Source organism: Asparagus officinalis, chromosome 1 (assembly GCF_001876935.1).
Source record: "Asparagus officinalis chromosome 1, Aspof.V1, whole genome shotgun sequence".
NCBI lineage: Eukaryota > Viridiplantae > Streptophyta > Magnoliopsida > Asparagales > Asparagaceae > Asparagus > Asparagus officinalis.
In genome coordinates this window covers 34,372,004-34,444,092 of record NC_033794.1, presented here as the reverse complement: position 1 = coordinate 34,444,092, position 72,089 = coordinate 34,372,004, and the positions used below count along the sequence as shown (strand labels likewise).

Here is a 72,089-nt window from a genome sequence, read left to right as displayed (position 1 = left end):
GATACCCCTTCAGCAGCTGAGATTGATGCGTTAAGATGATGACTAGCAGGCGATCCAGGTGCCGAAGCCGCAGAGGCAATTGAAATGTTCAATTGCGAAGGACTTGAAGTCAAAGCCATCAATGCCTTCGCCTGAGATGAGCTTGGCCCAGCCTCCGTTAGGGTGAGCGAGATCTTCATCACCGCTTTCGGTGAAGTAGCTACTACGTAAGAGTCTTGTAAGGTTTGCCCCTGCAAAGGAGCCGACACCTGCACGACCGCCTGTTCCAGAGGAGAAGTCGTAGCAGTAGTTCCAGGCAACGCTACAGGTGAAACAGTCGCCGTAGGAGAGCCAGATAAATGTGGCTCTTGTGGAGGAGCCAACACTTGCGCAGGTTCTTGCTCTAAAGGAGCAGCTGAAGTAGTCCCGGGAGTAGGTGAACCTGCACGAAAAAACGGTCGGAACGCAGAAAAAGCATGTGGAAGAAGTCGAAGGAAACTAGACTTACCGGAGATGTAAAAAGGAGTATAACCAGATACTTTATCGGATGGGACCTTGGGAGCATCATCATCAAAAGTGGTGACGTCATCAATGGAATCATTCTCATCGTCATCTTCACCTTCACCTGACATGTTGCCAACATCAGCGTCCTCATCACCTCTATCTCTGTCAACTGCATCACCAGCTGGGGAGTCGTCATAGTCAACTCGCTCCTCATCACCCGGAACAGCTGAAGACTCCGGAAGACTTGCACCAGCGGCTGGTCTTTTCATAAGTCCCGTTGTAGGACTAGGCATTAAATCATCAGCTTGTGACATTAATGCTGAAGGAGAAGGAGGTGGATTATCTTCGAGACCCCCTGGCTCCAACGCAGGAGACCTAGGAAGATCCATCACCGGAACAGACCGGAGCAGACTCTGCATCTGCAGCCATTAATTCATCTTCTTCGTCCTCAGGAGGATGATAAGAAGAAACTTCACCCGACAGAGCTGGGCCGTGAGAACGAAGTCCCGCTCTGTGTGGCAGGCCAGCCACAGATGATTCCTGTGGTTCGTCATCTTTAGCTGCTTTGATGGCATCAGCCATAAACTTAGACTTTAGTTGGCCTTTGGGGGGAGAATCCACCAGCAGTTTCCGACGAATCTGCTTATCATACTGGTCGGCTTCATCGGCAGAAAGTTTTCTTTTCCCCGCTGCTCTTGTCACGGGAGTATCAACCACTCGTTGCTCTTCCCTGGAGCAGGCTCAGCTGCCTGTTCCTCTTCTTGTCCAGCAGATTGATTCTCGATGGACAGAAACTCATCGATCCCTTTCAAACGGGATGTCTTGGACCCCTTCCTTAAATTATACATATGCCTAATGTCTTTCAGGCAAGATGTATTCAAGTTGTAGTTGGGAGTCTGAGAAGCGGCGTAATACCAATTGCAGAAGCTGATGGAGGTATAGGAGTTAGCAGTTTTGTGGGGAAGCTTGAAGACGGCTTTGGTACAACCTGCTACAGAATAATACCAGGCCCTGGCTCCTTCATATAAGTTGGCTATAACTGAGAGCTGAGGACGAGGGTTCCCGACATACAACTGATCATACCCAAATTGGCGAGCAAACCTATAGGGTTGGTAAGGCTCGACGAAACAGTTAACGCCTTGCCGAAAGATCAGATAGCCTGGCCTGATGGATAGAAGCCAGTGGAAAACACCCCCGCTCAGCTAAGTGAATCCATTAGGACCTGCCGTATCCTGATATTCTGTTCCATAGACACCGCCCTCGAAATCAGGGAAACAGCGGTAGATATGGAAGTTGGTGTCTCGCGCTAAGATTTGGCGGATTCTAACCATGTACCCCCCTTCCCATTTCGCAGACTCTAGTCGTTGCACAAATGGGATGAATGAGTCTCCTGGGGGAGAAGCTGCACTCATTATAGGAGGACAGTGGAGCACGTACCAAGCCATCAAATATGTATATGGCATCGGCACCCGGGGATTGGGAGTTTTGAAGGTCTTGTGACCTTCAGACTCCACCTCTGTGACACCAACAAAGTCAGAGGCCAACTCCCGCAGTCCATACTGTAAGCAACCCACCATAGCACTGAGGAGGCTCACGGGTCTCCCATGTGCTAAGAGAACAGCTGGGTAGACCACCTCAATAGCAAGGGCATCTATCGGCCTGGTAGGAACGACGCAACGCTTGAGCCATAGCATCAAGAATCCAGCCAGCAACGCCGCGTCGGAAATTGGAATCAGGGCTTGATAATGGAAGCTTTCAAACTCTGTATGAGCCGGGAAGACATCCTCCTTGGCCTCATTGGTGTAATGGGAGGTAGCATCGTCAATACGAGCCTGAACCTCTTCCAAAGTGCTGACAGGTGTTCGCGTGGAAAACTGTTGCTTTCTTCATTAATGAGATAATTGTCATCTTGGATTACAAAGATCCGGTCTTTTATAGATCCGGTTACAACCAAATCAAAGAAAGAAGAAAAAAAGTAAAAATTACAACTTTCCTCTTGTGAACAAATCGCGAGCTCCTGTTTTGCGGCCGCTCGCTTGTGTGGGTTCTTTGCCTGCGCCGGGGTTGTTTGCCGTGGACCACCGCGCGATCTAGATCCGGTCGGATCTACACGATTATGCGGGTATTATTCCACGAAGGGAATAATAGCCGGGAGGGATTAATCCACCAAGGGAATAATCGCTCAGATCTCGAGATCTAAGACCAAGCTTAGATCTGGAGTATGACCTCGTGTAGATCTCAGATCTGTTCTTTCTTCCTCTCAAGATCCTGCCTTTTCTAACGTGGATGGTCGCCGAGGATCAGATCTGTACGTCCAAGTCTTCAAGTCTTCAAAACTCTGAGTTTGCTCTTCAATCCGGCAGAGTTTCGGCTCTTGAAAGTTCGACCTCTGAAAATGAACATCTCTAGGCCTATTTATAGGCTCTCAGGACAGTGCCCGCAAAAAGAGAAATGTCGGCCACCGTCGGCCACTGTCGGCCACCTCTGGGTGGCCGGCACTGTGCCGAGCCACCCTGAGGTGGCTCGGCCACCCCAGGGGGTGGCTCGGCCTTGGCCGAGCCACCTTGAGGTGGCTCGGCTTTGGCCGAGCCCCCTTAGGTGTGGGTTTTCCGAGTTTTTGAGTTGTGTCCGTTTTCCGGTTTTGTCCGTGATTCGGTTGATTGAGACTCTGATTGGTTGATCTGATTTGGCAGTAAGTCGGATTCCTGATTTGGCAGTAAATCCGCTTCTGAGTTCGAGTCCGAAACTGATCTTGATTCGATCGTGATTCGTCCGAGTCTGTTCTCGGTTGGATGACTCGTTGATTCCTTAACACTTGGCTTGATTCCGAACGCGTATGGATGCATTCCGTCGCTTCCGTGCGATTCGTCGATCTCGTCGCCTCGTTGGTTCGTCGGTTTGTGCCGAGCTATGCTAGGGGACCTATAAGCAATTTTATATGCCTACAGATACCCCCTCCAAAGTATTTCAGTCTCATTCTTTTATAGAAGAGTCTGGAATACTTTGGATATGATTGCCCCCACCTTTAGTCGGTGTAATGGGATCTTGGAATGATTCCCGTTCTTGACTCCTTCAATTCTCCAGGCTTTTCGGTGCTTTGTCGAAAGTCTGTAAGAGTTCCGGTGCTGCATTTATTGTCTGACCGTTTGTCGGAATTTTGAACTTTGAAGTCGATTCCTGATTTCTAATTTTTAGCTGACCATCGATTGTGGCGTCGAGTCTTTATGTACAACGCGTTGTCCGGCGTAGTGTGGTTGAGTTATCCTTAAGAATATTTATAAACAATATTCTCCAGGAACTTCTCAAACCAAAAATAGGGAATAGTTTATACTCATATACCTTATTGGAGTATTAAGAAGCAGTTTATACTCGTATACTTTTCGGAGTATTAAGAAGCAGTTTATACTCGTATACTTTTCGGAGTATTAAGAAGCAGTTTATACTCGTATACTTTTCGGAGTATAGATTCTCTCATTGCAACGCATTGATTGGCGTTTCTTGGTAGGCGCTGAGTCTCGATATCCGATGATTGAGAAAGAATGCCTTGCATTGGTATTTGCGATGCAAAAGATGCGGCATTACCTAGTGGGACAGACGATCTACGTTATCTCCAACGTTAATCCAGTACGGGTGTTTATGACGCAACCGGCCTCTATGAATTGGCGTCTAGCGAAGTGGGCCCTTCTCTTGTCCCAATACGATTTGCACTTCAAGCAGCAGAAGTCGATAAAAGGACAGGCGATTTGTGACCTTTTGGCGGCAAACCCGACCACAGATACGGCAGAAGTATATGATGACTTGCCGGATGAAACCCACGAGGTTAACACCACATCACACCAACAAGTATGGCAATTATACTTCGATGGTGCCTCAAGGGCAGTTAATAGAGTAATAACCCCGGGATGTCCTACAGTTTCCTCTGGAGTTGGAGTCGTCTTAATCTCCCCTGGAAAGCACGTGATGCCTCGGGCTTATTCGTTGACTAGTCCGTGCTCCAATAATGTTGCCGAATACAACGCGCTTCTCATTGGACTCAGTTTCGCCAAAGAGCTGGGGGTCGAATATCTCGAAGCTTTTGGAGATTCGCAATTGATAGTCAACCAAGTTCGCGGTGAGTATGAAGTCAGGAATCAAGACCTGATCCCGTACCACCAGGAAGCCATCAAAATGGCAGAATCTTTCGAAGAATTCTTTATTGAATACATCCCTCGTCTCCAGAACGCTTATGCAGACGCACTGGCGGCACTAGCAGTATCACTGGCACAGCCTCCCGAAGCTGAGCTGTTAGTCACAGTACGGACGCATCAACTCTGCGTACCCATATACAGTACGGAGATTGAAGAAGAAGAGGATAGAAACGTGAACGCCAAAGAGGTGAATTCAACTCAAATTGGGTCTGAGTCCCGAGATTGGCGTTTTCCTATCATCGACTACGTCCAATATGGTATCTTGCCAGAGGATGTAAAAGAAAAGGAATCAATCCGCCGAAGAGCTCCAAGATTCTTCTATAATACTGAAACCCATACATTATACCGTAGAGGGTACGACGGTCTTTTACTCCGATGCCTTTCGAACAGAGAAGCAAAGGAAGTTCTTAAGGAAGCACACGAAGGAGAATGTGGTGCGCATCAGCCCGGTCCTAAACTGTATGATCGCATCAGGAGGATGGGATATTTCTGGCCAACGATGGTTCGTGACGCAATCGAATACGCACGAGAATGCCACGCTTGCCAGATACATGCGAATTATATGCATCAACCGCCAGAGCAGTTGCACACGTCAACCACGTCTTGGCCGTTCGAGACTTGGGGCATGGACATAGTCGGTCCTATTTTTCCCCCTTCAGTCAAAGGTGATCGGTTCATCCTCGCGATCACAGATTATTTCTCAAAGTGGGCTGAAGCGATTCCGCTTAGAGAAGTGAAGACGAACAACGTCATCAATTTCATCAAGCATCATGTCATTTACCGACACGGCGTGCCAAGAAGGATCATTCATGACAACGGTCCACAGTTCATAAGCAATGCCTTCGTCAGATTCTGCGACAAGTTCAAAATCGAAGATGTTTCGTCGACAGCTTACTACCCCGCCGCGAATGGATTAGCGGAGGCGTTTAACAAGACGATCATCAAGATCTTGTCAAAGCTCGTGAAGACCAATAAACGAGACTGGGACGATAAACTCGGTGAAGCACTCTGGGCTTATCGCACCACCATACGCACGCCTACGGGAGCTACCCCGTATTCGCTGGTATACGGATGTGAAGCTGTGCTACCGCTGGAAATTCAGATTCCGTCCCTTCGGATCGCCCTCGCAACGGAGATGACGACGGAGGAACAACATCAGAAGCGTCTCGAAGAGCTCGAGAGGCTGGATGAAAAGCGTTTGGAGGCTCAACAACACATCGAGTTTTACCAAGCCAGGATGTCAAGGGCTTTTAACAAAAGAGTCCGACAGAGAAGCTTCAAGGAAGGAGATCTGGTCCTCGCTGCTCGCCGACCAATAATTCTCACCTCCAAGAAGAAAGGTAAATTCGAACCCAAATGGGAAGGACCGTTTGTAATAGACACAGTCTATTCAAACGGCGCATATCGCCTGATTACTCAAGAGGGCGCCAGGCAATTAATGCCAATAAATGGGAAGTTCCTGAAAAAGTACTATCCCTAGTACATTCAGGATAACTCATTTACCGGGAAGTTCCTCGAAGAATATTACACTTAATATTCTAGAGGATAACCCAAAATCATTGTCACCACCAAAATCCCTCACTGATCAATTTCAATTGACAGTGAGTCCACCAAAAATGTTTTTCTGGCCCTCTTGATTCTCTCCATGAGCAAGAGGTCCACTTTCAGTTCGGAGTCCCTTTTCGATAAACGAAAGAACTCCTTCCCTTTTTCTCTTTGGTTAAACCTTGTTCATGGTTATAACCGGAGTTGAAAATTCCACTTCGATAAACGAAGAACCCATTTTCAGTTTAGATAACTCATCCTATAAAAGGCAAGTTTATCTAAATTTTCCAGATTCTCGGAGTGGACACCCCACTTCTAGTTTCTTCTTCGCTGGAAATAGAATATAAAATTCTTCCTTTCCAGGATCAGGGAATAGAATATAAAATTCTTCCTTCCTTGTTTTCGGGTTCGCCTTCACCCTAAAAGAAGACCGGGAAATAGAATATAAAATTCTTCCTTTCCCGCACCAACCTTTTCTAAGAATCTATCAATCTAGGATTCATCCTAGGAAGTTTATCCCGAATCCTAAGCAGGGATAAGTCTGCGCCTAACACGCGCTGCCGGTTTAGTCTTTTTCCGCACAAAAAGACACCAGAGTCTGATTCTGGGGTATTTTATCCTGAAACCTAAGCAAGGATAAGTCTGCGCTTAACCTGCGCTGCCGGTTAGTTCTTAACCGTTAAAAAGAACACTCGTCCGCATATTCAACATTGCGGCAGGTTGTTATTAATAACACCAAAATCCATGCCTTACACGCATGGGGAATGTCATCCTGAATCCTAAGAAGGGATATGCCGACGCCTAACACGCGTCGCCGGTTTAGTCTTTTTCCGAACAAAAAGACACCAGAGTCCGATTCTGGGGTATTTTATCCCGAAGCCTAAGTAGGGATAAAGTCAACACCTAACACGTGTTGCCGGGTAGCCTATTCCCGTAACAATGGCGAAGTCTATGTATTCGACATCATAGCACGAAGTCTAAGGGAGTTCATTCCCTTAGCACAACGTTACATGCGGAACGGATTTAGACAATCCGCATGCTAGCCCGACTCAAACGGTAGTCGGTAAAGGCTAATCAAACCCGTTGAAGGCTGGGGGTTAGCCAAAAATCCTAAAGTCAACACCTAACACGTGTCGCCGGGTAGCCTATTCCCGTAACAATGGCGAAGTCTATGTATTCGACATCATAGCACGAAGTCTAAGAGAATTCATTCTCTTAGCACAACGTTACATGCGAACGGAGTTAGACAATCCGCATGCTAGCCCGACTCAAACGGTAGTCGGTAAAGGCTAATCAAACCCGTTGAAGGCTGGGGGTTAGCCAAAAATCCTAAAGTCAACACCTAACACGTGTCGCCGGGTAGCCTATTCCCGTAACAATGGCGAAGTCTATGTATTCGACATCATAGCACGAAGTCTAAGGGAGTTCATTCCCTTAGCACAACGTTACATGCGGAACGGATTCCGACAATCCGCATGCTAGCCCGACTCAAACGGTAGTCGGTAAAGGCTAATCAAACCCGTTGAAGGCTGGGGGTTTGCCAAAAATTCCATGAGTATTATGGTCAATCATTTCAAACGAAGTGAGGAATCATAATAAAGATAAAGATAAATCAGTTCCATTAAAGAGAATCAAATGTCAAGGTTTTCAGCAAATAAAATCATACATCAAGCCCATGGCTAAGAACCTGCTGACTGAATTCAGACAGCTTCTCATCATAAGAGCGTCTAAGCTCCTCCTGCAACTCAGCTCTGACAGACTCTTCGTTCGCGGCTAAAGTCCTCACAGCAACCTCCTCTGTCTCAGCCAGTGTCTGCTTCAAGGACTTCAGCTCATCAGATAAAGCAGCATGTGCTTGCTGATTTTGCATCTTTGCGTCTTCCTTCTCACGGAGTTCTCGTCGGAGCTGATCTATCTGAGAATCAAGCTCCTCAAGGGAAGATGATCTAGTGGCAAGATCAGCCTCAACTCGATCTATGCGGCCCCGCTGCACCTGAATCTCGAGCTCGGCAACCATCCGAGTACTGCGCCATGTCTGTAAGCGAGCATCCAACTCGGCAGCAACGAATGAAGAGGCACCTGTATCCCGGAGCTCATGAAACATCTGAAGCTCACGCTCTAAGCGATCAAGGTCATCAACCATAGCCGTCGCCAGATCCGGACATCCTATGTCCCTAATCAAATTTATCTTGGAATCGAGGTAGGGCTTAAATTGGCGAAGAGAAAGTCCGTCGTGGAGGAGTTTGCCAATTATAGCAGTCAGGGAGGAGAAATAAGAGCGGACTTCTACGCTGATGATGATCTTCTCAGGGTCATTCCCCGATAACAACTCCTTAACGAGGACATGAAGCTGAGAAGGAAGCCCTACACAAAGAAGAGAAATTCGTCAAAAGCCTCAATAAGGAAATGAATGGCTTTGCTCAGTTAATTAAATTATACCTCCTCCCCCTCGAGTCACTGGGGGTGGTGGAGATGTAAGGACTGTAGCTGCATCGACTGGTGGAGTTGGTCGTACAGCCGGCTCAACAGGGTCAGCCTCAACAAAAGCCCCTGTTAGGCACAAAACAGAAACATCATATTATAGTTGCATTAGTCAAGGAATTGGCTAGTCCTATAGTTAGCTTGAGAAGAGGCACGCACCTTCAAAATAACCGTTCCCGGGAGTCTGAGGGAGTACAGACTCAGGAAACATATCCTGAGGCGGCTGGCCATCGATCTGAGGAGAGTCATACATGAAGCTGAACATAGAAGTGTCCATAGGCAGGCCCTCCCCATCGAAGTCATCAATCGAAAAATCTGACATAAAAAGATATAAGGGAAGAGGAAGGAAACTATGGCCAATAGAGACAAGTTACCTCTTGAAGATGTACCTGGAATCACCGAACTGGGTCCTTCATTGACAGACTCCCCAACATGGGCGGTCTCTGCAGGCTTTTCTACCTGGGGCGGTGAGTCAGGCTCACCAGGAGATGCACAATCATCAGGACTCATCTCGCCTTCCTCACGATATCCTGCATAGGATGGGAAAGCATGAGCCAGAAGTTCTAAACGATCAAGAAAATGATCTATAGAATAGACGTTACCTCCGTCATTAACAGGATCCTCACCAGCCAAGTCCATCTCTGATGCTCGTGAAATTGCAGGCGGCTTGTGGGCTAATCTTTTCCGCCTATCAGCACGGACAGCAATCGAAGGTCTGGCCCGGGCAAAAGGACGGAATTCGTCGTCACTATTGGTCGCTGTCCCTGAAATATTAAATAGTGGTCAGGACTGGCAATTCGAAAATGCAGGGAAAAAGAAAGATAGGTGACTAACCTTGCTCCAAATCTGCCTCGTAGTCTTCAGGGTCTCCGCCTGAGGCCTCTCCAGCAGAACTAAAGGCCCTGTGACCTTCTGCATCAAGTCGGCGGGTCTTGCCCTGAGCCCTCTGTGACCGAGCACCGTCCCGGATCGCATGAGAATCAATCTGAGAGGCTTCTTCGGCCACCAATTCTTCGATAGGCTTCACACGGACAGTCTTATTAGCTGCTAGCAACCACTTGCAGCTCAAGAAAGTGAGGTTCAACTGCCGCTCAGTACCTGGGAGACTGAACCTAGCACCAGTGCAGCCAGTCACGGTCCACAACCATGCACGAAGACCGTCCACCAGACCTCCATGAGCCCGAAGCTGCTGGCGCGGGTTCCCAACATAAAGCTGGTCATAACCGAACTGACGGGCGAATCGGCAAGGTAGATACGGCTCTATAAAACACTGATTCCCCACCCGGAAAGTCAGGTAACCCGGCCTAATGTTCACTAGCCAATTAAAGCAGCCCATATCCAAATAAGTCCTATACTCCCTCGGCTTCTCCTCATCAATCAAACACTCGCCGTACCGGCTGGAGAACTGTGGGAAGCAAGTGGAGAATGCCCAGCACTTGTGGACTTGTAGCTGACGCCTGATATCGGGGAATCCTCGGCCCTCCCACTCGCCATTCTCAAGCAGCTGTAGAAAGGGAACAGACTGGTCTATGGCATTCGGTACCGACATCACATCGGAACGATGAAGGACGAACCAAGCCATCAAATAAATATACGGAAGCTCCACCTTAATGGTAGGAATCTGAGTCGGTTTGTCACTATCTCTCCGTGTAAAAGCACCAGAAATCTGTCGAAGCCCTCGATGAATGTTAGCCACCATCACCGGAAGAAGCGAAAGTTCCTTCTTGTAGGCAAGCTGAACTGCAGGATAGAGCACTTCCAGTGGCAGAGCGTCACCAGACTGATACGGGACCACACATTTCTTCAACCAGATGGCGAGATAACCGGCAAGGAGAGTCATCGGACGAATCGGTGCGGTCGCATGATATAAGAACGATCTGAATTTAGTCCCTGCAGGAAAGCCACTCTCAGGACTGCTAATGGTATAGGATTGGGCGTTAGTCTTCTTCAGCAGCTCATTAACCTCTGAAGGAGTCAGCGGTGCCAGTTCACAAATAGATTGGCCAGAATGGCTCTCCAGATTCCTGAACAAATATGATGCGAACTGCTTCAGGCTCACATTTGCTTTGGTCCTCTTCGCTAGGGGCTTAGACTGCGCCAAAGCAATGTGATAATGACAAGTGAGGTCCCATAAGGTCTCGTAGCGGTCGGGCATGCGATCCTTCAGCTGACTCAACTCATGGTTGGAGGGAAAGTACTCCTGGTATAGCATCTGTCCCATGGGCAAGCCAGAAATCTTGTGCATCTCATGAAGAGCCAAGCCCAACTCTCCGTGCCTGGTCAGAAAAGTGTTGGAATCTGGATTATAAAGCTCGCATAGGGCAAAGAAATGCTTCGCGCTTGTAGGCAAACCATGCATGGTGGCCCGAATGGCTGCATAAAGACCGCAAGCATGTAACTCCTCGCTCCATCGGCTCAAGACGTACTTCGTCATACGAGCCCACCAAAACCTGTCCAAAGAATGGACCCAACCATAGAATCTGTGGCGCGGTGCGGGCATCTCCCGTCCTAGGTTAGCAAGGCGATTCCTCAAGGTAGAAGCAGAGGCGAGGAACTCGTTACGAGGCGGAGTATCTAGCCCCAGTACTCCAGGACGCAGTCCAACAATGTGATCCCTGCTCGAACCAGGAACTGCCTGATGAGTAATATAGCCGCAGTGGACGCTCTCATGCTCCTCTGTCAAACGCCACGACATCTCCCGTTTCACAGCCTGGCGCCTGAGCTCAGTCAAAGAACGGTGTCGAGGAATCTTCGGCAAATACATGAAACGACTGCCAGTCTTGTAAAGCCACTGCTCAGCTTCAATAAGTGCTGCATCGGGATCTCTGGTAGAGTTGCCAAACAAGAAGACAGTCTTCCTGAGAGACTGAACGGAGCTGGCATCCTTCACGAGAGGTGCATCTGTGATCAGCTGGCGAAGGGCTCGATGTCCACCTTCCTTCACTACTTCGACAACCTCTATCGACGTGCCCGGAACAAACTGGGAGGTAAGCGGAATGGGCGAAAAGTCATCAGACGTCGAATAATATTCGTCACGACGTCCATTCACCGCATGCGATGAAAAAGCTCCGGAAGGATATTCCACTGAAAACAAGCAGTTAAGTGTTTGTTAATTTCAGATATAAAAGGAAATTGAATTCATCTTACAAATTGGTAAGATAGAGTCATTACCTTATAAAGGGCGAGACGATTTGGCCACATTGCGCATTTATAAGATAGGGTATATCGACAATATATCCCTGCCTTATAAAGCACGATGCAGCGTCAAAACGCCCCCTTTATTATGAGATGTGGTTTTGACCAAGCAAAACCCATCTTTAAAGCGTCGATCCTCACCAAGGAGAATCAAGGCTTTTCCCGATCGCCTCACCAAGGAGAGCAAAATGGGGTAAAAGGACTAATTTGCAAATTCTCAGAAAAAGAGGGTTAATTTGCAAAATTTCCATAAAGCGTCGATCCTCACCAAGGAGAACCAAGGCCTTTCCCGGTTGCCTCACCAAGGAGAACAACGGGGGGTAAAAGGGACCAATTTGCAAATATCCGAAAAAAAAGGACTAATTTGTAAATTTGCAAATATGCTAAAAAAGTAGCTCACCAGCATATGAAGGAAGCGCGCCATCAGCCGATGCAGCAGGAAAACGACCTCTCAATACTCGCGACATAATGGCCTACAAAAGAAATCAAGAGGTCAGATCTAAAAAAAAAAAAAAGATCACATTTTTATCCCCTAAAAGATAAGCTCGAGGCGCCAAATTATAATCCGAACCCTCACCCGTGGTCCCACAAATTCATAAATTGAATAAAGCATAAAAAATGTTGAATTTATGAAGGATATACCTGAGGAAAGGCTCGAGGATCCGACAAAAAATTAGATCTTGAAAGTGCTCGAACCACACGCTAATTCCAAAAATAGAAGTTTCGAAGGATTTTTCAGCCAAGGATCAAAAGGAGTACTAGATCTGAGACGAATATCGAGTTTTTAAGGAGATCGGACGCTCGAGGGAAGAGAAAAGCAAAAAAGGAGGCAAGAGGGGGGGGCGGCCCTAGGTTAAAGAAAAGAAAAAAAACCCTTTTTATAGGGTGAACCGGGTTGAACCAAACCGAACCGAACCAGACCGGACCCAGTTCGAACCAAAATCCAAATTGAAGCCGAACCGAGCATCGAAACGACTTCAAATCGAGCGACGATTCAGCCCATCATTTACTCACTCTTCTCCCACATGTTCGGAAGAGTCAGAGGATTTTTTGAACCGATTTACTGCCTTTTTTGGCTCATTTTAAGCCAGTTCAGCTCATTTGGGCGCAGAAAACACTCCAATAAGGTATACGAGTATAAACTGTTCCCTAAATTTTGTTGAGAAGTTCCTGGAGAATGTTTTATAAATATTCTTAAGGATAACTCAACAACACAACGCCGGACAACGCGTTGCAGATAAAAACTCGACGCCAACAATCGATGGTCAGCTAGAGATTAGAAAAACAGGAATCGACTTCAAGTTTAAAAATTCCGACAACGGTCAGACAATAAATGCAGCACCGGAACCCTTACAGACATTCGACAAAGCACCGAATAGCCTGAAGGATTGAAGGAATCAAGAACAGAAGCCATTCCAAGGTCCCGTTACACCGACTGAAGGTGGGGACAATCATATCCAAAGTTTCCAGATCTTCTATAAAAGAACGAGACTGAAATACTTTGGAGGGGTATCTGTAGGCATATAATTTGCTTATAGGTCCCTTAGCACAGTTCGCATAAACGACGACCAACGAGGCGACGAGTTCGACGAATCGTACGCAAGCGACGAATGCATCCATACGCGTTCGGAATCAAGCCAAGTGTCAAAGAATCAACGAGTCATCCAACCAAGGGCATACTCGGACGAATCACGATCGAATCAAGATGGTTTCGACTGCGAACTCAGAAGTGGATTTACTGGCCTAATCAGGATCCAGATTTACTGCAAATCAGGTCAACGAGTCAATCACCACACAATCCGAATCACGGACAAGACGAAAGACGGAAAACAACCAACCCACCACCTAGAGGGCTCGGCCGAAGCCGAGCCACCTCAGGTGGCTCGCCCAAGCCGAGCCACCTTCAGGTGGCGCGCGCCAGCCGGGGCGCACCTTGAGGTGGCTCGCAGCCGAGCGCACCTCAGTGGCTCGGCCCAGAGCCGAGCCACCCTGAGGTGGCCGGCCCAGATCTGTGCCTAGGCACAGATCTGGGTGCCTATAAATAGGAGAGGGGGTGTTCATTTTCAGAGGTCGGAATTTCAAGAGCCGAAACTCTGCCGGATTGAAGAGTGAACTCAGAATTTTGAAGACTTGAAGACTTGCACGTACAGATCTGATCCTCGGCGAGCACCTACGTCAGAAAAGGCAGGATTTCGAGAGGAGGCAAAGAACAGATCTGAGATCTACACGAGATCACACTCCAGATCTAAGCTTGGTCTTAGATCTCGAGATCCGAGCGATTATTCCCTTGGTGGACTAATCCCTCCCGGCTATTATTCCCTTCGTGGAATAATACCCGTATAATCGTGTAGATCCGACCGGATCTAGATCGCGCGGTGGTCCACGGATTAACCCCGGCGTCGGCAAAGAACCCACAAAAGCGAGAGACCGCAAAACAGGATCTCGCGATTCGTTCGACAAATAAGGAAAGTTGTAATTTTTCTCTTTTTTCTTTGATTTAGTTGTAACCGGATCTATAAAAGACCGGATCTTTGTAATCCAAGATGACAATTATTTCAATGAAGAAGAAAACTATTTTCCCCGCGAACATTTACTAATGATATATTCTGTAGAAAACTTCTGCACATGTGTAACCTTTAACTAAAAATTTAAGATAACATATAAACTACAAATTGAACCAATCCAGTTCCAAATGATAGCTATCTAGATCTAGTTTCCAAAGCAGAAAACTATTCTTAAAAATAGTTTATCTAGAGAGAGATATGCTCAATTTACTAATGATATATTCTGTAAAAAACTACAGATATGCTGATTTGAACTAATTGATATATTACGTGAAGATTTCTTTGAGTTTTTATATTAATTAATCATGCTTAAACCCTAGGTTTGTGATACATAAGTAAGATAAACATGTTTAAATAAATTTTATCTCTGTTCATGAGTAGTTTTTATCATGTGTTGATAATCACTTTATTTACATATGAGATAATTGAAGAAATTGTTTAATTAGGATGTTAAACCCTAATTTGTAAGATATAATAATTTAATTTGATGATTCAGATAACTCTTATTGTATATGCTAAGTATAAAATCTCGTTTTAACATCATGATACTTACAATTGACATAAGCATTGTTTGTGCATGAAAGAATGTGTGCCTTGACAGAGTAGTCGACTACTAAGCTTAGTAGTCGGCTACTCGTGCCCAGTTGAGTATAACAAAAATTGTGTATTTTCAGAATAGTTGACTAATGTTCTTAATAGTCGACTACTGATACTGATATATATTATTACATAGTCTAGATGGACTCAGTGTAGTCGACTACTACGCATAGTAGTCGACTACTAAGGCTGTTGTCTGAATTTTTATTTTGTATCTGTTTGAGATATGTTTACGGTTTTTGAGCCGCACTTCTTTATATATAAATTCATGAATAGTGTAGTAGCATACACATGAGTATGCTGAAAGGAATTATAATGGGTTTTGACCCGATTACTTTGAAAAAGAGATTAGTACATATTATACACACACCTTCTGGATATCATTGATGAGCTCAGTTCAGTAGTACACTTAGTTATGTACACATATGGTTAAAATATGTTGTGTTAACATACTAAATATGAAAGGTATACAAATATTCTGTTTCCAGGATAGGGAGATAAAACCTATTTCTGCATGGCGATTGAGTAAAAGTATTACAAAAGTATCGTCATATTATGTTTTCGGGATAGGGAGATGAAACCTATTTTCACAGGGCGATTGAGTAAGAGTATTACAAAAAGTATCATCATATTATGTTTCCGGGATAGGGAGATGAAACCTATTACCGCAGAGCGATTGAGTAAGAGTATTACAAGAGTATCGCTAATATATATAAGAGATGCACATTTGTAAGTAATATAAAGTATAATTTTGCTTCCATAATGAATAACCGTAAGTAGGGTGCTTTCTCTGAGACCGTGGCTTACACGACATGGTATGTGGTTGGCTTTTGTTTGGATGAGTTTCTTTTATGTCAAATCCATCTACCCGAGTGTAGATCAGGATGAGATATTTGTTCTACAGGTTTGAGGTTTGGAGCATTACCTTTTTATTTGTTGTTTATCATTCATAGAGGTTTGGAATTAGTATTTAGGGAGTCACAATTTGAGACATGGTATATACATGAGGGTTTTCTTGTTTGGATTATTTTAATCGACGTACTAACTCTCGTGTATGGATTCCTAAATATTAATCTCCAATTAGGTGTATATGAATGATTCTATATTTATGTACTCTTTATGTTTTCTATACACTCCCACACCTTCCCCTGGGGAGAGGTGGAGATGTTCTCGCTATAGCGCTTTGACGCTCGTTGTTTCCTCCCTTTCAGACAGCGAGTCCAGCGCATGGAGAGTCACAGGCTGATGGGACTTCTTCATAGATTCCATCAAGCTATTTACTATTTTAGTAGTTATACAGAACCCCACAGTTAGTTGATTATGTTAAGACTCTAGATTTGTATTACATTTTGTAGAGGCTGAGAGCCGTAGTGATACTTTATTTGACTCATTATATTTGAGGTTTATTTCAGACTCAGAGATATTTCTATTCTATTTCAGTTAGGCTCATTGATAAGTATTCTCTTATTGCTTCTGTGTATGCTTGGCTTATTCTATTTCTTTTATTTGCATGTCGATACTTTTAACCTATTTGTTATTTTCACTAGAGAGATAGTGACTGTGATGGTGAAACATGTTGTAGCATGGTGTTTGGTGCTTGGCAGGTTTGACAATCCGGGTTTCGTCTTGGACTGCAGCCTCGCGTGAAACCTGGGGCGTCACATAACATGAATCAAATTGGACTAAATATGAAATTAGACTTAAAATAAGTTAAATTAGACTTAACAGAAAATAAATTAGACTTAATATGAACTGAAATTAGACTTAACATAAACTAAAATTGAACTTAATATGAATCAAATTGGACTTAATATGAAATTAGACTTAAAATAAGTTGAATTAGATTTAAAATAAGTTGAATCAGACTTAACATGAACTGAAATTAGACTTAACATGAACTGAAATTTGACTTAACATGAATTAAAATTTGACTTAACATGAACTAAAATTAAAATTAACATGACCTGAAATAACATGAATCAAATTGGACTCAACATGAAATTAGATTTAAAATAAGTTGAACTAGACTTAACATGAACTGAAATTAGACTAAACATGGACTGAAATTAGACTTAACATGAACTAATAAAATTAGGTTTAACATGAACTAAAATTAGAATTAACATGAACTAAAATTAGAAAAACATGAAATGAAATTGGACTCAATATGAATCAACTTGGAATTAATATGAAATTAGATTAAAAATAAGTTGAACTAGACTTGACATGGACTAAAATTAGACTAAAGTAGACTGAAATTAGACTTAACATGAGGTGAAATTAGACTTAACATGAATTAAAATTAGACTTAGCAGGAACTAAAATTGGACTCCACATGAATCAAGTTGGACTTAATATAAAATTAGACTTAAAATAATTTAAACTAGAATTAACATGAACTAAAATTAGACTTAGCATGAACTAAAATTAGACTTATGAGAAACTAAAATTAGACTTAACATGAATTAAATTGGACTTAACATAAAATTAGACTTAAAATAAGTTTAATTAGACTTAACAAAAAATAAATTAGACTTAACAGGAACTAAAATTAGTCTTAACATGAACTAAAATTGGACTTAACGTGAATCAAATTGGACTTAACTTGAAATTAGACTTAAATAAGTTGAATTAAACTTAACATGAACTGAAATTTAACTTAACATGAACTGAATTTAGGCTTAACATAAACAGAAATTAGACTTAACATGAGCTGAATTTAGACTTGACTTAACATGAATGAAATTGTGAGTCAAATTGGACTTAACATGAATTTAGACTTAAAATAAGTTGAATTAGACTTAATATAAACTGGAATTAGACTTAATATAAACTAAAATTAGACTTAACATGAACTGGAATTAGACTTAACATGAACTAGAATTAGACTTAACATGCAACACATTGGACTTAACATGCAACATGTTGGACTTAACATGCAATGCGTTGGACTTAACATACAACGCTTTGCCGTTAACATACTAGAAATTGGACTTAACATAAAATGCGTTGGACTTAACATGTTCTCAGAAGTTAACACTAGGAATTAGACTTAACATACAATGATATGGACTTAACATGTTCAGTTAACATATTAGAATTAGACTTAACATACAACGATTTGGACTTAACATGTTTTCATATGCAGTTAACATACTAGAAGTTAGACTTAACTTATAGTCAATTTCACTTAACATTTTAACTTAGCACTAGTAGAAAACTGATCAACCTAGACGGAAATTTCCGTCTAGGTTGATCCAAATTCCGTCTAGATTAGTTCATATAGACGGAAGTCCGTCTAGTTTGGGTGGTTTATTTTGCTTCCGTCTAGATTGAATCAAACTAGACGGAATTTCGTCTAGGTTGATCAAGCTAGACGGAAGTCAACCTAGACGGAATAAAGAATTTCATCTAGTTTGACATACCTGACGGAATTCGTCTTGTATGTCAAACTAGACGGAATTTCCGTCTGGTATAGCAGACCAGACGGAATTCCGTCTGGTCTGCTATACCAGACGAAAATTTCGTCTAGGTTGGTTTTTCACAACCTAGACGGAATTCCGTCTAGATTGACTCAATATAGACGGAATTCCGTCTAGGTTGCCTTTTTTCCAGCAAAAAAAAATTAATTACAATTTATACTTTCCTGTACAATTACATTAATATTTGAATACATCCAGAAAATATTGTACACGTGAATATATTCAACCATCTAATTATAATCAAAATTCATAACAATTCCATCCAAAAACCAAATTTAACCAAATCCAACACATTGTACAAATCCAACCATCCACCTCAAAATATACATCAATCAGTTCCGTCTAATACACATCCAACAACATATATACTAACAATGCACATGACTAAGATAGGGTACACGACATGAATAAATGTAGTGTTATAACAAATAAAACTGTTTATTACATTAAAAATAAAAAAACCTCATCCATCATCGTCGGCGGGGGTATCTCTATCTCGATTACGAGAACAGGTGCTGCTCCCTCCATTATCTCCACTCTGAATGTTTAATTAAATAATCATTATGTGGTGTTTGATAACATATTAGATAAAAATGAATTTATAAATATAAGAAAAAATAAGGTACCTGAGCACTACTCTGTCTAGTGCCGGAATTATCGCCAATCGAGCTAATGATCCGTATGATACCATCATACGCGCTATAAGGAATAGCACCGCCTAAATATTGTATAACATACCCCATGAGATCGTCCATCGAGTTCGCCGTCAGCGCAACTCTAGTTATCTCATTAGTCACCTGAATATGCAGCTCCATGTTAATTTTGTCAATCAGATACGCAGAGATACGTGCGACAAATGGCATAGCCTGGAAACTGCTTGTGGTTGCTCTCGTCGATGTAGATGGTGTGGAGGATGCTGTGGACGATCTAATGCTTATACCGGATGAAGCTCCGACACCATGCAGAGGATATCTTCCTCTCCTATTATTAGGGAGAAATAAATATTAAACTTTGCTCTCAAATTCAATAATGGTAAACAAATATAAATAGTATGTAGTATTCAAATTGATTCGATTTTTCACCATCCTTACTTATTATGTCCCATCAGGTTCTGTGTGAGATTGATGTTCTCCTCTGCAGAAAGCATGTGAATGTCTGGCTCAGTTTGTTCATCCTCCTGCGAAATGTACACAGATGCAGCCTCCTTGGATGCTGCCTCAAATCCCTCCTAAAGCACAAATTTATAGTTAATTCAAGATAATGACCATATTATTTGTGTTCTCGTTTCCTCGTAGTGTTAACAAAATAGAATTAATAATACTACTCAAGATATGTATAAGTCTCACCACTAACTCGAGATTTGTCGTGATCTTATACCGATTCTTCTCATCGCCCCTATATTATTCACGGAAAGTACCATATGCTGCTTTTGCCCTCAAGTGTATCGGCATTAATGATTTCCCCTGTCATATTATAAATTTTGAGATTTCATAATCATACTAAACATTAAGATCTTTTAAATCTTTAAATGACATATATCGTATCCTGATAATAAACATCCTCCAGCTTCTTTCTTCTATTTTCTGACCCCTTCGTGGATTTATTCTTTAAAAAAATCTATAAATATAAAATGAAATACTATCTTAAAATTATAAACTAAATTTCATGAAACTAACCTTTGCGGCATCGCTGTCCCAATACATGAGGAGAGCCGTGAAATGAATCTCGTCAACTCGGTCATCGAGGTTTAAAAACCTCTGTCAGTCCTCCTCATACCTGTCATAGGTTTCACGTTTGATCTCATGCCTCCATTGTTTGAGGACTGCTTCAACCTTGACATTAAACACATAATTTCAAGCCCCCTCAAAGTCCTCAAGGCAGAAGCAGTCCTGTAGATTTACATACACATTTAGTAAGGATAATTTAATATCAGTTACTAATTATTAATAAATGAAAATCTAAAACAATATGCACTTATCATAAGCGCAGTCCATATCGCCTCATATGCGGTCCATGGTAATTCTCGAAAATGAAAATAAGGGTTGATAATGGTCGCTCTACGCATGAGAACCCTAATATATGCATTCAATCGGGTCGACCAAGGACCAACGAGTAAATTAGAACTATTCCACCTAATAATGGCCCTCATTCCTCTTGGCGGTTGTTTAGAATCAGGCTTACCTCCGCCACATCATCCCTCTATGCGATCTGACTTAGCACCTACAATAATAACAACATGATAATATATCATATAATATACAAATGTGAAAATTAAAAGTATTTATACAATTTACCATTCGCTATCTCTCTATCTTTTGCTGCGAGTGCATCAGCTTTCCTAGTCTCCAACATAGGAAGCATTTTCTGTAACTTTCTCGTAGCACGTGGGTGGTACTTCCATGAGTCAGCCTTGGACTTATGAGAGTCCAGAGGTGATGGTAAACTGAGATAGTCCTTTGTCTTTGGCCGCAAGTCAGTATGGAATGTATATGATGGATATGTCGGGGTCCAAGTAGCACCTACATAAGAAAGAAGAATCATTAATATTAAATTTTAATTGACCATTAGCAATTATTAAATATTTAATACCTATATCGGGGGATGGTTCTGGTGCTGCATCAGAACTGCCGGGTGATGAATATCCCGCATCTGCAACAAATGAACACTATGAGCTAGATAACTAAAAATTTATTAAAGCCGGGTGATGAATATCCCGCATCTGCAACAAATGAACACTATGAGCTAGATAACTAAAAATTTATTAAAGTATTAATTAATTTTTATAACAAATGAACACTATGAGCTAGATAACTAAAAATTTATTAAAGTATTAATTAATTTTTATACATGCATCCAGAGATGGTAGTATATCATCAGCACCACTACCTGGGGTGATACTCTGTGATCGATCAGCCGACTGGTCAAAGAGCCTCCTAATCCTCCTCCTCATCTACAAATTTAATAAAGACAATTGTTAAGAAAAAATTTTATACATGCTCATGAGATATGTTGTTATGAAATGCATTATTGTTTTTATTATGATAAGATAAAAATCGATAATGTGGTGTAACATATATAGTTCATACCTACATCCAGCGCCACATTCTGTGCGTAAGAGAATTCTTACCAAACATCATCTGATGAACCAATTGGTTCACTATAATTATCTTCACTTTCTTCAATATTTTTTTCATTGTTATTAGGAAGAACAACAGATCTTGGCTCCTTGTACAAAACCACCCAATCAGACATGACATTCGGATCTTTCACAAAGAAGCACTGATCAGCTTGTTCTGTGAAAATAAATTTCTCATCCGTATATACTTCTCGGTGAAGATTGACTAGTGTAAATCCATAATGATCCTTTTGCTTTTTTGCAGGACACCACCGAACCTTGAACATCGTGTAAGTACATTGTTTTAGTTTACCAAACCCGTAAATTACCTCAACAATATTTTCTAATTGGCCATAATATAATATGTCAGCTAGAATTGGATTCTGATCTCTTATACTGGAAAAACATTCTTGAGCAAACAAGCCCATGACACCACTGTTCTGAGTTACCCTCCTATCATCGGTCTCTAACGTTCGAAATTTATATCCATTCACCAAATGCTCATTATAACGTCTCACTTCATGATAAGGACGTTGTGCATGGATAATAATTTCATCTGGTAATGTAGTATCATCAAGAAGTGATTTTTCAACCTAAGACAAACAATTTGAGAATATTTAGGTGATGTTATATTATGAATGTTCAATAATTAATTGTAAAACACTTACATCAATTCTTAACCAATCAGAAAATTCTTTCTTATGTCTTTTCTGATTATTGTGCGCTGCATTCCTACCGGTTGTTTCATTCTTAAGCTTCTCCAGATGTCGCCTATATAAACAATATATAAGTTTGTATTGATAAACTATATGTAAAATGAATATTTCTCATCTATATTACAGATTTTATTTGTTACCTTCGATAGTCTTCGAACATATCAAGGTTTTCCAACACATATGCATGAATTTGATCTAAGAGAGATCTCGGGTATTTTTCACGCTTCCTCTCCTTTTGAGGTGCTTGAGATGTGGTTTTCTTCTTACGCATGTAACGTGATGCAAACACAAAGCATTCGTTAGCCACGTATCCTTCAGCTATCGAGCCCTCGGGACGAGCTCGATTTGCGAATATTGTTTTTCATGCAGCCCAAGTATCTTATAATCATAAAAGTTAATTATTAGCACGGTAATTTTAAAAACGCGTATACAATTAATAAATATAAGAAAAATCGTAAATTACCTTTCAATCGGATACATCCAACGATAAGTAACAGGACCGGCGATTCTAGCCTCTCTTGCAAGATGCTGGGTAAGATGGACCATAATTGTAAAAAATGAAGGAGGGAATATTACTTCCATATTGCATAGAGTAACTCGGACATCGGCTTCAAGTTTCTTAAAGTCATCTACATCTATGACTTTAGAGCATAATTTTCTGAAAAATCCACAATACTCAATAATAATCTTCGACGCTTCTTTCTCCATATTGTTATGGATTGCAACAGGGAGTAATTGATGGAGAAGAACGTGATAATCATGGGTCTTCAGACCTAAGAGTTTTCGCTCTTGCACTTGGACATTATTTGAAATGTTAGCAGAGTAACCATCCGGCGACTTTACCGATTTGAGAATTTCACAAACTCGTTGCATCTGCTCATTTGACATTGTAACACGAGACGGAGGCAACTTTAATTTTTTAAGTCCAACATCTTGAGCTTGCAAATCATTTCGGATATTCAAAGCAGTCAGATCTTGGTGCGCCCGTAGATCATCCTTCGACTTGTTTGCATCTTGTAGGAGAGTTGATACTATGTTATCATATATATTTTTCTCAATATGCATAACATCTAAGTTGTGTCGGATTTTAAGATTGTGCCAGTAAGGTAGCTGAAAGAATATACTAATTGAACGATCTCATTACCTGTCAGTTGACGCGGCTTCATTCTTTTCTCAACTGTGCCATCAAACTTAGCTGGTAATTTTCTGTACTTATGACTCAAGGGTAACCACCTTCGATTAAACCAATAACAACTCTTTCGGCTATGTGGTAATTGAAGAGCTTCAAATTCTGGACCACATACAGGACAAGCACACTTTCCCTTCGTAGAGTACCCGGACAGATTAACATAAGCAAATCATTAATCGTCCATAGTAGAATAGCACGTAATCTAAACGACTCTTTTAAATGGGCATCATATGCTAAAATACCCTCAGACCATAATTGTTTTAGCTCATCAATTAGAGGCTCTAAGTAGACATCAATATCATTTCCCGGAGCATGCTTACCGGGTATCAGTAATGAAAGTATCATAAACGGCTGTTTCATACAAAGCAATGGAGGTAAATTATATGGCATTAATACAACTGGCCACGTAGACCAGCCAGAGCTCATTACCCCAAATGGATTGAATCCGTCGCTTGATAGACCCAGTCTTACATTTCTGCAATCTTCGGCAAAACGAGGATAAATTTTATCAACATGCTTCCAAGCTAAAGCATCAGCAGGATGTCTCAATTTACCATCGTCTACTCGATCATCCTTATGCCACCTCATATTCTTTGTCGTTTCCTTGTTCATGTATAATCTTCCTAGTCTAGGAGCCAATGGAAAATGTTGAAGCACTTTGACTAGAATTTTCTTCTGTGTTATCCATGTCTCCGGTGTAATCCTTGTTGAAGAATTTGTGCGCTGTTTTCACCTAGAAACTCCACATGTCGGATACTCTTAAAGGTCTTTATTAGCTTTGTGGTACAAAATACAATCATTCGGACATGCATCAATCTTATTATAATCAAGACCCAGAGCAGAGACAATCTTCTCAGCTTGATAAGTTGTTTGGGGTATGCTATTCTCTCCTCCAGGGATTACAGTCCGAAGCAAATCAAGAAGCATTTCAAAATAATTATCTGACATACCGCTAAGTGTCTTAATATGAAGGAGTTTCAGCATAAATGAAAATCTGGAGTACTCAGTACATCCCTCATATAAGTCCTTTTCATTATCTTCTAGTAGCTCCATTATTCGCTTTATTTCTGCGGAGGAATGCATATCATCAATATTTTCGACACTCACGACACCTCCTACCTCTTCTGCTTCAACTTCGTTATCATCTTTACTTTTGTCTCCAATATCATCCTCGACATTATCATCAACATCATATTCTGTAGGTTGAGGAAAATATCATTCAACAATGTTTCTGTGTCATCTATTCGTTGGCCACCGGACGTACCAACATGCATATTTGGATCGTCATCTTCAGTGATACCTTCCCCATGCCAGTTCCATTATTTATATTTCTCATCAAAACCTGATTTTATTAGGTGAATCCGTATATCATTTTTATTCAGCAGCTTCAAATTCTTACACCTACAACACGGACAATACATAGCACCGCTTCTTAAATTTCTCGGATTCATTTCCGCATAACGCATGAAGGCTTCACATCCCTCCTTGTATCATGTGTCATGAAATCTACGATGCCTAGGGATATCTATCCATGATTTATCAGGAATTATCCTCATCTGTAAATTATATATAATTATTAAATACGATTAGTCTCACAACTACTAATACATCCATTACTCTTATACATTCAACACACATCAACCATACGTTCATATATCATTTAACAATATGAATATTTATCTACATAAAATATATATAAAACGTACGTAGAAACTAATTACACTAATCTTGCGGCTGTCATAGGAAGGCTTCTATCCATTAAGAATATAGTAGTGCTTACATCCAACTTCATATACTTTGTATATTTTCATTTCTTGAAAATTTCGGCAGCACCTACCCGCTGTTCTCCCTGTATACTGTGCGGATGTTATTATGCGTATCAGTAATAACCCGAAACGCAGAACAACATACGCTTATTGTACACGGAGAACAACGAATAGGTGCTGCCAAAACTTTTAAGAATGAAAATATACAAAGTATACAAAGTTGGATGTATGCACAACTATATTCCTAACCAGTCTGAGAAGGACAGATCCAATAATTACGAATTTCAGTACCAATTTTTATTCCTATAATATAAAATAAACGCTCATTTTTAGGAGAAAACTTCGTCTCCTACCCAAATCTGAGTCGTATATCATATATTATAAGTCCAAATAATTGGATGTAATTATTGGACGGAAGTCTAGGGATAACGTTATTTTTTTATTCACCTAAATTGGATTATAACACATTATAAAAATTTATAATGTGTTATATATCACTCTATTTTTTACAAAAAATTATTTCACATATTTTCACATCACAAACTTAAATAATCACACATACTTATAGCACGAATGAAACTTAAATGAGTTAGGGTTTATAAGTGTTTAAAAAAAATATGATTACTGGTGTTGTTCAAATGAATTAACATGTAGTTAAGTTAGGGTTTTCAGAATTGAACTCGTTTATTTTTTTATCATAAATTAGGGTTTCTAAACTAAATTCAACAATAAATAATAATAATTTAAAAATTCTAAAGCTCGGTAGAAAAAACATACCTTTTAGGCAAGATTGAAAGAACGGACACGTGGCCGGAGGGGACGTGAGGCTTGCCGAAAGGGGGAGGGCGAGGCGGCGAGGGTGAAGAGGGGGGCTCGGGGGGGGCGCTGTGGTCGGGGGGGAAGGGGGGAGGGGCCGCTTGCCAGAGGGGAGGGGCGAAGGGTATGGGAGGGGCTCGTTGTCAGAGGGGGGAGGGGGGAGGAAGGGAGGAAGCGCAAGTGGGCCGGGGGGAGCGAGGGTGGAGAGAAGGCGGAAGGGACGCCGGAATTAGAGCACAGGGAGGAGGGGGGAGGGGGAGTGAAGGGGAATAGGCGGGGTGGTCGATAACGAGGGGGAGGCGGAGGATGGATTTCAGGGACGGGGGGAGTGGGAGGCGGAAAGGGCGGGACGAGGGCTCCTGAGGGGGGCGGTCGAGGGGGCGTCGGGGGGGGCTGGGGACAAGAGTTGGGCGGCCGTCGGGGACGGGGCCAGAGGAGCGGTGACTAGCTCGCTTCGGAGAAGGGGGGCTGGCCTGCGAGGGCGGAGCGGGGGGCCGTCGGAGGAGGCGGAGCGAAGGGGTGCGTCAGGAATGAGGGGGCAGAGTAGCCGACGGGCGGTGGTGCGTCGGACGAGGGCCCGGAGGAGGGGGGGTCAGGTGAGAGGGGAAGTGTAGCGGGGATGGAGAGTAAGAGAGATGACGAGACTTAGGGGTAGGCGTGTCGCAAAGGGCCGACTAGCAGCATTAATATTGCCTAAGGTCCAAACCTAAGACTGGGGAAACTTCATCGTAGTAGTTTGCCCTCAACCTAGACGGAATTTCCGTCTAGGTTGACCATACAACCTAGACGGAACTTCCGTCTAGGTTGCCTCAACCTAGACGGAATTTCCGTCTAGGTTGTATGGTCAACCTAGATGGAAATTCCGTCTAGGTTGTCCGATCAATCTAGACGGAAATTCCGTAAATTCCGTCTAGGTTGAGGCAACCTAGACGGAATTTCCGTCTAGGTTGACCTTTTCATCTCGTTTGACAAACTAGATGGAAATTTTCCGTTTAGTTCGATCCAAACTAGACGGATCAACCTAGACGGAAAATTTTCGTCTAGTTTGATTCAACCTAGATAGAATTTTTTTTCGTCTAGATTGGTCGTTTTTCTACTAGTGTAGGCTTATTATTCAACCTAAATGACTTAACATAAAAGCCCTTCGACTTAAGGTCCAACTCATTAGACTTAACGTCATAAATATTGAACTTAACATCAAAAAATACAATAACTTACGGGTCTTGTCTAATTTTCTCATTGTTATGGATACTTAAAGAATCCTCTGTTTCTAGAAAAGCTTTCATGTGAATCTCGTTTAACCCAATATTGCGGCTATGCTCCACCATAGACAACAGATCATCTTCATTCTCAATAGGAAAATTGATGTTGATGTTTGTTTCATCTTTGTATGCTAAAGATAAAGAATCATATGGAAGTTTTAACCTCTCTGACACATAAAATTTGATTTCCCTCAGGGTAGTTGAAGGGTAAATTTTTAAGAAAACTGCTTTATCACCTGAAGAGACTATGTAGATGATAGCCTTCTCAGCCATTTTGAAAGGAAGGTACAAGGAGTAATAGAGAGAATTTAAGGACAAGATGAGTATTGAAGAGCAAAAACCCTAAAGAATTAAGTAGAAGAGTTATTGCTCATGATAGAGAAAATTGGGGGCAAATTTCCCTCCAATTCCTCCATCAGATTAACATTAATGGGATCTGACTTATGCTCATGAAAAGCCTTAGGGGCGCTGCATCTGGGGAAGAAAGAGAATGGCAATTTGGGGTTTATTATAAATACAATACCTTTTATTCTATACGGCTGACGTGGTGGGGCCCGGACACATTACATGCAGTTTCTTGTGTCTGATCAATAAGGGGAAAAGGTGGAGGAGTCAGGTCACATGTACTTCCCATTATTGGGGCCTTGACACAATTTTCTCTAGAAAGTTTGACATCCTATAAAACTAGAAATAACAAGCATTTTCTATGGGTTGTGTTGCATAAATTTCAAACTTTGGGCCATTATTCACAATTTTTTAGACTTGAAGGGAGTTTTCTATAATTTTTAACTTTATAGGTGAGGTCTTGAAATTTATGGGTTTCATGTGTCATTTCTAAGTTGTGAAATTTTAGGGTGGTTTTACTAATTTTAAACCCTTAAGGATGTTTTTTATATTTTTAAAATTTTGATGGTGTTTTCTTTGCAAATTTTAAATTTATAGAGGCTGCTAAAATTTTTTAGCCCTCATATATCATTTATGAGTTTAGAACTTTCTTAGAGTTTTTTGTAAGTTTGAACACTTGAGTGTGATGTTTGCAGTTTTTAAACTTTGAAGGTAATTTTTACAAATTTCAAATTTACATGGGACTGTTGACATTTTTCAGATTTCATGTGTCATATGTAGGTTGTAAAATTTCAGGATGGTTTTACTAATTTTAACACTTGAAGGAGTTTTCTTTGCATTTTTTTGGAACTTTGAAGGTGTTTTATGGAAATCTAAATTTATAGGTGGTCATTGAAAATTATTAGATTTCTTGCGTCATTTATAAGTTTGAAATTTCTGTGAGTTTTTTTTTTTTGTATTTTTAAGCTCTTGAGGATGGTTTTTGTAAACTTTTTAAACTTTAAGTGTGTATTTTTACAAATCTCAAATTTTCAAGGGCTTGCTGGTTATTTCCAGGTTTCATGTGTGCTACTCGTTAGTTTGCTTTTAGGGTGTTTTATGTAATTTTAAACTTTTAAAAGTACTTTTTACAATTGTTGAAACTTTGAGGGTGTTTTAGAAAGAATACCGATCTCAATGGACAAATGGGGCTGATAATAGTTCACCCATTTATGACACATTTATCTGTAATGAAAATAATACCCACCCATTTATGACCCGTTTAACTAAATGGGTAGATTTTGATGGTTCATTTTGTGGGTGGGTATAGGTCGGAAAATGGTTTGCATCAAATTTGCCGAGTAAGTATTCTAAGGGAACACCTCCATAGAAAGGATTGCTGTGTACCATTTACAGGTGGTTAGAAGGTTAGTTTGGTAATTTTTATTATCTTATCAATTGTGTATCACCCACTTCTAAAAAACATAGTTTTGATAGGATCCCTACTGAAATTTGCCATCGGTAATGGGTATGCAGTTTTATCTTATTCCTTAAATTTGGAAAAGAAGGTAAAGATTGGAGTAATTGGGCTATATCCAATTACCACTTTTTAATAGTATTTTTCATAACATTAAAGATAATGCGAACCCTCAAAAATAATCAACGGGTTCCCTTTCATTTTCTTGACTGCAAAATAAAATAGCACAATTATAACCTTTCAAATTTTTATTTGTATAGCTTCCAAACCTATCCTATTTGAATATTTGCTAATATTTGGAAAAAAACACTCCCTCTCTCCAATAAAAAAGGATCATTTCGTGTATGCCTTCCAAAGTATATCCTCTTAATAACTTTAGCCCCAAAGCTACATACATATTTGCAAATTGACTCCTATAAAGTAACATTATTAAATGAGAAGTTATTAAAAAATCTAATATGGAAGAATGTAGAGATTAATTAGTGGATATGCAGATGAAAGGTAAATATGCAAGTATGATATATTTGGCTAGTATATATGTAGGAGATCCATTGATTTCTTTGCATCTATACCAACAAAATCATTATTTGCAAAATTATCCCTAGTATTAGTATTTGAGAATGCACCCAAATACTCGAATTTTGGGGTATTTGTATGAGGACATGCATGAAATTTTAGGGTAGAAACATTAAATGTCGGAGTTTTGGGATAACTTAATATGTTTCAAGATTTGCATAGTAAATTTGTAAATATAGATGATAGGAGGGGTACGTATGCAGAAACCATTTTTCAACTTGGACACCAAAAGTTTTTTGACATTTTGAAATTTTAAAGTTTACACCAATTTTAACTTTGATACATCAAAAGTTTTTCTGACACTTCGAAATCTTAAAGTTACACATTTTCGAACATTGATATTGCGAGCTTTTTTTTGACATTTTGATACCCCAAGGGCCACACACATTGTTGCATTTCTTGCACCAATGTTTCGTTTTTGGCACCTTAATATCCTATAGAAGTTTGGGGTACAAAAGTTGAAGAGTGTGTGAACTTTAGAATATCAATAAGTTAAAAATATGTAAATATTAAAGTATCAAACTTAAAATTTGTTTATAAATTTTAGAATATCAAAGTTAGAACTTTGGGTATCATGGTGTCAAACAAATGTTCGAGGCACCTCGAAATCTTAAAGTTACACATTTTCGAACATTGATATTGCGAGCTTTTTTTTGACATTTTGATACCCCAAGGGCCACACACATTGTTGCATTTCTTGCACCAATGTTTCATTTTTGGCACCTTAATATCCTATAGAAGTTTGGGGTACAAAAGTTGAAGAGTGTGTGAACTTTAGAATATCAATAAGTTAAAAATATGTAAATATTAAAGTATCAAACTTAAAATTTGTTTATAAATTTTAGAATATCAAAGTTAGAACTTTGGGTATCATGGTGTCAAACAAATGTTCGAGGCACCAAAACAAAAGTCAATAAAAAGGATGGGAACTCGAGTGGAGCACCAAATTTCAAATTAACTCTGTCATTTCTTCCTTGCAAACCGATCTGACTTCCCTAAGAGTCCCTACATGTTATCAAACGGCCTACATTACTTGATATATATCTCGGACAAATCTTCAAAAACGACCTCTTTCTACATTTAATCCCAAAAAAGACCTATTTCTACAATATTTTCAAAAACCGACCTGGTTTCAGCCTTGACGCTGAAACCAGGTCGATTTTTGTGAAAAAACTTCTGAAACTTCACGGGAGTTCAACTCAACTCCCGTGAAGTTTCAAAAGTTTTTTCACAAAAACCGACATGATTTCAGCTCCAAGACTAAAACCAGGTCGGTTTTTGAAAATATTATGAAAATGGATCTGTTTTTGGTATTAAGAGGCTGTTTGGTTCGTTTCCTTGGTATAGAGAAATGCAATTCCATGTAAAGAAACACAAGTTTTGAGTTTTCCAAACTTTTCTAAGAAATAGATTGTTTTGCTTTGGTTAGCACATAAAAAAAGGTGGGAAACCAATGTATTTATTTTTCTTGTGTTTGGTTCGCATAGAAAAAAAAGGAAAACTTTTGTAAACAAAGCAGAGAAGGAAAAAAATATGACGTGACAGAGTTTTCATCAATTTTACTTGGTTGGGGAAGGAAATCGGAGAGGGAAAAAAAATCTTAGTTGACGACGATTTCAGCAGAGTTTTCCCTCTTCCATCCGAGCGAACCAAAGCGGCATAAAGAAATGGACGGAAACAAAAAAAAACTGACGTGGAGGGTTAAAACTCTGACGTGGATGGGTTTTCTGTGTTTTTCACCCCTTTAATATCGAACCAAACAGCCCTTAAATGTCCATATAACTCCCTCCTTCTTTTTAAAATTTGTCCTATATAAATCCCATAAAAAAAACCCTAATAACTATAACTATGTAAGTTTATATCCAAACCTCAGCCGCCACTTGGATCTCCCTCCTCCTTTTTCCTAAACCCAAACTTTAGAGATCCAACTGGTCCCCCAACAATGAAGACGATCCTGTCCTCACAGACAATGGACATCCCCCAGGGAGTGAAGGTGAAGGTGGACGCCAAGATCATCGAGGTCGAGGGACCCCGAGGTAAGCTCACCCGCAACTTCAAGCACCTCAACCTTGACTTTCAGCTCACCGACGGCGGCCGCAAGCTCAAGGTAGACGCCTGGTTCGGATCGAGGAAGACGATGGCGGCGATCAGGCCATCAGGACTGCCATCAGCCACGTCCAGAATCTCATCACCGGAGTCACCAAGGGTTATCGGTACAAGATGAGGTTTGTGTACGCTCACTTTCCGATCAATGCTAGCATTGGCAACTCCAACACCAGCATCGAGATCAGGAACTTTTTGGGCGAGAAGAAGGTACAATGTTTGGTCGGATGGATGGATTTAGCGCGCAATTTTTTCATCTTTAACATCCCTTCATCAGTGAATCAACAGTACAAGTCAATATTCATTCATATTTTTCGCTTTGTTTTACTAACAATCAATTTCATCTTCACAAGCTTAATTTAATGGGTTAGGCTTTGGCTTGTATCAGACTGAGTAACAATTAGTTAATTAGAACAACTCCAACGGGGCTGCAAAAATGGATTTTGCAGCCCCGTTGCAGTCCAACCGGGCTGCATCTCCGGCTGCAAAATGCAGCCGGAGGGAATGAGGCTGCATGTATGCAGTCTCTCTCTTGAATTTGCAATTGGCTGCAAAGCAACTGTTTATTTTTTTCTAAATACCAAATTTGCCCTTTTATTATTGGTAATCAATTACTTATTACTTTCATATCCTTTTTAATTAGTAACTAGTAATTTAAAATCAACATAAGTTTATATCTACTAATTATTTTTAAATTAAAATTTTATAGTTGGAAATGTCTTGTCGATACCTTCAAAATGAGACTAATATTGAATAATGTTAATTAAAATAAAAAATTCCAAGAACCAAGTAATTAAAAATGAAAATGTATTAGAAAATTAGATGGAAGATAAACATACTAATATTGAAATACATCGAAACTTTAATTAAAAAAGTTACATCGCTTCATTTCCATGTCTTTCCCACAAATGTTCAATCAATGCATTTCAAAGTGCAAAATGAGCTTCTTTGTTTTCCACTTCTTATGTCGAGCAAGTAACCGTTGGAATCGTTCAATTTCGGTTATCTCCATATTTTCAGCATTCAGAATTGATTGTGGAGTTAAAATGATAACATCTTCTTACTTGTCGCGTTCATCTTTGACAATCATATTGTGCATTATAATACAAGCAGTCATGTGATAGGGACTTGGGTTTATGAGATGCCTAAAGTCCCACATCGAATAGTTTGGGATGCTTGATGGGGTATTTAAGTGGCTTGGTTCTTCCCTCTTAATAGCTAGCTTTTAAGAGTAGGATCCCCAAGTTGTAGGGTGCCTATCAAATAGTATCAAAGCTGGTTATCGACGTCACGAAAAGGGCTACATATGGAGGGACTGATCAGAAAAGCCGAGTGAAGCAACGCCAAGTGAAGCATCATAGAGTGCAGCCTTCGGGACGTCGGCTCTCAGGGGTGGTGCTATGATAGGGACTTGGGTAGTATGGGATGCCTAAAGTCCTACATCGAGTAGTTTGGGATACTTGATGGGGGTATTTAAGTGGTTTGGTTCTTCCCCTTAACAGCTATCTTTTAAGGGTGAGTTCCCCAAGTTGCTTGGGTTTCCCCTTAACCTGTCTTTAATACCATTTGATAGGCACCCTAGCAATTTGGGGAACCAACCCTTAAAAGCTAGTTGTTAAGGGGGAAGAACCAAACCACTTAAATACCCCATCAAGCATCCCAAACTACTCGATGTGAGACTTTAGGCATCCCATACTACCCAAGTCCCTATCATCATGATATTATGCAGAGTTTGTTTATCCCATTAACGGGCTGACCCCTTGATGATAGAAAATCGTGATTGGAGAACACTGAATACCCGCTCCACATCTTTTCAACATGCTTCTTGCATCATTGCAAAAATATTATTTTTTTTTATCATTGGAATTGAAAATAGTTTAAAAAAGTGTTGGCCATTTCGGATATATATCATCGGCCAAATAATAACCGACATCATAATTTTTTTCTTGAATTGTTTAATGAGCAGGAACAATACCTTATGATAGATTGTCAACCAAATTAGACGACTGCAATACATTAATATCGTTATTGGATCCTAGTAAACCAAAGTATAAATGTTATATCCATCGATCATATGATGTTACTGCCTCAAGAATAATGATTGGACCTCCATGATGTCCCGAGTATCGTCCTGCCCATACTGTTGGATAAATTTTTCATTACCAATGCATACGGTCTAGACTTCCCAACATTCCTAGAAAACCTCTTTCTTCGTCCTTTTGCAATAACTTTGCAACATCGTCGACATTGGGGCTCTCAGATATTCATCTTCTTATACTTCTACAATTGCTCTACAAAATCTTTTTAAACATACAATTACTGTTGACTCACCGATCCTAACATATTCATCAGTACTATCTGCTGATGTTCCATACTAACATGCGAAATATCGCTGTTACTTTTTGTAAAGTTGATAGCCCAAGTTTGACGACACCATCCATCTTCTGTACGAAGAAGTTGTCATGCTTACGTACCGCCTCAACTATATGAAGGAATAAACTCATTTGCATCATATGTACGGTTATCAGAAAAATAATCAATGTAGATTTGAGAATTACCTTCTTCCCTCTCGCGATTGATCACCAAATGACCAGGAACTGAGCTAATACGTTTTGGCCGCTCTGCCTCTTAAGAGAGATAAGTCATTATTTTATTATTAGAGGTATATACGCGAGCTAAGATTCCATCTTCCTTCTCCCATTGTGTCATATCATCCTCCTAATCGTCAGAAAAAGAAGAAGAAGAAGAAGAAGAAGAAGAAGGTAGATGTGACAGTCCAGCTTCATAGTTCATTATTGAAGAAGTTGTTTATAGAAATAAAAATATAAGTTGTGAGTTGTTTAGAGATGGATGTAATGTCATGATATAATATTTCTCCCTGCATAGGATTCTTTTCACTAGCATTGGATTATCTTTGTGTTGGATTCTTCCCCACATTGGATTCCTTCCGTGTTGGAGTCTCCCCACATTGGATTCTCTATGTGTTGGAGTTTCCATGCACTGGATTCTTGCTAGCATAGAGTCTCCCCACGTTAGATTTCTGCCAGCGTTAGCTTCCTTTTGTGTTAGAGACTCTCCACATTAGATTCCTTTCGTGTTGGAGACTTCCCGTATTGGATTCTCCTGGTGTTGGAGACTCCCTACATTGGATCCTTATGTGTTGGAGACTCCTCACATTGGATTCCTTTCGCGTTGGAGACTCCTCACATTAGATTCTCATTGCATTGGTTTCTCCTCAGTAATGATTTCTACCCGAAGTATCTCTATAAATATTTACACAATAAAAATACAGGAAACTGAAAAGAACCTCGACATTGAAACTCTCAATAAAAATAATCAAGAAATTGTTGATCTTTTAAAAAAAAGTCATGGACAACGAGAAAATGATAGAATGACAATGCACCAGATTATAATGTTAAGGGCCGAAAACGATATAAAAATTAGATCTTCAAAGGGAACGACAAGAAAGTAAAATTATGTTAATTAATCTTGATGCTATTATTGATTCTTCGGAACACGAGTATTTTTGAATTAAAAAACAAGAGATTTTAAATAGAAACACAACTGGAGGTTATTCATCTGATATTCCTAATCATGAATATAGTTATGCAGGAAGTCAATACGGAATACCTGACTATAGAAGCGGTGGATATGGAGGAAATGACCTGCCCGATATTTAATTTTTTTCCATATACTTTATTTTTCTACGTAATGCCGCTAAATTTAATATATAAAATTTCATCACTTTCGGCAAAAAGTAACTCATTATGGAGTGAGAATTGGACTTTGGAGTAGTTATGAAGATTGTTCCAACTATTATGCTATACCTTCTGGTTGTTAAAAGATTTTTCTGGAACTGCATTTTCGAGCCAACTCCATCGGTACCCTGTTTCTAATTATTTTTCGGTTCTCTCTAAAATGAACCGCACATTATCTTTTTTTGCCTTCGGTTTTATTTTTAAAGGCTCTTATCTATTTTTTATTATCAAATCATTAAAGATAATTAATTTTATTTAAATATATGATTATATTATATATTATAATTTTAGTATTAATTTATAATATATTTTATATTTTAAATTAATTCATATAATTTTTTATCATTTTATATTTTCAAAATTATTTAAAGTATTATATAAATAATCATTTAATAATATATATTTTTAAAAAGAGTTTCATATAGAGGGGGTGGTTGGAGTGCCCCCCCTAAAATAGAAAATGCATGAAAATATTCTTTGGGGAGGTTGCAAAATGTAGTCTGGCTGCAAAATACAGCCTCCCAGTTGGAGCTGCTCTTATTTTGGTTTCAAGTCCTAGATTTTCTTCTTTATCATCTTGGTGTCATCTATTACTTGGAAATGGATAACAACATACTTTAGAAAAAAATAAAAAAAGATGGATAAAGTTAATGATTCTGAAATTAGTAGATAAAAGCTCATTGTGTAAGTGTTGGGAAATTTTTCAATGCAACCATTTGTGATGGGAACAACTAAAGATGTCAACTGGAGGTTTGAGGCCGCTCAAATACTTATGAAATGGATGCTCCACTTTATATCATCTTAAAAGCAGCGGTAGATAACATAGTATAGAAAGCAATACAGATAGAGAAAGCTCATAAGACGAGTGTTGAGACAGTTTCCAATGCAAAAGAAAAAGTATTTCTCTTGAAAAGTATATACGTGATCAATTTGAGGCCAGAGACTAAACATTAATAAGATGGAAATTTCACTTTATTTATCTGGTCATTACTTTTGAAGGTGAACTTTGTATTGCACTTCACTACATTTGTTCATATGTAATATGATGATGTCATCTTTATTTGAATCATTTACTTGCTCAAGCATTTGTTTATTTTTTTGGCACCCTGCATTTCTCGCAAAGTCTTATTTTTCCTTTATTATTTGCCAATCAGGTATTGCATGATTTGTAAAACAATGTGACCCTTACAGATAAAAGAAAATTTATCACATTCATTCAGTTGCTTCGGCATTACCACAGCAACAATATTTCTTCATTCTTTTTGTTGTATCCATCACTTGCGAACCGTATACAGTGTACGTTTTGTCCAAACAACAGTGATGGTCCTTGATAGTTTTGGATGCTATGGTAAGTGTGACTTAAGTTGTAATAATGTCTGGAACCGTCAAGATTTCGTATGTGTTGCCAAATCCAAAATGATCACACATGTTGAGAGACGAATAGAAAGAAACCTTTTTATGTGCTCGTGGTGGTTATATATCTGTTTAATTGTTATATTTGTTGATATTGATGTTGTGGAGGAAATCTTGTAGGCTTTTCATCTAGGAGGATGGAAGCTACAATAGAGGATTTTCGGACAGATAATATCTTTGGCAGTGAGTCTGAATTAAGTTTTTCCTTAATGAACGAATGTCAGTTTTTCTCTTTGTGAAGTCTTCCTCGTATAATTATCACTTAGTCTTCTCACATTATGCTAATTCTATAGTTTAAAAAAATTATCATGTTTTTCATGTAAAAAAAAAGTTCCCCTGCTATATTAACCTAAAGGAGAAATACATCATTTTTTACTGTGTTACCACTACAAATTTGGAATTAATTGATCATCTAAAAATTTCTTGATAAATATAATCCTCCCCATAAGACCTGGGCGATGTGCAATACCAATTATAATAATTTCCTAGGAATACTTGTAATGCAATGCATTGTTTCATTAGGTAAGGAAGGTTGATATGCTTGAGGGTGTGTCAATTACTCGCTCCGAGAAGGTGAAAGATGAGCTTGTCCTTGATGGAAATGATATTGAACTTGTTTCGCGCTCTGCTGCCTTGATTAATCAGGTTAATATTTACTTTTTTCTTTAAAAATTACCTATATTAATTAACTACTCTCTTTGTGCTTTCTTATTGTGCCTACTTGTATGATAATTTGTTGCTAATGAAGTCTCTTGTTTGGTAACAGAAATGCCATGTTAAGAACAAGGACATCCGAAAGTTTCTTGATGGTATCTACGTCAGTGAGAAGGGAACCATGGCTGAAGAGTAGTATGTTTTGTTAGGATTTTATGTTAGAATTTGAGATCAAGTCAGTCAAGTGAAAATTTTGGTTTACAACTTGTTTCTGGTTATTATTCTTAGTTGTTACTTGTTAGACATGGAAGTAAATAAAGATTTTGAGGTGTTGTTATGTTGAATGTTCTATCTTTCATGTTGCCAGCGACTCTTCTTTTGTTAAATCTCTAAATTCAGTGTAATGATTTTACTGGTGCATGTTTTTCTGTTAGGATTTATCTTTTACAGGTTTCTTTATGTATTGCGTGGGCAACTAGTACCATTGTATTTTTTTTTTTTTTTTGGGTTCATTTTGGGCTTTCTGCGATAAGAATACTGAGCTGCTTATTGGAGTTTTTGCCGGTTGATACATTTGGCTTGTGTGATGCAATAAACTTGTCTTGTTTTTCATCCAAAATTACTTAGATTTAGTCTACTGAGGTTTATGTAAAGAAAAACTTCATGACCCTTTAAGATGGTCATGTTCGAAGTTGAAGAAGTGGCTTTTGTTTGTTGAATGAAAATTAAGGAAAAGAATTGTCTTATATAGCTCCTTAGGAATCGTCTCATGAAACGTGTAGCAGTAACATATTCTCATGCCCCCAAACTGCCTGGCTTGATTAAAATCAATGATGGATTTATTGTTCAGTGATGATCTCTCTGATGGCGGAAGAAACCTTATTCAGCATTGGACGAGCTTCAACATTTTGCTCCTTTCATTAAATATATATGTGACTTCCTCTATTTTAAAAGCGGGTCAAAGTCATACTATTTTCTAGAATGGGAGAACAAAATGAAGAACAAATTAGCAGGTTGGGAAGCTGATTGTCGAGCAAAGATCACCGTCATTCGATGTGTCCTTTCTTCTATTCACAGTCTGTAAATCCACTCATGGAATTTGATCAATGCAGGCTGAACTACCTTGGTCAATGGTCATCACGGAAGGGAAATCTGTCTGGGCTTCTTTGATGAGATCATCATCAATACCGACATCTCTTTAAAATATGCTCGGAATGATCCATCTTTCTGGTGTGCACAATCAAATGCTACTGTGAAGATGATGATGCTTCTTTTCAACAGATCATTCATTTTAGGTATAGGCGGATTTATAAAATTCCGTTTCATCCCATTGCTTTCATGATCAAATCTGCCCGTCCTCTCTTATGATACTTATCAAATCTACTGCTTTCGAAAATTGAGTGGCTTAAATGGGATTATCCTTCGATAGGTATGCTCAATTTAAATAAAGGTGGAGCTTCAAGGAATGGTCTCATTGTCAAGGTGACGATATTCTAAGAGACTGCGATCGTAGGATTATCCTTGCATTCCCCAACTTCCACAGCGAGGGCACAAACAACATGGGAAGAGCTAGAGCTAGATGAGCATTTGCGCTTAATTAGGGTTGGCATGTTAACTGCATCGGAGAACACTCTGAACTTCTTGTAGGCATCCTCAACAACGTTGTTTCTGCTTGCTGAAAATACTTGATTTACTACTTTCTGGCTTATACCCACCACAACAGAAGCTCCAAAATTTCCCCCAGTTTCTCCTTCCAGTAGATGCCAAATCTCTGCAGCAATTCTATACAGTCTGATATGACGGCGTCTGCAACAACCATGCAATCCTCAAATCAATTAAATGATGTTGATGTTGTGCGCAGCGGAAATTTCGGCAGCACTTCGACAGCACAACAAGAGAGATTAGATCGATAAGAATTCTCGTCTCACCAAGGAAACAAAAATCTGAAGCGGATATCTCAACAAAGTGAGATATCAGCTCTTCCTCTCATCAGTTCTAGGACTGACCTGTCAAGGGATCCTACAAGCTATTACAAATCACAGCAAGAACACAACTTTTATGTGGTTCGGCAAATAGCCTACGTCCACGGGGCAATGAGGGGGAGATCTACTATTAGAGGGAGAGTACAACTAGGGTTTACAATCTCACAATCTAAACCCTCTCAAACAAACTCTCAAATCCCTCTTACAAATATTCTCTCAAAGGGATACAAAAAACCCTAAACAAAAGACTGTGTCAGCCTCTGCGTCCGCACCCCTTTGCAATTGCTCTTCTGCTTTTTCGTACTCCGTCCTTTGGAGAAGTCCAGCCACAAACCTAACCTCGCACCCCTTCTTCACACGTCCTTGCTACAACCGCACGAAACCCTAGGGAAGGGTTTTATAAGGCTGAGATCAATTCGGGTGGGCCAACTTCGGGTACGAAACAACAACGCGGAAACAAACCGCTGGGCCAACTTCGGGTACGAAACAAAAAACGCGGAAACAAGTCTCCGCTTTGGTGAAACGCGGAAACAAAAGATTCACACACGTGGGTGGACCCCACATGTTCACAATTCTCCACCTCGGTGAAGTTTTCCCAAAACTGAACCGACACCGATCAAACCAAAAGTACCACTTGTTGCGTCCAGTACATCATGGCAATGGACTCATGACAACGGACTCCATCCACAACAAGTCGAGAACCCGAACGAGAGTCCAAACAATCTCACCCCCATCAAAATCAACTAATCCAAATCGGCTACATCTGAAAGACTGCCTACGTATCCTCTTGTCCAATGAATCAAGCCGAACGTAGTTCATCCAAATGGTCTCGAAAGGCCTCAACACCGAAGAATGTTCAAAAGTTCCAAACAATAACCAAACTTAATACCTGAAACAACTTTGGTCAATATATCTGTAGGGTTATCCTTCGTGTGGATCTTCTCCAACATGACGTCTCCTTCATCCAAAACGTCACGAACAAAATAGAATCTGACATCGATATGCTTCGTGCATGCATGATAAACTTGGTTCTTCGCCAAATAGATAGCTGACATGCTATCATCATATACCCGAAGGGTCTCCTGTGCAATCCTCAAGTTCTCCAATAATCCCTGCAACCACAAAGCCTCCTTCACAGCTTCAGTCAATGTCATATACTCTGCCTCTATAGTGGAGAGAGCCACTGTAGATTGAAGTGTGCATCTCTAACATACCGGTGCTCCTGCTAGTGTAAACACATATCCGCTAGTAGACCGGCGCTTGTCCAGATCCCCCGCATAATCAGAATCCACGTAACCAATACAATCCTGCCTGTTCTTCTCATTCTTCTGAAATACCAAACCAACATCCACGGTACCTTTGATATACCGTAGAATCCACTTCACGGCCTCCCAATGACCCTTCCCGGGGTCGTGCATGTATCTGGATACCATGCTCACGGCCTGTGATAAATCTGGCCTTGTACACACCATCACATACATCAAGCTACCCACAGCATTGGCATATGGAACTTTGGACATGTATTCACGGTCCTCAACTGAAACAGGTGACATCTTAGCTGATAGCTTAAAGTGGGGAGCTAATGGAGTACTCACCGCCTTGGCATTGCCATCATAACTGAATTTCCTCAGCATCTTCTGCAAGTAACTCTTCTGTGTCAACTTCAACTCCCCCTTCACCCTGTCTCTCTCGATTTCCATACCCAATATCTTCTTTGCTTCTCCAAGATCCTTCATCTCAAATTCGGATGACAGCTCCTTTTTTAACTTTCTAATAGCTGAAGTATTCCTGGAAGCTATGAGCATATCGTCAACATATAATAGCAAATAGATATACTCACCATTCTGTAGCTTGTGCAAGTAAACACACTGGTCATATGGGCTCCTCGTGTACCCTCGGCCAATCATAAAGCCGTCGAATCTCTTGTACCATTGTCGTGGCGATTGCTTCAATCCGTAAAGAGACTTCTTCAGCTTGCATACCAATTCTTCCTTTCCTGCAGCTTTGAACCCCATAGGTTGTGTCATGTAGATCTCCTCTTCTAAATCTCCATGTAGAAAGGTTGTTTCCACATCCATCTGGACCAAATCCAAATCTAGCTGTGCCACCAATGCCAATAAAATACGAATCGACGAATGCTTCACAACAGGTAAAAATACCTCGTTGTAATCAACGCCCTCTAGTTGTGCATATCCCTTGTCAACCAATCTGGCTTTGAATCTAATTTCCCCAATAGAAGATCTCTCTTTCTTTGCATACACCCACTTGCATCCAATAGCCTTCTTACCTTTCGGTAGCTTTGTAAGTTCCCAAGTGTCGTTCTTATGAAGAGACTGCATCTCTTCCTCTATGGCTTCCCTCCACCTAATCGAATCAGAGCTTGACTCTGCTTCCTTGAATGTAAAAGGAACCAAATCATCAACGACTTCTGCTGATAAAGCATATGCAACCATGACTTCGTCATATCTAGCTGGCTGACGAATGTTTCTTCTTAGTCTATTAGCTGCAATGGACTCCTGAACATGACCCTATTCCTGAGTCACAATATCCACTGTATCCTCTAAATACCCGGCTGTCATCTCATCTCCTCCCAGTGTCACCTCTGTAGGAACCTCAATGGATACAATGCTATCTGGAGTGGGTGAAGTCACACCATCCTCCACCTGCTGTGATATCCCAACTGTCTGGTCTTCCTCCACCTGCTAAGAAACTTGAGGCTTCATCATGTACGCCTCGTCAAATATGACATCCCTGCTAATAACTATCTTCTTGTTCTGTGGATCCCATAACTTAAAGCCTTTAATTCCATCTCTAAATCCCACAAAGATTGCTTTCCTCGCCCTCGGATTTAATTTACCATCACTGACATGGTAATAAGATGGACACCCAAATATCCGAAGCGACTCATAGTCACTAGCTACCGAACCAGACCAACGCTCCAACGGAGTCTTCCCCTGTATCGCAGTGCACGACAACCTATTCACGAGATGGCTCACATAAACCAACGCTTCGGCCCAAAAGGATCTTGACAATCCACTCTGCGTCATCATACATCGCACTTTCTCCAGCAAGGTACGGTTCAACCTTTCAGCCACCCCGTTCTGTTGCGGTGTCTCACGTACTATGAAGTGTCGTCTAATGCCGTGATCCCGACAAAACTGCAGAAACGGATCACTCTTATACTCTCCACCGTTATCAGAACGTAGAGTTTTTACCTTTCTACCTGTCTGCAGCTCCACTTTCTTCTTCCACTCCACAAAAATATCCAGGACCTGATGTTTATGCTTCATCGGGTATACCCAATTTCTCCTGAAATAGTCATCAATGAAAGTGACAAAATAGTTATCCCCACCAAGTGATGTGTACTTGGAAGGGCCCCAAACATCTGTGTGAATATAGTCTAATATACCTTGGGTATTGTGAATAGCGGTGCCGAATTTCACTCTTGTCTTCTTCCTAAGTATGCAATGTTCACACAGCTCCATCTTGCAGGTCTTCGCACCCTTCAATAGCCCATGCTTCGCCAATACCTGCAGGGACTTATCACTAGTGTGTCCCAATCTCATGTGCCATAAACTGATAGTATCTTCCTCTGTGGTAATCGAAGCTGCCAGACCCCCAGTTACTATTTTGCCCTTCAAGTAGTAAATATTATTTTCCCTGACACCTCGCATCACCACCATGGACCCCTTTGTGACCTTCAGAGTCGCATTCTCCAAAATCACCTTATAGCCAGTTGCCTCCAAAGTTCCAAGCGAAATGATATTCTTCGTCAATTGAGGAACGAATCTCACTTTCTTCAGCTCCCTAGTCACCCCGTCACACATCCGGATCCGTACTGTACCAATACCACCAATAGGGCATACATGATCATTACCCATGAGCACGACATCCCCTCTTTCCAACTCCTCAAAGCTGGAGAACCAATCCCTCCTAGGGCAAATATGGTATGTAGTACCAGAATCCATCATCCACTCCGTAGAGTCAGCGTAACAAACTGACGGTAGTGCAGAGCAGGAATAGCCTGAAGAATCTGTATCTAAATTGTCGTCACTAGCCTTGACAACATTCACTTCCGAAGCTTGTACAGCTTTCCCTTTATTCTTCCCGGCTTTATCTTTCAACTTTGGACAGTCGTTCTTCCAATGTCCTTCTTCTTTGCAAAAGCGACATTGATTCCTACCAATATTTCTATGGCCACCTCTTGACTTCGATCTTGAGCGATCACCTGGACGACGGTTTGGACCACGGCCGCGAACTGCTAATGCATCTCCCGATGCCTTCTCGGAGGGTTCGCCACCACTCTTCCTCAACTCATAATTCACTAAAGTTGAGGTCACATCCTTGTAGCTAACCGTAGTTCTTCCATTTATCATAGTGAGAACAAATATACCAAAATCATCCTCCGGCAACGAACACAATAGTAGCATCGCCTTGTCTTCATCCTCAACCTTGATATCTACATTGGCCATATCCGAAATTAGCTTCGTGAAGTTGTTAACATGCTCCCGAATAGAAACTCCCCTCTTCATCTTGAATTGATAAAACCTCTTCTTCAAGTGAAGCCGATTCTCAATGCTCTTTGTCAGATACTTCTCATTGAGTGTTTCCCACATTCTCTTCGCCGACGTCTCATTCATTACGTCATAAATAAGATCCGGCGTCAAGCATGACCGAATAACTCCACAAGCCCTACTATTCATTTTCTTCCAAACCTTGTCCTCCATATCAGCGGGTTTCTTTTGTAACTCAAGAGTCTCCTCCAAATTTTGTGCATCCAAGGCATCCATCACCTGACACCTCCACAAACCAAAATTAATCTTGCCGTCAAACTTTAGAACATCAATTTTTGTATTATTGATGCTCAGACTCTGTATCACCTTCCAAAGAGATGATCCCGATGTGCTTGTTTCTCCCATGTTGTCGATCTAATTCTTCAAATAGGAATTCTTCAGCGAATCCTTCGAACAAGCTCTCAAGTCTAACCCGGAGCTCTGATACCACTTGTTATGCGCAGCGGAAATTTCGGCAGCACTTCGACAGCACAACAAGAGAGATTAGATCGATAAGAATTCTCGTCTCACCATGGAAACAAGAATCTGAAACGGATATCTTAACAAAGTGAGATATCAGCTCTTCCTCTCATCAGTTCTAGGACTGACCTGTCGAGGGATCCTACAAGCTATTAGAAATCACAGCAAGAACACAATTTTTACGTGGTTCGGCAAATAGCCTACGTCCACGGGGCAAGGAGGGGGAGATCTACTATTAGAGGGAGAGATACAACTAGGGTTTATAATCTCACAATCTAAACCCTCTCAAACAAACTCTAAAATCCCTCTTACAAATATTCTCTCAAAGGAATACTAAAAACCCTAAACAAAAGACTGTGTCAGCCTCTGCGTCCGCACCCCTTTGCAATTGCTCTTCTGCTTTTTTGTACTCCGTCCTTTACAGAAGTCCAGCTACAAACCTGACCTCGCACCCCTTCTTCACACGTCCTTGATACATCCGCACGAAACCCTAGGGAAGGGTTTTATAAGGCTGAGATCAATTCGGGTGGGCCAACTTCGGGTACGAAACAACAACGCGGAAACAAACCGCTGGGCCAACTTCGGGTACGAAACAAAAAACGCGGAAACAAGTCTCCGCTTTGGTGAAACGCGGAAACAAAAGGTTCACACACGTGGGTGGACCCCACGTGTTCACAGTTGATCTATCCTTTGTCGATGCAAAGCATGAACCAGAACCACTGTATCCATCTCCACTCAAGCTTCAGGGAAGGAATACTACCTGTTCACCTTCGCGTTTATGTCAAACATTAATACTCCTAAAATATTTCACTTTTTCTTATTTTTCTGTTAATTTGCATGTTCTTTATTCTTTGCCATCCTACACAAATATATAAACTGGCTGGTTTGTTCTGTTTTCCAAAACCATGAATTATTCAATGGTTAAAACCTCTTTTTTTCGCTTAACAGAAAACCATGTTATGTGAATAAAGAAGTGACAGAAATTTTAGAACTATATTCTTATTAAATGATTGGGAGAAAGAGTTCCTTATGAAATATGCTCGACTGCCGTTTTCTTTTAACCTCATTCCTTCTGCAATTTGTAAGTTCATTTTTCATTCATCGATCCATAATGTTCTTTTTCCTCAGCCAACTTGAGATATCCTTCCCTAAAGAGCTTTAGGGGGGTTATTGGTTGGGACAAATTGGGGCCAAGTGAGAAAATTATTCCAATAGAACAATTTTACCCCTTTAAAATGTTTTGAGTGGGGTAAATTGGGATAAAGTGGGATAATGGGATAATTTGAGTTTTTGATTTGACAATTCATTTGGGATAATTGATGATGTGGCACCTTATTAAAATATAATTTTATTTATTAATTACTTCTAAATTAACTTATCCAATTGGTTTAGTATATTATTATAATATAAATATGGGCTTTTTATTTCTAGGCCCAAATGATTACCCATCTTTACCTATAAACCCATTTACTATTTCATGTATCCATAAACCCAAAGATCTTTGGGTATTTATCTTTAAGCTCAACTTACAAAATACAGTAAATGTAGACATATGTATTTATACAAAAACATAGTAAAATTCCCATAATATCCTTTCAACAGCCCCCAAATGTAACCCTGTTCCTCTCTCTTCCTCATTTCCCCCATTTCGCCCTAATCGAAAAACCTCCGTCCCCTTCTCGTCGTCGTAAGCTCGCCGTCGCCAACGCCGTCTCTCTCCCTCTCTCTCTCTCTCTCTCTCCATTAAACCGTCGTTTTAAGCTCGCCGTCTCTCTCTCTCTCTCTCCATTAAACCGTCGTCGTAAGCTCGCCCTTCGCCATCGCAATCCCCGTGGCCCTTCACCGTCGTAGTGACCACGCCGTGAGCTCGCCGTCCCCTTGATCTCGACCTCGCCGTCGCCTTGATCTCGACCTCGCCGTCGCCTTATCTCGACCTCGCCGTCGCAGTGACCACGTACAGAGCTCGCCGTAGTCTTGATCTCGACCTCACCGTCGCCCGTCGCCGTCGCAGTGACCACGTAGTAGTGACCTCGCCGCAGTGACCTCGCCCGTCGCCGTCACAGTCCCTGAGTTTAGTAAGTATGCTCTGACTGCTATCAGTCTCTGTGCCTTGAGTTAAGTAAGTATGCTCCTGTACTTCAATTTATTTGATTGTGTAATATTGTCTTCTAATTGAGGTTTTTCATAGTTGGATGTGCCTTATGTTGAGCATTTTGAATTATGGAGCTATAGTTGTATGACCTAGGCCTTATCTGTGCTTCTACTTTGAAATTTGAAATGGTGGGCTGTCAGGATTTTGATAGGTAGATTGGATAAATGGATTGGACTCACAAATTCACGCCAGTTATGGGGATGCATTAACTTGCTTCTGGACCACTCTGTAGCTCAAAATATTGCAAGTTGATGTCATTTATGTGAAAGTGCTTCCCTTTTGCTAGTTGTTGCTGATAGTTGCAGTGTAACAAATGGCTGTCATTGAACTTATATTTACTTTGCGAGTGTTTATGATTCAACTGAAGATAATTTGCAATTTGTTCGCAGGGAAAATCGTGTTCTTCATTGATGTCATTGTTCTCTCAAGTAATTGCTTTTTTGATTACAAAAGATACGCTCTTTTTATAAGATCCGGTTACAACGAAATCAAAGAAAAAGAAAAAATATTACAACTTTCCTTTCGAACGAATCGCGAGCTCCTATTTTGCGGTCACTCGCTTTGTGGGTTCTTTGCCAACGCCGGGGTTAATCCGTGGACCACCGCGCGATCTAGATCCGATCGGATCTACGCAGTATGACGGGTATTATTTCACAAAAGAAATAATAGCCGGGGGGGATTAATTCACCAAGGAAATAATCGCCCTAGTTCTCGGGATCAAAGGCCAAGCTTTGATCCGGAGGATAACTACGTAGATCTGAGATCTGATCTCTCTCTCTCTCGAACTCCTACCTTTTGTGACGTGGATGCTCGCCAAGAACCAGATCTGAATGTCCAAGTCTTTAAGCCTCCAACACTCCAAGCTTAGTTCTCAATTCGGCAGAGTTTCGACTCTAAAAGTTCCACCCCTGAACAAATGAACCAAGCCCTCTATTTATAGGCCATCTGAACTGTGCCCGCGCACAGATCTGGGCCGGCCACCTATAGGTGGCCGGCTCTTGGCCGAGCCACCTATAGGTGGCTCGGCTTGGGCCGAGCCACCTTGAGGTGGCTCGGTTTCGGCCGAGCCCCTCTAGGTGTTGGGTTTCCGCTGTTTTCCATCCGGACTCTGATTTGTTGATCTGATTTGGCAGTAGATCCGATTCCTGATTTGGTAGTAAATCCACTTCTGAGTTCGAGTCCGAAACTGATCTTGATTTGATCGTGATTCGTCCGAGTCCGCCCTTGGTTGGATGACTCGTTGACTCTTCGAACCCTTGGCTTGATTCCACACGCGAATGGATGTATTCCTTTGCTTGCGTACGATTTGTTAACCTCGTCGCCTCACTAATCCGCTTCATTGCGTGTCACTTAGGTCTGGCATTGTGGACTGACGCTCGTGTTTGGATACGTTGCCATATGGTTCGTCGGTTTGTGCCGAGCTGTGCTAAGGGACCTATAAGAAATTTTATACACCTACAGATACACCCTCCAAAGTATTTCAGTCTCGTTCTTTTATAGAAGAGTCTGGAATACTTTGGATATGATTGTCCCAACCTTCAGTCGGTGTAACGGGATCTTGGAATGGCTTCTGTTCTTGATTCTTTCAATCCTTCAGGCTATTCGGTACTTTGTTGAATGTCTGTAAGGTTTCCGGTGCTGCATTTATTGTCTGACCGTTGTCAGAATTTTAAACTTGAAGTCGATTCCTGATTTTCTAATCTTTAACTCGTGCTTGTTGGTTCAACATAGAACTGATTGTTGGCGTTGAGTCTTTATTTGCAACGCGTTGTCCGGCGTAGTGTTGTTGAGTTATCCTTAAGAATATTTCTTAGAAAAATATTCTCTAGAAACTTCTCAACCAAAAACAGGAAATAGTTTATACTCGTATACCTTATTGGAGTATTTTCATGTCCGAATGAGCCGAACCGGCCTAATAATGACCCAAAAAAGGCAGTAATTAGGCTCAAAAAATCCTCCGACCCTTCCGAATGTGTGGGAGAGGCAAGAATAGACAAGGGAATGAACCCTCGGCCGATTTGAAGTTGTTTCGCTGTTCGATTCAGCTTCAATTTGAGTTATGGTTTAAATCTGGTTCAAACTGGTTCAACCTGGTTCAAAACTGGTTCAAACCGGTTCAAAGCTGGTTCAGGACTGGTTCAAGACTGGTTCAGACTGGTTCATCCTGCTCTGGTCTGGTTTAGTCTGGCTTGGCCTGGTTCAGCCTGGTTCGGCCTGGTTCAGCCTCTTTTGAACTGATTTGGACTGGTCTGGTCTGGTTCAACCTGGTCCGGTCTGGTTCAAGGCTGATTCACATTATAAAAGGGGTTCTTTTTCCTCCTCTTTTCCTCCTCTAGGCCCCCCCTTAACCTCTTTTTCGCTTTTCTCTTCCCTCGAGCATCCTTTCTCCCTCAAATCTTCACAATTGTCTTAGATCTAGCCTTCCTTTGGATCTTAGACTGAAAAATCTCTCAAAAATCTTCATATAAAAATTTCTCTCAGGCCCCTCGAGCACGTGGTTCGAGCCTCTTTCAAGATTTGATTTTTTTTTCGGATCTTCGATCTTTCCCTCAGGTAAATCCTCCACAATTTTAGTATATTTCATGCTTAATTCAATTTATGAACTTGTGGGATTGCATGTGAGGGTTAGAATTATGATTTGGCGCCTCGAGCTCGTCTTTCAGGGGGGTAGAATTGCAATAAAAAGGGGAACTTTTTTTTTCTGGATCTGATCCCTTAATTTATTTTGCAGGTCACCATGTCTCGTATTGCGGGGGTCAATCCTCTACCGCGTCGGCCGATGGCACGCCTCCCTCTTATGCCTGTGAGCTATTTTTAGAAATTTACAAATTAGTCCATTTTTTCTTAGAAATTTGCAAATTGGTCCTTTTTACCCCACGTTGTTCTCCTTGGTGAGGCAATCGGGAAGAGCCTTGATTCTCCTTGGTGAGGATCGACGCTTTAAAGATATGTTTTGCTTGGTCAAAACTATATCTCAAAATAAAGGGGTCGTTTTGACGCTGCATTGTGCCTTATAAGGCAGGGATATATTGTCGATATAACCTATCTTATGAATGCACAACGTTGCCAAATCGTCTTACCCTTTATAAGGCAATGACTCTATCTTACCCATTCGTAAGATGAGTTCAATTTCCTTTTATAACTGGAATTAACAAACATTTAATTGCTTGTTTTCAGTTGAGTATCCTTCCGGAGCATTTTCATCTCACACAGTGTACGGGCGTCGTGGCGAGTATTATTCGACTTTCGACGATTTTTCCCCTATTCTAGTTACTCCTCAGTTTGCTTCGGGCATGTCGACAGAGGTTGCCCAAGTGGTGAAGGAAGGTGGACATCGAGCTCTTCGACAGTTGATTACAGATGCGCCTTTCGTGAAGGATGCCAGTTCTATTCAGCCTCTCAAGAAGACCGACTTTTTTGACGCCGAGCAGTGGCTTCATAAAACTGGCGGTGGTTTCATATATTTGCCGAAGATTCCTCGGCATCGCTCGTTGACTGAGCTCAGGCGTCAGGCTGTGACACGGGAGATGTCGTGGCACTTGACGGAGGAGTATGAGAGCGTTCACTGTGGTTACATCACTCATCAGGTAGCTCCTGGTTCGAGCAAGAGTCATATCACTGGATTGCATCCTGGAGTACTAGGGTTGGACGCACCGCCACATAACGAGCTTCTTGCCTCTGCTTCTACTTTGAAGAATTGCCTCGCTGCTTTAGGGCGGGAGATGCCTGCGACACGTCACAGATTTTATGGTTGGGTCCATTCTTTGGACAAGCTTTGGTGGACTCGCATGACGAAGTACATCTTGAGCCGATGGAGCGAGGAGTTGCACGCTTGCGGTCTTTATGCAGCCATTCGTGCCACCATGTATGGTTTGCCTGTTAGCGCGAAGCATTTCTTTGCTTTGTGCGAGCTTTATACTCCAGATTCGAATACTTTTCTGACCCGGCAAGGGGAGTTGGGCTTGGCCCTCCATGAGATGCACATGATTTCTGGTTTGCCCATGGGACAGATGCTGTATCAGGAATACTTTCCCTCCAACCATGAATTGAGTCAGCTGAAGGATCGCATGCCCGACCGCTATGAGACTTTATGGGACCTCACATGTCACTATCATATCGCTTTGGCGCAGTCTAAACCTTTAGCGAAGAGGGCTAAATCCCATGTGAGCCAGAAGCAGTTTGCGTCTTATTTGTTCAGAAATCTAGAGAGCAATTCTGGCGAGGCTATTTGTGAGCTGGCACCACTCACTCCTTCAGGGGTTAATAGTCTACTGAAGAAGGTTGATGCTCATTCCTATACCATTAGCAGTCCTGAGAGTGGTTTTCCTACAGGGACCAAGTTTAAAAAAGAAAAAAAAAGATGCCTAAAACAAGTTAAAAAAAAATCATCTTATGGCATTGCGACGCCGCAACCGCATTCGACCGATGACCCTTCTTGCCGGGTTACCTCGCCTACTATCTGGTTAAAGAAATGTGTGGTCCCCGTAATCAGTCGGTGACGCTTTGCCCTTGAAGTGCTATACCCAGCGGTTCAGCTTGCTACAAAAAGGAAACTTTCGCGCTGTTCTTCCGTGATGGCTGGCTTAACCATTTTCATCGAGGCGCTTCGACAGATTTTTTAAGTGCTTTTAACACCGAAGGAAAGTGAGTCGCCGGCTCAGATTCCTACTATTAATGTGGAGCTTCCGCTACAACTTATTTATGGCTTGGTTCATCCTTCATTCGTTCTGATATGATGTCAGGTACGAACGCCCAGACCTCGATTCCCCTAACTACAGTTGCTAGAATGACATAGTGGGAGGGGCGAAGGATTCCCTGACATCATGACAGCAGCCTATAGGTCCACAAGTGGTTGGGCGTTTTCCACTTGCTTTCCGCAGTTCTCCGGCCGATACGGCGAGTGTCTGATTGATGAGGAAAAGCCGAGGGGGTATCGAACTCATTTAGACATCGGCTGCTTTAACTGGCTGGTGAACATCAGGCCGGGTTATCTGACTTTTCGGGTAAGGAATCAGTGTTTCATAGAGACATACCTACCCTGCCGATTCGCTCGCCAGTTTGGCTATGATCAGCTTTATGTCGGGAATCCACGTCAGCAGCTTCCGGCCCACGGCGGTTTGGTGGACGGTCTTCGTGCATGGTTGTGGACCGTGACGGGCTGTACTGGTGCTAAGTTCAGTCTCCCGAGTGCTGAGCGGCAGTTGAACCTCACATTCTTAAGCTGCAAGTGGTTGTTAGCAGCCAATAAAACTGTCCCTGTGAAGCCGATTGCAGAGCTAGAGGCTGAGGAGGCTTCTCAGGCTGATTCTCGTATGATTTGGGAAAATGCTCGGTCACAAAGGGCACAGCACAAGACTCATCGGATTGACGAAGAGGGAAAGAAGATCTTTCATTCTGCTGATGAAGCTTCAGGCAAAGATCTTGAAGATTACGAGGACTGTTCTGAACGAGGTCAGTTACTTACTCTTTCCTTCTATCTTCCAGAATTATTAAACCTGACAATGGTTTGATGTTTCAGGGACCACAGCTGACCAAGATGAAGAGTTCCGTCATTCTTTCCAGGCGAGACCTTCGATTGTTTTCCCTGCTACTAGGTAGAAGAGATTAGCCCGCAAGACGCGTGCAGTTTCGCGAGCATCTGATATGGATTTGGCCGGTGACGATCCTGCTAGTGACGGAGGTAACAAGCATCTGATATGGATTTGGCCGGTGACGATCCTGCTAGTGACGGAGGTAACATCTACCCTATAGACCATCCTCTTAATCATTCAGAACTTTGACTCATGCTTTTCCATTTCTATATAGGAGAGCGTGGGGAGAGAGAGATGAGTCCTGATCCTGCTTTTCATGATTTTACATCTTCTGGTGAGCCCGACTCACCGCACTAGGTAGAAAGGCCTGCAGAAGCTGCCGACATTAGGGAGACCGTCAATGTAGGACCTGGTTCGATGAATCCAAGTACATCTACCATTAACAATATATCTTTTAGATAGCACACAAAGGAGTCGAATGATTCAGAATTTGTGCATTCCCTGATTGTCTGTATGCTTCTCGCTCTTTTAGATAAATTGCAGGAGGCAAACGTGGATCTTGGGAATAAAGAGGCTGACACACTTATAAGAGGTAACTCATTTCTATTGGTTGTAGTCTCTTTATTCTTCTTTCGTACTTATATTATCTTGTGTCAAATTTCTCAACTGATGATTTTGACGAGGAAGGCTTGCTCGTGGACACTCCTATGCTCCACTTCATGTATTGTAGGCATATAAAATTGCTTATAGGTCCTTTAACACGGCTCAGCACGAACTAATGGACCATCGGGCGACGTATCTAAGCACGAACGTCAGTCCACAACATCGAAGCCAAGTGACACGCAACGAAGCGGATTAACAAGGCTACGAAGCTGACGAACCGCACGTGAACGACGGAATGAATCCACTCGCGTGCAGAATCAAACCAACGGTCCAGGGAGTCAACGAGTCATCCAACCATATAACGGACTCGAACTCAGACACCAAAGCCGAATTACTGCCTAATCGGGATCCAGACTTCAAAATCAGGATTCAGAACAAATAGGGGTTCAGAGCAACGCCACAGGCTAACTCGGATGAATCGCGATCGAGTCATGATCAGTTTTAGAATCAAACTCAGAGTCAGATTTATTGCCAAATCAGGAATCAAGTCAACGAATCGATTTCAGACCAATCAACCGCATAACCGAATCACGGACGAAGCGGATACAAGAACCGAAACAACCGAACGACGGACGCAAAACCCGGAGGGGCTCGGCCGAAACCGAGCCACCTCAAGTTGGCTCGGCCAAGGCCGAGCCACCCTGAGGTGGCGATCCCGAGATTCGAGCGATTGTTTCCTTGGTGAAATAATCCCTCCGGCTATTATTTCCTTGGTGAAATAATACCCGTTATACTGCGTAGATCTGTTCGGATCTAGATCGCGCGGTGGTCCACGGCAAACAACCCCGGCGCAGGCAAACAACCCACGCAAGCGAGTGACCGAATAACAGGAGCTCGCGATTTGTTCACAAGGAGAAAAAGTTGTAATTTTTGATTTTCTTTATTTTTGATTTTCATTGTAACCGGATCTAAAAAAGACCGGATCTTCTGTAACCGAAAAACTGTTATTCAAGATAGCAATGGAATCAATGAAGAAAGACACGATTTTTCCCGCGAACAATCTGGCGACCACAGTGGGAGCCACCGATCTCGCTGCCGAGATCGGAGCGTCGCAGCCGCGGATCTCGATCCCGGTCGTGGAGGAGGTCGAGTATGAGTTCGACCAGCAGAAGTACGAGGAGTACGTGTCCTCGTCTGGATCAACCTCCCCCCGTAAGTCCAAGAAATTCCAGAAGTTCTCCTCCAGGAGAAAAGTCCGTTGGTGCGAGGAAGTTGAAGCCACCAACGACAACCTCACCCCGATCGACGCCGAAGTTGCGTCGGGTGAAGTCCCATCGGCCTCTAAGCAGGTCAAATCCGCCATCGAAGGCGTGGTGACTCTCTCTAAGAGAGCTCGCCAGAGGCAGCGTCAACGCCTCGCGAAGCAATTCGCCAAGGCCATGGAGTCCGTTGACGGGGTCCGCTACAATGCGGATCTGAAGAACAAACGAGGCAAACAGCCTCAACATCAAGTGAAGAGTGGTTCCTCCAAGCCATCAACGATGGAGTGGGTCCGGGTCAAACGAAACCGTACGACGCTGGAGGAGCGTATCCGCAAGCGCCGTGCATTATCGGCGCAAGTACAGGCCAAAGCTGAAGAAGCCCGTCGGAAGCTACAGAAGGAGGTGGTCAAGAAACCGCCATCAACTCGTAGGGTTTGGAGGCCGAAGTCTGAAGCAGCGGTTCAGACTAAGGAACAACAACTGCAGCCGCCGAAAGTTCAAACTACGGCGAATCAACCTAAATCGCCGGTGACTTCCGCAACTGTTCCGGGAGATCCCACAAGACCATCCCAGAGGAGGAAGTCAGTTTTGGAGCATCTCGGTCCACTTCCCAAAGAACGAGGCAAAGCTCCAGTTCAAGAACAGTTGGGGCCAATGAAGAAGTCCCAAACAATTCAACATGCTGGGGGTCGCCGCAACCCTCAACTGGGGCCAATGAAGAAGTCCCAAACAATTCAACATGCTGGGGGTCGCCGCAACCCTCAACATTTGGAGAGAATCGTGGCACCCAAGCGCACAACTTTGCGCATCGAAGTGCAGGAGCCCGCTGAAGATTCACACCCACAAAGGCGCGTTTCGAGGCGTGTGACTCTGGAAAGCTCAAAGAAGGAAATTCATTCTCAGAAGGAAACGTTGTTGTTTGATGACGATGACGTTACACCTGGGAGATCGTGCCAACACACGAGAGGTTGTTCCGACTTTCAAACGGACAAGCTGTACTATCGTGCTGGAGTTACGAGCAAATCCAGAAAGAGGAGTCCCCGAGAATAGGAAATTCAATGCCCCTGTTCCAAACTCATTCGGACGGTATTGTCTGAATGCAAGTGCATCAAGACGGTCCCCGAAAGAGTTTCAGTTTTTGAAAGACTCAGTGCGGAGGCGCCAAAACCCAGGCCTAGGCGTTTTCAACGAAGAAGAAGAATGATTGAAGACGGAGAATTTCCGAGGGTCACCACCAACATGACCAGCAAGGGGACATCGGCACGGGATGATTTCGAGTCGATTCTGAGAGCCTCCCGGCCTAGAACTCGTCTACAGTCTGGAACCATCGAGCGAGCAACCTATGGTAGGGTTCGGACAAGACGCCCTTCAGAAGATGAAGAATCTGATGCCGGCTCCGCAGTCGCATCAGATAATACGGTATCCAGCGAAGGACAATCCCGCGAGGCACTTATGATAAGTGCGGAACAAATTGCTAAGATGCTTGAAGACACCTTAGCTAAGGAACAGGAAACCTTCAGGTTCGAGATGCAGATGGCCATGCAAAACATGAGAGAAATGCATGACCAACAAATCCAAGCATTGGCGAACCAGCAAGGCGAGCCGAGTCGTCGCAACCAAGTCCATCAAGAGGACGAGGATACGAATGCTCATAATATTAATGATCCTCCCGTCAATGCAGGGGGTGGTAACGAGAATACTGGCGAAAACACCGGTGAAAGCCTAAAAATTAAAAACCTCGAGAGCAAAATCAATACATTGATTTCCGCTCAAGAGACGAAAAAAACGGGCATTCCTTGTCCATACCCAAGAGAGTGGGAATCAATCCCATATCCGGCGAAGTTCAGTCTTATTAACTTCACGCCGTTTATTGGGATGGGTTCACCCACTCAGCATTTGATTTACTTCAAATCGCACTTGGGAGTCATCTCTAGTAATGAGCCTCTGATGGTGCGGTCATTCGTTGGCACTCTTCGCGGAGCCGCCTTCGATTGGTATCGCCGCCTCAAGCCCAGAAGCATAAACAGCTGGGACGACATGGAGACGAAGTTCCTTACAAATTTCTTCGACGAAGACACCGAGATCTCTATCGGATCGTTGCTCGATGAGAAGCAGAAAGACGGGGAGTTAGTCGACACCTTCGTCAAAAGGTTCCGGAACAAGGCGATGAATTGCCGGGACCCGATCACCAATGAATTCATCCTCCAGACATGCCACAACAACCTTTCGCTGGACGTGTTGGAAGCAATGGGCACAGCACCATCCAAGACATGGAAGGATCTAAAAGTTCGAGGAGAGCAAGCTGAGCGATTCCTCAGGAGAAAGAAGGCGGAGAGAAGCCAACCGGCAACAAATCCTCCGAAACAGAACTTCAACCAAAAAGGAAAAGGTAAAGCTCATGCTAATGCCGTTGATGCTAACCAAACTTTTCAATTGCAACCTCAGCAACAACAGCAGCAACGAGCGCCACAACAATCCCAGCCGCATTGGCAACAACGGCCTCAGAAACAAAAGTCTTCGGAGCCGAGGTTTCCCAAAGTCTACTCCTTCAAGGATGATGAAGTTCCCGGCATCTTCAAATACTTGTTGGAGAACAACAAAATCCAGCTGCCGGCGATCGTGGATCAAGAGGGAGCCAGCAAGGTGACGGATCCAAAGTACTGCGCGTACCACAGAGCGGTCCACCACCCTACGAGATCATGCTACCACCTCAAGGACAAGATCCAGGCGTTAATCGACGTAGGGGTCATAACCCCGAAACCAGCCAAGAATGTGGGGGCAAACGCAGTGTCAATCAGTTTCGGGTCGGTGCCTACAACTTGGTTCGAGCCAAAACGCGTCACCAAAGTCGGGATGAAGACGGTGAATGACGACCCGCACGGACAACGCCAAAAAGGACTTGTCCCATACACAGCCCCAAACGGTGAGATCCTCTGGGTGCACCCCGACCTGATTGAAGATGAACAATGGGCCGGATTGTCATCCAAGGAGAAGTCAAAGGGGAAAGAGAAGTCTTGTTATGGAGCCTCTGCTATCCCAGGGGAAGATGATGAAAGAATCCCCACTTTCCCGCTTTCCGACGAAGAACAGGAAGTCTTCGCGACCCAGAGTGGAAATGAGTATCACTTCAAATATCCATCTCCTACTGATCAATTAGCTGAGCAGGGGGTGACAAAACGGGGACCGGCCAAGACTCTCACAGAGCTGGGGGTGATTACGGTTCCTAAACCGGTTGAGGAGGTTCGACGACAGAAGAATCCCCACTTTCCCGCTTTCCGACGAAGAACAGGAAGTCTTCGCGACCCGGAGTGGAAATGAGTATCACTTCAAATATCCATCTCCTAGTGATCAATTAGCTGAGCAGGGGGTGACAAAACGGGGACCAGCCAAGACTCTCACAGAGCTGGGGATAAACTAGAGAAGCATTGCAGGAGGCCTTGGCCGATTCAGAAGCATTCCTCACTCGGATCAAACCAGCGCCTGAGGAACTAGAACTGTTAGCTCAACAGTGCAATGTGGCAGCTAAGAACATTCCCTGCATCACCTTCACCAAAGAAGACATGCAGACGAAGAATTCAAACCATGATCGGCCCTTGTATTTTGTCTGGTACATTGGCTCCAGCGAGGTCAACCGAATCCAAGTAGATCCGGGTTCCGCTGTGAGCATTATGCCGCTTCGCCTAATGCATAGCCTTGGCATTCCAGTCAGCAAATTGGCGTCTACAGGCACAGTCATTTACGGATTCAACACAAGCGGGTCAAGGCCTTTGGGGAAGATCCGAATAAAATGCCAAATGGGCGATCTGAAGACGGAGGTCACGTGTTACGTGATAGATGCTGAGACATCCTATAATTTACTATTGGGTCGGCCTTGGATCCATAGTAATGTTATAGTTCCCTCCACCTTACATCAGTGTCTGAAATATGTCGACACTGATGGAAGGGTCAGGACGGTGGTCGCAGATAAGCAACCATTCAAAGGGTATGAGAATTACTTCACTGATTCTCTCCTTTATGGTAACGAATCTGACACGGAACCATCGATCCAAGGCACGGACAGCGGAGAAGAAGCTGATTCCGAGGCCGGATTCGATTACAATGGCGGTTTTGTTTTAAATGACATTGTACCCTTTGTAATCAATCTTGACGATGAACAATCGTCAGATGGCGGTTGTAACTGGCAACTTGCTGATATTGAAATAAATCATGATTTAGAGTACTCCTTGTCTCTTAATGATGCGATAAAGGGATTATATGATAACCCAGATTTATGTATGCCGCTCCGATCATCTTATGTAACGAAGAGAAGTCTCCAGCATTCTTTCGGAACAACCCGAATTATTCCTGCCAAGGTAGGGGGACAAAAGGAAGTGATTTATGGTAAAGGAGAAAATCTTCCGTTGCCAGATCATTTCCTAAGTGAAGATGAAGATGATGACAAACCTGGTCAGCATTTGTCTAAATATAGTCCGGAAGCGCGCAAGCTCATGGAAAAGCAGGGGTACGATTTCACACTCGGAGAAGGTTTATACTTCGATCGAGGATCCCGTATCCCAGTCAAAGCGGCATACGTACCAAAAGGAAAACCCGATGACTATTACCGTCACAAGAGAGGCTTAGGCTATGTCTCATCAGATGACGAATGTGGTTGGCAAATTATCGATCAAATTGCTAACAAAGCTAAGGATGGGTACTTGCCAGATTCTTCAGCTGAGGATTCCGACACAAGTTTGGGAGAAATGTTCAAAACCTTAATGTCAAACATGACTACAGCTGATCCATCTACGTTGGAGGATGACGATCAAATGCCAACGTGGGAAGACCCATGGGTTCATCACCTAAACATGCAGTACGGTGATAGGTTCGAACAGAGAGAACCACCAACCGAAGATGAAGTAGTCCAAATTAATATGGGCAATGAGGCCAATCCAAAGCCCATATTCATCAGCGGTAGTCTTCCTCCAGATGAGAAGGAGGAATTAATTGCCCTGATCAGAGAATACATTGATGTCTTCGCCTGGAACTACGAAGATATGCCAGGACTCGACCCTAATGTGGCAATGCACCGCCTTGACATCAAGCCGGATGCCAAACCTGTCAAACAACAGCAAAGACGGTTTCGTCCGCAGATTATGGAAGCCATTGAGGCAGAGGTTAAGAAGTTGATCGATTCGGGATTTATCCGAGAAGAACAACATCCAGACTGGTTAGCCAACATCGTTCCCGTCATGAAGAAGAATGGCAAAATCAGGATTTGCATCGACTTCAGGAACCTGAATGAAGCATGTCCAAAAGACGATTTTCCTCTCCCAATCACGGATGTCATTATCGACAATACATGTGGATTCGAGAGGATGTCCTTCATGGACGGCTTTTCGGGGTATAACCAAATCAAGATGCACCCGGATGACGAGAAGCATACAGCGTTTAGAACACCCCTCGGCGTCTTCTGCTATACGGTGATGCCTTTCGGTCTGAAGAATGCCGGTGCCACATACCAGCGAGCGATGACTAAGATTTTCCAAGAACATCTCAGGAAAACAGTCGAATGCTACGTTGATGATTTGGTTGTGAAAAGCCGCAACAAAGAAGATCACATCAAGGATTTGAAGACGATGTTCGATCTCATGAGGAGTCATCAATTGAAGATGAACCCCACTAAATCATTCCTTGGAATGTCCAGCGGAAAATTTCTTGGGTTCGTCGTCACCACTAAGGGTATACATATCGATCCTGATAAGGTGAAGGCGATACATGAATTGCAGCCCCCGAGGAATCTGAGAGAACTCAGAGGATTGCAAGGGCGTTTAGCTTACATCAGGCGGTTCATCTCAAATCTCTCTGGGAAGTGCCAACCTTTCTCTAAGCTAAACAAGAAGGGCGTGTCATTTATTTGGGACGACGCCTGCCAAAAGGCACTCGAGGATATCAAGACATATCTGACAAATTCTCCTATTCTTGTTGCACCAAAATCAGGTAAACTGTTCTTGATTTACATCAAGGCGATGAACCATTCGATAAGTGCTTTGTTAGCACAAGACGATGATAATGGTCACGAACAGGCAGTTTATTATTTAAGTCAGACTTTGGTGGGCGCTGAGTCTCGATATCCGATGATTGAGAAAGAATGTCTCGCGTTGGTGTTTGCAGTGCAAAAGATGCGGCATTACTTAGTGGGACAGACGATCTACGTTATCTCCAACGTTAATCCAGTACGGGTGTTTATGACGCAACCGGCCTCTATGAATTGGCGGCTAGCGAAGTGGGCCCTTCTCTTGTCCCAATACGATTTGCACTTCAAGCAGCAGAAGTCGATAAAAGGACAGGCGATTTGTGACCTTTTGGCGGCAAACCCGACCACAGATACGGCAGAAGTATATGATGACTTGCCGGATGAAACCCACGAGGTTAACACCACATCACACCAACAAGTATGGCAATTATACTTCGATGGTGCCTCAAGGGCAGTTAATAGAGTAATAACCCCGGGATGTCCTACAGTTTCCTCTGGAGTTGGAGTCGTCTTAATCTCCCCTGGAAAGCACGTGATGCCTCGGGCTTATTCGTTGACTAGTCCGTGCTCCAATAATGTTGCCGAATACAACGCGCTTCTCATTGGACTCAGTTTCGCCAAAGAGCTGGGGGTCGAATATCTCGAAGCTTTTGGAGATTCGCAATTGATAGTCAACCAAGTTCGCGGTGAGTATGAAGTCAGGAATCAAGACCTGATCCCGTACCACCAGGAAGCCATCAAAATGGCAGAATCTTTCGAAGAATTCTTCATCGAATATATCCCTCGTCTCCAGAACGCTTATGCAGACGCACTGGCGGCACTAGCAGTATCACTGGCACAGCCTCCCGAAGCTGAGCTGTTAGTCACAGTACGGACGCATCAACTCTGCGTACCCATATACAGTACGGAGATTGAAGAAGAAGAGGATAGAAACGTGAACGCCAAAGAGGTGAATTCAACTCAAATTGGGTCTGAGTCCCGAGATTGGCGTTTTCCCATCATTGACTACGTCCAGTATGGTATTCTGCCAGAAGACGTAAAAGAAAGGGAATCAATTCGCCGAAGAGCGCCAAGATTCTTTTATAATGCCGAGACCCATACGTTATACCGTAGGGGATACGATGGTTTATTACTCCGATGCCTTTCGAACAAAGAAGCAGAAGAAGTTCTTAAGGAAGCGCACGAAGGAGAATGTGGTGCGCATCAGCCCGGTCCCAAACTGTATGATCGCATCAGGAGGATGGGATATTTCTGGCCAACGATGGTTCGTGACGCAATCGAATACGCATGAGAATGCCACGCTTGCCAGATACATGCAAATTATATGCATCAACCGCCAGAGCAGTTGCACACATCAATCACGTCATGGCCGTTCGAAGTATGGGGCACGGACATTGTTGGTCCTATTTTTCCCCCTTCAGTCAAAGGCGATCGATTCATTCTAGCGATCACAGATTACTTCTCAAAGTGGGCTGAAGCAATTCCGCTTAAAGAAGTAAAGACGAACAACATCATCAATTTCATCAAGCATCATGTCATCTACAGACACGGCGTGCCAAGAAGGATCATTCATGACAACGGTCCGCAATTTATAAGCAACGCCTTCATCAGATTTTGTGACAAGTTCAAAATTGAAGACATTTCATCAACACCTTATTATCCCGCCGCGAATGGATTAGCGGAGGCGTTTAACAAGACGATCATCAAGATCTTGTCAAAGCTCGTGAAGACCAATAAACGAGACTGGGACGATAAACTCGGTGAAGCACTCTGGGCTTATCGCACCACCATACGCACGCCTACGGGAGCTACCCCGTATTCGCTGGTATACGGATGTGAAGCTGTGCTACCGCTGGAAATTCAGATTCCGTCCCTTCGGATCGCCCTCGCAACGGAGATGACGACGGAGGAAAACAACATCAGAAGCGTCTCAAAGAGCTCGAGAGGCTGGATGAAAAGCGCTTGGAAGCTCAACAGCAAATTGAATTTTACCAGGCCAGGATGTCTAGGGCTTTTAACAAAAGAGTCCGACAGAGAAGCTTCAAGGAAGGAGATCTGGTCCTCGCTGCTCGCCGACCAATAATCCTCACTTCCAAGAAGAAAGGTAAATTCGAACCCAAATAGGAGGGGCCATTTGTGATAGACACAGTCTACTCAAACGGCGCATATCGCCTGATTACGCCAGAGGGCGCCAGACAATTAATGCCAATAAATGGGAAGTTCCTAAAAAAATACTATCCTTAGTACATTCAGGATAACCCATTTACCGGGAAGTTCCTCGAAGAATACTACACTTAATATTCTAGAGGATAACCCAAAATCTTTTTCACCACCAAAATCCCTCACTGATCAAATGTCTTTCTGGCCCTCTTGATTCTTTCCATGAACAAGAAGTCCACTTTCATTTCAGAGTCCCCTTTCGATAAACGAAAGAACTCCCTCCCTTTTCTCTTTGGTTAAGCCTTCTCATGGTTGTAACCAAAGCTGAAATTTCATTTCGATAAATGAAAAAAACTCATCTAGATAACCAATCCTATAAAAGGTAAGCTTATTTAGATCTTCCGGATTCTCGGAGTGGAGATCCCACTTTTAGTTTCTTTCTCGCACTGGAAATAGAATATAAAATTCTTCCTTTCCAGAATCAAGGAATAGAATATAAAATTCTTCCTTCCTTGTTTGGGGAACAGAATATAAAATTCTTCCTTCCCACACCAACTCTTTTCCAAGAATTTAGGATTCATCTTAGGAAGTTTATCCCGAATCCTAAATAGGGATAAGTCTGCGCCTAACACGCGCTGCCGGTTTAGTCTTTCTCCGAGGAAAAAGACACCAGACTTTGATTCTGGGGTATGTTATCCTGAAACCTATGCAAGGTTAAGTCTGCGCCTAACACGCGCTGCCGGTTAGTTCTTAACCGTTAAAAAGAACACCCTTCCGCATATTCAACATTGTGGCAGGTTATTATTAATAACACCAAAATCCATGCCTTACACGCATGGGGAATTTCATCCTGAATCCTAAGAAAGGATATGCCGACGCCTAACACGCGTCGCCGGTTTAGTCTTTCTCCATAGAAAAAGACACCAGAGTTCGATTACACGTGTCGCCGGGTAGCCTATTCCCGTAACAATGGCGAAGTCTATGTATTCAATATCATAGCACAAAGTCTCAGAGAATTCACTCTCTTAGCACAACGTTTACATGCGAACGGATTTAGACAATCCGCATGCTAGCCCGACTCAAACGGTAGTCGGTAAATGCTAATCAAATCCGTTAATGGCTGAGGGTTTGCTAAAAATCCTAAAAGTATTATGGTCAATCATCTCAAACGAAATGAGGAATCATAATAAAGATAAAGATAAAAACCAGTTCCACTAAGAAAATCAAAAGTCAGAGTATTCAGCAAATAAAATCATACATCAAGTGCATGGTCAAAAATCTGCTGATTAAGCTTGGACAGCTTCTCATCATAAGCTTGTCTAAGCTCAGCTCTGATGGACTCCTCGGTGGTGGCTAAAGTTTCCGCAGCAACCTCCTCCGTCTCAGTCAGCTTCTGCTCCAAAGATGTCAACTCCTCGGATAAAGCAGCATGGGCTTGCTGATCCTGTGCCTTCGCCATCTGTAGAATGCTAAAAGTCTCCTCTTTTTCACGGAGTGTTCTTCTGAGCTGGTCTATCTCGGTCGCACAGGAGGCAAGAGAAGAGTCAAGCTCGGTGAGTGAAGATGATCTAGCAGCAAGGTGGGCCTCAACTCGGTCCACTCGATCCCGCTGCACCTGAATGTCGAACTCAGCAAGAAACCTAGCATCGTTGGTCCCATAGCCGGCTCAACAGGGTCATTCTCAACAAAAACTCCTATTAAATACAAGTCGGAATTCTCAGAGGCATCACATTATAGCTGCATTAGTCAAAATTGGCTAGTCCTATAATTAATTTGGGAGGAGGCATATACCTTCGAAAGAATAATCCTCAAGATTCTTATCGAACGTAGGCTCAGAAAATATATCTCCGGGTAACTGGCCATCAAATTGAGGAGAGCTATACATGAAGTGGAGTGTAGGAGTCTCCGCAATCAAGCCTTCCTCGTCAAAATCATCAATAGAGAAATCTGACGTAAAAGAATATAAGTACCAAAGAAGAATAAAGAGACTACAACCAACAAAAATGAGTTACCCCTTATGGATGCGTTAGCCTCTTTATTCCCAAAATCCACGTATGCCTCCTGCAAGTTATCTGAAGAAGCAAGATGTACAGAGATGATTAGAGGATGCACAAATTCTTTTGTATACCATCTAAAAGATACATTGTCAATAGTAGATGTACCTGGATCTGCGGAATCAGGTCCTACATTGCTATCCTCCCTAATGTCGGCAACCCCTGTAGGCCTTTTTAACTGGGGCAGCGGGTCAGGCTCACCAGGAGACACAGGAACGGAATCGGGACTCATTTCGCTCTCTCCACGCTCTCCTATATAGAGATGGAAAAGCATGAGTCAATGTTCCGAATAACCAAGAAGGTGGTTTACAGAGTAGATGTTACCTCCGTCACTAGCAGGATCATCACCAGCCAAGTCCATATCAGATGCTCGGGAAGCTACACGCGGCTTGCGGGCTAATCTCTTCCGCCTAGCAGCAGGGACAATAATCGAAGGTCTCGCCTGGGAAGGGGGACGGAACTCTTCATCCTGGTCAACTGTGGTCCCTGAAACATCAAACCATAGTCAGTTTCAATATTTCTGGAAGATGGAAGGAAAAGATGGATAGCAAACCTCGCTCGGAAAAGTCTTCATAACCCTCAGGATCTCCCCCTAAAGCCTCGTCTGCGGAATGAAAGGTCTTCTTTCCCTCTTCATCAATCCGACGAGTCTTGTTCCGTGTCCGCGGAATGAAAGGTCTTCTTTCCCTCTTCATCAATCCGACGAGTCTTGTTCCGTGTCCTCTGTGACCAAGCACTGTCCCGGATCACATGAGAATCAATCTGAGAGGCTTCTTCGGCCACCAACTCTTCAATAGGCTTCACAGAGACAGTCTTATTAGCTGCTAACAACCACCGGCAGCTCAAGAAAGTGAGGTTCAACTGTCGCTCAGTACCCGGGAGGCTGAACCTAGCACCAGTGCAGCCTGTCACGGTCCACAACCATGCACGAAGACCGTCCACCAAACCTCCATGAGCCCGAAGCTGCAATCGGCAGGGTAGATATGGCTCTATAAAACACTGATTCCCCACCCGGAAAGTCAGGTAGCCCGGCCTGATGTTCACTAACCAATTAAAGCAGCCGATATCTAAATAATTGCGATACTCCCTCGGTTTCTCCTCATCAATCAAACATTCGCCATACCGGCTAGAGAACTGCAGAAAACAAATAGAGAACGCCTAGCACTTGTGGACCTGTAGCTGCCTCCTGATATCAGAGAATCCTCGCCCTTCCCACTCGCCATTCTCAAGCAGCTGTAGTAAGGGAACAAAGTGGTCCATGGCATGCGATACCGACATCATGTCAGAATGATGAAGGACGAACCAAGCCATCAAATAAATATACGGAAGCTCCACCTTAGTGGTAGGAATCTGAGTCGGCGATTCTTTCTCCTCCCGTGTAAAAGCACCGGAAATCTGTCGTAACCCTCGATGAATGTTAGCCACCATCACCAGAAGAAGGGAAAGTTCCTTTCTGTAGGCAAGTTGAACTGCAGGGTAGAGCACTTCCAGTGGCAGAGCGTCACCAGACTGATACGGGACCACGCATTTCTTTAACCAGATAGCGAGGTAACCGGCAAGAAGGGTCATCGGACGAATCGGCACAGTCGCATGGAATAAAAATGATCTGAACTTGGTCCCTGCAGGAAAGCCGCTCTCAGGACTGCTATTAGTATAGGAGCGAGCGTCAACCTTCTTCAGCAAATCATTGACCCCTGAAGGAGTAAGCGGTGCCAGTTCACAAATAGCTTCGCCAGAATTGCTTTCCAGATTCCTGAACAAATAAGATGCGAACTGCTTCAGGCTCACATTTGATTTGGTCCTCTTCGCTAGGGGCTTAGACTGCGCCAAAGCAATGTGATAGTGACAAGTGAGGTCCCATAAAGTCTCGTAACGGTCGGGCATGCGATCCTTCAGCTGACTCAATTCATGGTTGGAAGGAAAATACTCCTGGTATAACATCTGACCCATAGGCAGACCAGAAATCTTATGCATCTCATGAAGAGCCAAACCCAATTCTCCGTGCCTAGTCAGAAAGGTGTTCGAATCCGGATTATAAAGCTCGCATAAGGCAAAAAAATGCTTCGCACTAACGGGTAAACCATGCATGGTGGCACGAATGGCTGCATAAAGACCGCAAGCATGCAACTCCTCGCTCCATCGGCTCAAGACATACTTTGTCATACGAGCCCACCAAAACTTGTCCAAAGAATGGACCCAACCATAGAATTTGTGGCGCGGCGCAGGCATCTCCCGTCCCAAGTTAGCGAGACGATTCCTCAAAGTGGAAGCAGAGGCAAGGAACTCGTTACGAGGCGGTGCATCTAGCCCCAATACTCCAGGACGCAGTCCAACAATATGATTCCTGCTCGAACCAGGAACTGCCTGATGAGTAATGTAGCCGCAGTGAACGCTCTCATGCTCCTCTGTCAAACGCCACGACATCTCCCGTTTCACAGCCTGACGCCTGAGCTCAGTCAAAGAACGTCTGTGCCAAATGCACAGATCTGGTTGCCTATAAATAGGCGGGGGGCATTCATCATTTTGGAGGACTTTTTGGAAGAACTTTTGGAGAGCCGAAACTCTGCCGGATTGAGACCTCATCTGGGAGTTTTTAAAGCTTGAAGACTTGGACGTTCGGATCTGATTCTCGGTGAGCACCCGCATCACAAAAAAAGCAGGAGTTCGAGGGGATCAAGATCTCAGATCTACGTTGTTACACTCCGGATCAAAACTTGGTCTTTGATCCCGAGATTCGAGCGATTGTTTCCTTGGTGAAATAATCCCTCTGGCTATTATTTCCTTGGTGAAGTAATACCCGTTATACTGCGTAGATCTGTTTGGACCTAGATCGCGCGGTGGTCCACGACAAACAACCCCGGCGCAGGCAAACAACCCACCCAAGCGAGTGACCGAATAACAGGAGCTCGCGATTTGTTCGACAAAAGAGAAAAAGTTGTAATTTTTTTTTTAATTTTCTTTATTTTTGATTTTCATTGTAACCGGATCTAAAAAAGACCGGATCTTTTGTAACCGAAAAACTGTTATTCAAGATAGCAAAGGAATCAATGAAGAAAGCAACGATTTTTCCGGCGAACATGTATGGCTCTCCTCAGATTGATGACCAGTTTCCTGGAGATATATTTCCTGAGTCTACGCTCCCTAAGAATCCCGAGGATGGTTCTTCTGAAGGTACGAGGCTCTTCTCAAGTTAATTATAGGACTAGCCAATTTTTGGCTAATGCATCTATAATGTGATGCATCTGAGAATTCTGTTTTATATTTGACAGGAGCTTTTATCGAGACTGATCCTGTTGAGCCGGCTATGAGACCAGCTACACCAGCCGATACATCCACAGCCGTTACACCTCCACTACCCCCAGTGACTCAAGGGGAAAGAGGTATAAATTAAGCAGCTGAGAAATATCATTTATTTCCTCATTAAGTGCTTTTGACGAATTTCTCCTTTTTGTGCAGGGCTTTCTTCTCGGCTCCATGTCCTCGTGAAGGAGTTGTTATCGGACAATGACCCTGAGAAGATTGTCATCTGCATAGAAGTCCGCTCCTTCTTCTCCTTCGTGAATGCTATGATTGGCAAACTCTTCCACGGCGGACTTTCCCTTCACTAGTTTAAGCCATTCCTTGATCTTAAGATAAATTCAATAAGGGATGCAGGATACCCGGATCTGGTGAAGGCTATAGTTGATGATCTTGATTGCCTAGAGCATGAGCTTCAGATATTTCGCGAGCTCCGGGATGCAGGTGCTTCTTCATTTATTGCTGCCGAGTTGGATACTCGCTTACAGACATGGCGCGATACTCGGATCCTTGATGAGCTCGAGATTCAGGTGCAACGGGACCGGGTAGATCGAGTTGAGGCTAACCTTGCTATTAGGTCATCCTCACTCAACGAGCTTGATTCTTCCATTGCCTCTTGTGAGACCCAGATAGACCAGCTCCGAAGAGAACTTCGTGAGAAAGAGGAGACTTTGAGTATTCTCCAGATGACGAAGATACAGGATCAGCAAGCACATACTGCTTTATTTGATGAGCTGAAGTCCTTGAAGCAGAAGCTGGTCGAGACAGAGGAGGTAAGAGTCCATCAGAGCTGAGTTGCAGGATGAGCTTAGGCAAGCTTATGATGAGAAGCTGTCTAAGTTTAGTCAGCAGATTTTTAGCCATGGGCTTGATGTATGATTTCATTTGTTGAACACTCTGACTTTTGATTTTCTTAGTGGAACTGGTTTTTATCTTTATCTTTATTATGATTCCTCATTCTGTTTGAAATGATTGACCATAATACTTTTAGGGTTTTTGGCAAACCCTCAGCCTTCAACGGGTTTGATAAGCCTTTACCGATTACCGTTTGAATCGGGCTGGCATGCGGATTGTCTAAATCTGTTCCGCATGTAACGTTGTGCTAAGAGAATGAATTCTCTGAGACTTTGTGCTATGATGTCGAATACATAGACTTCGCCAATATTACGGGAATAGGCTACCCGGCGACACGTGTTAGGTGTTGACTTTAGGATTTTTGGCTAACCTCCAGCCTTCAATGGGTTTGATAAGCCTTTACCAATTACCGTTTGAATCGGGCTAGCATGCGGATTGTCTAAATCCGTTCCGCATGTAACGTTGTGCTAAGAGAGTGAATTCTCTTAGACTCGGTGCTACGACTTCGAATACGTAGACTTCGCCCTTGTTACGGGAATAGGCTACCCGGCAACACGTGTTAGGCGTTGACTTTAGGATTTTTGGCCAACCCCCAGCCTTCAACGGAGAGAAAGACTAAACCGGCGACGCGTGTTAGGCGTCGGCATATCCTTTCTTAGGATTCAGGATGAAATTCTCCATGCGTGTAAGGCATGGATTTTGGTGTTATTAATAACAACCTGCCACAATGTTGAATATGTGAACGGGTGTTTTTTTTGACGGTTACGAACTAACCAGCAGCGTGGGTTAAGCGTAGACTTATCATTGCTTAGATTTCAGGATAGAATACCCCAGAATCGAACTCTGGTGTCTTTTTCTACGAAAAAAGACTAAACCGGCAGCGCGTGTTAGGCGCAGACTTATCCCTGCTAAGGATTCGGGATAAACTTCCTATGATGAGAAAAGGTTGGTGTGGGAAAGGAAGAATTTTATATTCTATTTCTCGGTCTTCTTTTAGGGTGAAGGCGAACCCGAGAACAAGGAAGGAAGAATTTTATATTCTATTCCCTGATTCTGGAAAGGAAGAATTTTATATTCTATTTCCAGTACAAAAGAAACTAGGAGTGGGATCTCCATTCCGAGAATCTGGAAGGTCTAGATAAACTTACCTTTTATAGGATTGGTTATCTAGTCGGAAGATGAGTTTTTCGTTTATCAAAATGAAATTTTAGCTTAGGTTATGACCATGGGAAGGCTTAACCAAAGAGAAAAAGAAGGCAGTTCTTTCGTTTATCGAAAGGGGACTCTGAATCGAAAGTGGACCTCTAGTTCATGGAAAGAGTCAAGAGGGCCAGAAAGACATTTTTGGTGGACTCACTGTCAATTGAAATTGATCAGTGAGGGATTTTGGTGGTGAAGATGATTTTGGGTTATCCTCTAGAATATTAAGTGTGATATTCTTCAATGAACTTCCTGGTGAATGGGTTATCCTGAATGTACTAGGGATAGTACTTTTTCAGGAACTTCCCATTTATTGGCATTAATTGCCTGGCGCCCTCTTGAGTGATCAGGCAATATGCGCCGTTTGAGTAGACTGTGTCTATCACAAACGGTCCTTCCCATTTGGGTTCAAATTTACCTTTCTTCTTGGAGTTGAGGATTATCGGTCAGCGGGCAGCGAGGACCAGATCTCCTTCTTTGAAGCTTCTCTGTCGGACTCTTTTGTTAAAGGCCCTAGATATTCGGGCTTGATAAAACTCAATTTGTTGTTAAGCTTCCAAACGCTTTTTCATCCAATCTTTCGAGTTCTTCGAGACGTTTATGATATTGTTCTTCCGTCGTCATCTCGGTTGCGAGAGCGATCCGAAGGGATGGGATTTGAATCTCCAATGGTAGCACAGCTTCACATCCGTATACCAACGAATATGGGGTGGCCCCTGTGGGTGTGCGTATGGTGGTGCGATAAGCCCAGAGTGCTTCACCGAGTTTATCGTCCCAGTCTCGTTTATTGGTCTTCACGAGCTTTGACAGGATCTTAATGATCATCTTGTTAAATGCCTCAGCTAATCCATTCGTAGCGGGATAATAAGCTGTTGACGAAATATCTTTAATTTTGAACTTGTCACAAAACCTGACGAAGGCGTTGCTTATGAACTGTGGACCGTTGTCATGAATGATCCGTCTTGGCACGCCGTTTCGATATATGACATGATGTTTGATAAAACTGATGACGTTGTTCGTCTTCACTTCTATAAGCAGAATTGCTTTAGTCCACTTTGAAAAGTAATCCGTGATTGCGAGAATGAATCGATCACCTTTGACTGAAGGGGGAAAAATAGGACCGACGATGTCCATGCCCCATGTCTCGAACGACCAAGACGTGGTTAACGTGTGCAACTGCTCTTGTGGTTGATGCATATAATTTGCATGTATTTGACACGCATGACACTCTCTGGCGTATTCGATTGCGTCACGAACCATCGTTGGCCAAAAATATCCTATTCTTCTGATGCGATCATACAGTTTGGGACCAGGCTGATGCGCACCACATTCTCCTTCGTGTGCTTCCTTAAGAACTTCTTCTGCTTCTTTGTTCGAAAGGCATCAGAGTAACAAACCATCGTACCTTCTACGGTATAATGTATGGGTCTCGGTATTATAGAATAATCTTGGTGCTCTTCAGCGAATTGATTCCCTTTCTTTTACATCCTCTGGCAAAATACCATATTGGACGTAGTCAATAATAGGAAAACGCCAATCTCGGGACTCAGACCCAATTTGAGTTGAATTCACTTCCTTGGCATTTATGTTTCCGTCATCTTCCTCTTCAATATCCATATCGTATATGGGTATGCAGAGTTGATGCGTCCTTACTGTGACTAATAGCTCAGTTTCGGGAGGCTGCGCAAGTGATACCGCTAGTGCTGCCAGTGCATCCGCATAAGCATTTTGGAGACGAGGGATGTATTCAATAAAGAATTCTTCAAAAGAGCCTGCCATTTTGATGGCCTCCTGGTGGTACAGGATCAGGTCTTGGTTCCTGACTTCATACTCTCCACGGACTTGGTTAACTATCAGTTGAGAATCCCCAAAAGCTTCGAGATATTCGACCCCCAGCTCTTTGGCAAAACTGAGTCCAATGAGAAGCGCGTTGTACTCAGCTACGTTATTGGAACACGGACTAGTCAGTGAATAAGCCCGAGGCATCACATGCTTCCCCGGGGAGATTAAGACAACTCCAACTCCGGAGGAGACTGTAGAACCTCCCGGGGTTATTGTCCTATTAACTGCCCTCAAAGAACCATCGAAATATAATTGCTATACTTGTTGGTGCGACATAGTGTTAACCTTGTGGGTTTCATCCGGCAAATCATCATATACTTCTGCCGTATCCGTTGTCGGGTTTGCCGCCAAAAGATCGCAAATCGCTTGTCCTTTGATCGATTTCTGTTGCTTGAAGTGCAA

The 72,089-nt window shown here is 42.6% G+C and overlaps 1 protein-coding gene and 1 pseudogene across 1 annotated transcript; one reads left to right on the top strand and one right to left on the bottom strand.

Annotated features, from left to right (window-relative positions):
• Nucleotides 31,611-38,089, top strand: LOC109822660 (annotated as a pseudogene).
• Nucleotides 39,197-64,854, bottom strand: LOC109833173. Its single transcript, XM_020400743.1, has 5 exons — nt 64,818-64,854; nt 64,602-64,745; nt 64,452-64,511; nt 64,296-64,386; nt 39,197-39,509 (listed from the first exon to the last, which is right to left on the bottom strand). The coding sequence occupies exons 1-5, from the start codon at nt 64,852-64,854 to the stop codon at nt 39,197-39,199; spliced, it is 645 nt and encodes a 214-aa protein (XP_020256332.1).

Bases quoted from the DNA above. Each gene is read 5' to 3' on its own strand.
- LOC109833173 (XM_020400743.1), bottom strand. From the start codon at position 64,854: ATGGACTTGGCTGGTGATGATCCTGCTAGTGACGGAG. The intron at 64,387-64,451 runs GTAACTCATTTT...CTTTTACGTCAG, and splicing joins GGCTAACGCATCCATAAGGG to ATTTCTCTATTGATGATTTT. The intron at 39,510-64,295 runs GTTACCCGGAGA...TGGTTGTTGCAG, and splicing joins TCTCCTCAATTTGATGGCCA to ACGCCGTCATATCAGACTGT.